This window comes from Panthera tigris, chromosome B2 (assembly GCF_018350195.1).
Source record: "Panthera tigris isolate Pti1 chromosome B2, P.tigris_Pti1_mat1.1, whole genome shotgun sequence".
Classification (NCBI taxonomy): Eukaryota; Metazoa; Chordata; class Mammalia; order Carnivora; family Felidae; genus Panthera; species Panthera tigris.
In genome coordinates, this window is record NC_056664.1 from 82,817,492 (window position 1) to 82,889,580 (window position 72,089).

A 72,089-nucleotide genomic window follows, 5' to 3' on the forward strand; every position below is an offset into this window, starting at 1 on the left:
AAGAAAGAAAGGTGAGTTTGATGCTATGTCCTAGAAAAATCCTAGCCTTGATAACTAAAGAGATGATTTGTGAATATTTAAGAAGAGTGATCTACAAGAACCATGACAAAATTAGTATATTTTCTTTTCAACTCAGATAACAAACCAGCAGATCAGGAAATTCCACCTTGTTGGGTTTCAGCTGAATATTTGGCAAGTCTTTCATATATCATTGTTGTCAGAAAAAAGAAGTATGGACTGCTGGGAAAATTCATACCTGGTTGAACAATATTTTCTATAGAACTTTGTTTAGTTGAGAAAAGTTTCTTCAAGTGTCAATCATCATTTTTTTTTGGTTTGAACATAAAAAGGAATATAGAAAACAATTTTGAGTATCTACTCTATGTATTTATTCACATATAAACTATTTACATATTTATACACTAAAATTTTGTTGATTATAAAACCTACAAGAAGGTAAAATTGACAAGAATAAGACAAAGATTAAGCAAAATAACATCTGATTCATGAACATTCAAAAGTTGTTCTAAACAAAAAATATATTACAAATGACACTCATAAAGTACCTTTTTTAATGTCTTACTATTTGTGATGTTTTCACTTAATTATTAAGCAATATCCCAAGGCACAATGTACATTTATTGCTGTGTTTACCCTTCTTACCAAGTCTGTTTAGATTCTCAAGGTATGTGTAATGAGCCTGATTATGAGATTATATTGGATGGACAGTATCATCTCTATCATTTTCTTTTCCTTTGCTTACATTTGCAAAATGATATTTATTTTTATTTGCACCTTCTTAGCAGAAATCTTTTAAGCTACTTATACATTTAAATCACCAGGAAAGTCACTTATAACACAAACTGCAAGACATAGCAATATACTAAATATGAACAAACTCTTTAGGTTGTAGTCATCAAAACCTCTGTTAAAGACCTCTCTATTCCTTCTGACAGTAAAACCTCATTGGATTATGAATCAATTAATATTTGAAATATTAGTAAAAATTGGTATTATGTGATTGTATAGATAAAATATGTATAAGTAAAAGTCATCTAATATTATCTTCTCCTTCCCAGTGGCTCAGATTGTCTTGTGAAATTCTTGGGATGAGAACATCTCACTTTATAAATGATCATTTTTCATATTAATGACTTAGCTGAAGACATATGAAGCATAATTACTAAATTTATTGATGACACAAAAAGGGAGGAACAATTAACATGCTGGACAAGTTCTTAATTAAATTCAAGCACAATATCTCTCAAGAGTAGGAATGGGATTGAGAATGGGAGGATTCAGGTGGAATCTAACAGTGACTGGTGTTTCAGTCTTCAGGATATTTACTTTATGTAATTTATTTATTTAAGGGGCAGATAAATCTCAGAAAGGCATGTATCTGGAATGTTGAGCAACAGATCAAATAGCCAAGTATCTAGAATAATAGATGATTTTTATGCTCAGATATTGAGCATTTAGGAGGTAGCTACTATTGTAACGTTCATTTAAAGAGACCATGTTTGTTTCACTATATAAGCAGGAACACATTGGTTTTGCACCTTGAAACGTATTTACTTATGATTATTGTGAGCCTTACAATGCAATCAAATTGGCTTGAGATATATCAGGTCTCACCTGTGTACATGAGCTTTCTTTCTCTAGGTACTTTTCTCGATTCTTCCTAAAGACCTACACAGTAATTAAAAGAGCTGAAGATGTTAAAGCTTGAATTTCTTTTTTTGTTGTTGTTGTTTTTTTAGAAAATACAAAATGGTCTTAAAATATATGAAAAACTATATAGCAGGAAAGGGATCATGCATAACTGGGAAATTTCCAGAGGGTAGAACTGAAATCAATGAGTAGAAATTATTCTTTAAGTAAACATTAAAAAAAGTTTTCCAACATTTTTTAAGCTATCCCAAAAGGTAGTGATAAGTAGAGGTAGAGATAAGTGAGGTAGAACTAAGTGTTTAAGCAGAAAGAATGGTCAGTTGATCATAGAATTTATATAACAACTTACTCCATACTATGTGGAATAAACTCATTCATCTTTAAGGGTTCTCCTGCTGGAAGATTCTGTGACTCTTCAAACCAGTTTACACTTCAGAATAACTTTGTTTAGTCTTCTGAAAGTCTCAATTAACTTGTTATATGTTTATTTTTTTTGTTTGTTTTTTATTTTTTTTTATTTTTTTTTTATTTTTTAATATATGAAATTTACTGTCAAATTGGTTTCCATACAACACCCAGTACTCATCCCAAAAGGTGCCCTCCTCAATACCCATCACCCACCTTGCCCTCCCTCCCACCCCCCATCAACCCTCAGTTTGTTCTCAGTTTTTAACAGTCTCTTATGCTTTGGCTCTCTCCCACTCTAACCTCTTTTTTTTTTTTTTTTTTTTCCCTCCCCCATGGGTTTCTGTTATGTTTCTCAGGATCCACATAAGAGTGAAACCATATGGTATCTGTCTTTCTCTGTATGGCTTATTTCACTTAGCATCACACTCTCCAGTTCCATCCATGTTGCTACAAAAGGCCATATTTCATTTTTTCTCATTGCCACGTAGTATTCCATTGTGTATATAAACCACAATTTCTTTATCCATTCATCAGTTGATGGACATTTAGGCTCTTTCCATAATTTGGCTATTGTTGAGAGTGCCGCTATAAACATTGGGGTACAGGTGCCCCTATGCATCAGTACTCCTGTATCCCTTGGATAAATTCCTAGCAGTGCTATTGCTGGGTCATAGGGTAGGTCTATTTTTAATTTTCTGAGGAACCTCCACACTGCTTTCCAGAGCGGCTGCACCAATTTGCATTCCCACCAACAGTGCAAGAGGGTTCCTGTTTCTCCACATCCTCTCCAGCATCTATAGTCTCCTGATTTCTTCATTTTGGCCACTCTGACTGGCGTGAGGTGGTATCTGAGTGTGGTTTTGATTTGTATTTCCCTGATAAGGAGCGACGTTGAACATCTTTTCATGTGCCTGTTGGCCATCCGGATGTCTTCTTTAGAGAAGTGTCTATTCAAGTTTTCTGCCCATTTCTTCACTGGGTTATTTGTTTTTCGGGTGTGGAGTTTGATGAGCTCTTTATAGATTTTGGATACTAGCCCTTTGTCCGATGTGTCATTTGCAAATATCTTTTCCCATTCTGTTGGTTGCCTTTTAGTTTTGTTGGTTGTTTCCTTTGCTGTGCAGAGCTTTTTATCTTCATAAGGTCCCAGTAATTCACTTTTGCTTTTAATTCCCTTGCCTTTGGGGATGTGCCGAGTAAGAGATTGCTACGGCTGAGGTCAGAGAGGTCTTTTCCTGCTTTCTCCTCTAAGGTTTTGATGGTTTCCTGTCTCACATTCAGGTCCTTTATCCATTTTGAGTTTATTTTTGTGAATGGTGTGAGAAAGTGGTCTAGTTTCAACCTTCTGCATGTTGCTGTCCAGTTCTCCCAGCACCATTTGTTAAAGAGACTGTCTTTTTTCCATTGGATGTTCTTTCCTGCTTTGTCAAAGATGAGTTGGCCATACGTTTGTGGGTCTAGTTCTGGGGTTTCTATTCTATTCCATTGTTCTATGTGTCTGTTTTTATGCCAATACCATGCTGTCTTGATGATGACAGCTTTGTAGTAGAGGCTAAAGTCTGGGATTGTGATGCCTCCTGCTTTGGTCTTCTTCTTCAAAATTACTTTGGCTATTCAGGGCCTTTTGTGGTTCCATATGAATTTTAGGATTGCTTGTTCTAGTTTCGAGAAGAATGCTGGTGCAATTTTGATTGGGATTGCATTGAATGTGTAGATAGCTTTGGGTAGTATTGACATTTTGACAATATTTATTCTTCCAATCCATGAGCAGGGAATGTCTTTCCATTTCTTTATATCTTCTTCAATTACCTGCATAAGCTTTCTATAGTTTTCAGCATACAGATCTTTTACATCTTTGGTTAGATTTATTCCTAGGTATTTTATGCTTCTTGGTGCAATTGTGAATGGGATCAGTTTCTTCATTTGTCTTTCTGTTGCTTCATTGTTAGTGTATAAGAATGCAACTGATTTCTGCACATTGATTTTGTATCCTGCAACTTTGCTGAATTCATGTATCAGTTCTAGCAGACTTTTGGTGGAGTCTATCGGATTTTCCATGTATAATATCATGTCATCTGCAAAAAGCGAAAGCTTGACTTCATCTTTGCCAATTTTGATGCCTTTGATTTCCTTTTGTTGTCTGATTGCTGATGCTAGAACTTCCAGCACTATATTAAACAACAGCGGTGACAGTGGGCATCCCTGTCGTGTTCCTGATCTCAGGGAAAAAGCTCTCAGTTTTTCCCCGTTGAGGATGATGTTAGCTGTGGGCTTTTCATAAATGGCCTTTATGATCTTTAAGTATGTTCCTTCTATCCCGACTTTCTCAAGGGTTTTTATTAAGAAAGGGTGCTGGATTTTGTCAAAGGCCTTTTCTGCATCGATTGACAGGATCATATGGTTCTTCTCTTTTTTTTTGTTAATGTGATGTATCACGTTGATCGATTTGCGAATGTTGAACCAGCCCTGCATCCCAGGAATGAATCCCACTTGATCATGGTGAATAATTCTTTTTATATGCTGTTGAATTCGATTTGCTAGTATCTTATTAAGAATTTTTGCATCCATATTCATCAGGGATATTGGCCTGTAGTTCTCTTTTTTTACTGGGTCTCTGTCTGGTTTAGGAATCAAAGTAATACTGGCTTCATAGAATGAGTCTGGAAGTTTTCCTTCCCTTTCTATTTCTTGGAATAGCTTGAGAAGGATAGGTATTATCTCTGCTTTAAATGTCTGGTAGAACTCCCCTGGGAAGCCATCTGGTCCTGGACTCTTATTTGTTGGGAGATTTTTGATAACCGATTCGATTTCTTCGCTGGTTATGGGTCTGTTCAAGCTTTCTATTTCCTCCTGATTGAGTTTTGGAAGAGTGTGGGTGTTTAGAAATTTGTCCATTTCTTCCAGGTTGTCCAATTTGCTGGCATATAATTTTTCATAGTATTCCCTGATAATTGTTTGTATCTCTGAGGGATTGGTTGTAATCATTCCATTTTCATTCATGATTTTATCTATTTGGGTCATCTCCCTTTTCTTTTTGAGAAGCCTGGCTAGAGGTTTGTCAATTTTGTTTCTTTTTTCAAAAAACCAACTCTTGGTTTCGTTGATCTGCTCTACAGTTTTTTTAGATTCTATATTGTTTATTTCTGCTCTGATCTTTATTATTTCTCATCTTCTGCTGGGTTTAGGCTGCCTTTGCTGTTCTGCTTCTATTTCCTTTAGATGTGCTGTTAGATTTTGTATTTGGGATTTTTCTTGTTTCTTGAGATAGGCCTGGATTGCAATGTATTTTCCTCTCAGGACTGCCTTCGCTGCATCCCAAAGCGTTTGGATTGTTGTATTTTCATTTTCGTTTGTTTCCATATATATTTTAATTTCTTCTCTAATTGCCTGGTTGACCCACTCATTCGTTAGTAGGGTGTTCTTTAACCTCCATGCTTTTGGAGGTTTTCCAGACTTTTTCCTGTGGTTGATTTCAAGCTTCATAGCATTGTGGTCTGAAAGTATGCATGGTATAATTTCAATTCTTGTAAACTTATGAAGGGCTGTTTTGTGACCCAGTATATGATCTATCTTGGAGAATGTTCCATGTGCACTCGAGAAGAAAGTATATTCTGTTGATTTGGGATGCAGAGTTCTAAATATATCTGTCAAGTCCATCTGATCCAATGTATCATTCAGGGCCCTTGTTTCTTTATTGACTGTGTGTCTAGATGATCTATCCATTTCTGTAAGTGGGGTGTTAAAGTCCCCTGCAATGACCACATTCTTATCAATAAGGTTGCTTATGTTTATGAGTAATTGTTTTATATATCTGGGGGCTCGGGTATTTGGCGCATAGACATTTATAATAGTTAGCTCTTCCTGGTGGATAGACCCTGTGATTATTATATAATGCCCTTCTTCATCTCTTGTTACAGCCTTTAATTTAAAGTCTAGTTTGTCTGATATAAGTATGGCTACTCCAGCTTTCTTTTGGCTTCCAGGAGCATGATAAATAGTTCTCCATCCCCTCACTCTCAATCTAAAGGTGTCCTCAGATCTAAAATGAGTCTCTTGTAGACAGCAAATAGATGGGTCTTGTTTTTTTATCCATTCTGATACCCTATGTCTTTTGGTTGGCGCATTTAATCCATTTACATTCAGTGTTATTATAGAAAGATATGGGTTTAGAGTCATTGTGATGTCTGTATGTTTTATGCTTGTAGTGATGTCTCTGGTACTTTGTCTCACAGGATCCCCCTTAGGATCTCTTGTAGGGCTGGTTTCGTGGTGACAAATTCCTTCAGTTTTTGTTTGTTTGGGAAGACCTTTATCTCTCCTTCTATTCTAAATGACAGACTTGCTGGATAAAGGATTCTCGGCTGCATATTTTTTCTGTTTAGCACACTGTAGATATCGTGCCAAGCCTTTCTGGCCTGCCAAGTTTCAAAGGAGAGATCAGTCACGAGTCTTATAGGTCTCCCTTTATATGTGAGGGCACGTTTATCCCTTGCTGCTTTCAGAATTCTCTCTTTATCCTTGTATTTTGCCAGTTTCACTATGATATGTCGTGCAGAAGATCGATTCAAGTTACGTCTGAAGAGAGTTCTCTGTGCCTCTTGGATTTCAATGCCTTTTTCCTTCCCCAGTTCAGGGAAGTTCTCAGCTATAATTTGTTCAAGTACCCCTTCAGCACCTTTCCCTCTCTCTTCCTCCTCTGGGATACCAATTATGCGTATATTATTTTTTTTTAGTGTATCACTTAGTTCTCTAATTTTCCCCTCATACTCCTGGATTTTTTTATCTCTCTTTCTTTCAGCTTCCTCTTTCTCCATAACTTTATCTTCTAGTTCACCTATTCTCTCCTCTGCCTCTTCAAGCCGAGCCATCGTGGTTTCCATTTTGTTTTGCATTTCGTTTAAAGCGTTTTTCAACTCCTCGTGACTGTTCCTTAGTCCCTCGATCTTTGTGGCAAGAGATTCTCTGCTGTCCTGTATACTGTTTTCAAGCCCAGCGATTAATTTTATGACTATTATTCTAAATTCACTTTCTGTTATATTATTTAAATCCTTTTTGATCAGTTCATTAGCTGTTGTTATTTCCTGGAGATTCTTCTGAGGGGAATTCTTCCGTTTGGTCATTTTGGAGAGTCCCTTGCGTGGTGAGGACCTGCAGTGCACTTCCCCTGTGCTGTGGTGTATAACTGGAGTTAGTGGGTGGGGCCGCAGTCCGACCCGATGTCTGCCCCCAGCCCACTGCCGGGGCCACAGTCAGACTGGTGTGTGCCTTCTCTTCCCCTCTCCTAGGGGCGGGATTCACTGTGGGGTGGCGTGTCCCGTCTGGGCTACTTGCACACTGCCAGGCTTGTGTTGCTGGGGATCTGGCGTATTAGCTGGGGTGGGTAGGCAAGGTGCACGGGGGGTGGAGGGGCAGGCTTAGCTCGCTTCTCCTTAGGTGATCGACTTCAGGAGGGGCCCTGTGGCAGCGGGAGGGAGTCAGATCCGCTGCCGGAGGTTTGGCTCCGCAGAAGCACAGAGTTGGGTGTTTGCGCGGAGCGAGCAAGTTCCCTGGCAGGAACTGGTTCCCTTTGGGATTTTGGCTGGGGGATGGGCGGGGGAGATGGCGCTGGTGCCTTTGTTCCCCGCCAAGCTGAGCTCTGCCGTCCGGGGGCTCAGCAGCTCTCCCTCCCTTTGTCCTCCAGCCTTCCCGCTTTCCGCGCAGAGCTGTTAACTTATGACCTCCCAGACGCTAAGTCGCGCTTGCTGTCGGAACACAGTCTGTCCGGCCCCTCCGCTTTTGCCAGCCCCACTCGGGGGCTCTGCTTGGCCGGCGAGCCGCCCCTCCGCCCCGGCTCCCTCCCGCCAGTCCGTGGAGCGCGCACCGCCTCGCCGCCCTTCCTACCCTCTTCCGTGGGCCTCTGGTCTGCGCTTGACTCCGGAGACTCCCTTCTGCTAATCCTCTGGCGGTTTTCTGGGTTCTTTAGGCAGGTGTAGGTGGAATCTAAGTGATCGGCAGGACGCGCTGTGAGCCCCGCGTCCTCCTACGCCGCCATCTTCCGGACAACTTGTTATATGTTTAAAAGATACACAAAAAAAGAATTCTGAAGTTATATTACCATATGCATTGATTAAATCTTTTATTTAGTACCACGTAAAAATTTAAAACAAAATTTTTATTTTGCTGGTTCAAATACTACCTTCTCCCTTCAACTGAAAAAACCCACATGAATCTATTGTATCAGTTTTCATTTGTGGGGGTGGGGGTGGGTGGTGGTGTTTTGTGTTCAAGTGATATAAACCTGAGTAAAATCATGTGAAAAATTAAATATTCATCCAGAGTTTATTGTTTGGTATTAAATAAGCGTTAGCAAAAAGAGTCAGAAGTAACTTACTCTTGATCTAAAAGGACAGCTAGAACCAAAATTAAGATTTTTATGTGATTGTGTGTCTATCTCACTATCTCTATGTAACATGGAAAAAAAAAACAATAAATTTCATTAAAAACATCCCTACTCTTGACAACTTATTAAAATACTATTGTATAATATATAGTCCAAAGTTATATAACTATACTCTTAGAAATGCACAAGGAATTTTTAAAGAAAATGTATGTTTTATTGAATAGATATTTTAGATAGATTGTTTTATCTCCTCTAATTCTTTCATAATACACATAATGTCTTATCAAGGCAGAACTTTGACCATTAATAAGTTCCACACAGGGGTTAAATAATAGAATATTAGCAAATATTTGCTGATTACAAAGAACATATGAGATCTGTCTCAAAATAGGGACGCACTTATGGTTCTATTCACGTGTAGAATCAATCTACATTATCAGCATAAACAAGATTTAACAAAAAAGTCTAATGGGCTTTGAGTTCTGCTATATGAAAATTAAGTAAGAACTCCATATCAAACCATTGGATGCCATGATAGATTAAAGTTTTACCAGTATTCAGAAAACAACCCCCCATTAAAAGAGATATCCCGAATACTGAAAAGACCACACTGCTATGTAGAAAGTTTCTATTCAGTGAAAATTTACAAAGTGTACACTAAATTTATAATTGTTGAAGTAGAGACTTAACAATTTGGTTTAAATCAAACTTTTTTCCTTCTAAGAGTTAATCCCCGAGTAATCTGAAGAAGACTCTACCTCAGCCAAATTCTTCAGAATCTGCTTTTCTCAACTCACAAAATGACTTTTAAAACATAATTTATTAAGTGTATATATAGTTCAGTGCCTTCCAGTAAATTCTATTTTCTGCTAAATATAGGAATGTGGCCTAACCCCTTAAGATACCATCATTAGAATCAACTATTATGACATCACTGAAAAGTTAAAGCTTTCGGTAGGTTCACTGCTGTTCACTGTGTAAATACAGATGCAGGAAGTTTTTCAGTGGCAGGGCATTGTTCTTGTTTTATGGTGTTGTTTGCTTGATTATTCTCGGCTGTCTTTGTCCCATTGAAATGGCTATATTGAATGTTTGACCCCAAAACTTTCTTGTTTTGCCACTTTTTTTTCAAATTGGAAAGAAATTGAAACTCAATAATTAAATTTGACAGATTTACATTGGCAATTTTCTGCTTAATCATAGAAACAACTTTTGTCTTCACTTTTTATTTTTTATGTCATTAATGATCAAATTCATTAATATACCATGACAGTCATTAATTTGCCAGTCTATAGCACTTTGCTAAATAACTTGTTATGCTATTAGTAAATGTTATCTTACATAAGAAAAATCTATTTTGACTCATCACATTTATCTTCAGGAAAATGAAGTAAAACTTAAAAAAAATAATTAGACCTACAAAGGCTGACCAAAACAAAACAAACAAAATAAAGCAAAAAACCCCCCACCTTCTCCCACCAAAAAAAAACCTTCACATATTAAAATAAAAAAAACCTTGAACCTAAGTTTAGTGATACTTTAAATTCTAATCAATTTCTTCTGTTTTTAATAAAAAAAGATAAAATACAGTTATGTGTTTGTGGAAAAAATATGAATAAATTTAAGGTTAAAAATTATATCCTGTTCATGCAATGCTTTTGCTGGAGACAGTATTACCTCTTTCCTCCAGAGGAGAGAAAAAAATCAAGATCTAAAGAGTTAGGTTTTTTTTTTTTTTTTTTTTTTACAAATACAGGTGAATTGTTGCCTTTAAGGCTGCAACTGACACTGGAATTTTTAGTAAGCCCTAATCAATCATAACTCTTGAAAGCAGCTATTAGGAAAGTCATACTGTGTGACATGAACTTTCCAAAAACCAGCACTGACAGCAGCTCTCTCTAAGGGCACTCATTTTCTTCCTCTTTTATTGAAAAAAAGAGAGAAAGATGTGAATTTTTCCAAGTTCCAAAAATGGTACTTTTAACTATTAAATAATTTTAATATACAGAATCAATATTTTATACATAACATTTGCAAACTGATTTAACGCACTCAATACAGACACAAGATAAAGACAGGCAAACATTTACGGATGAAAAGTAATTAGTATGACTCTCTTTTAAAGAAATCTACCCAGACTAATTTTAGCTTTAAACGTATGTCAGTAAATGAAGTTTCACAGAGTCATGTATCAGTTCACTGATATGCGATCAATTCAAAGATAACTTTGATTAGGCTAGGTACCGAGATTGCTTACGCACTTTTTATTTCTATTCATTAATCAAGAAAGATAATCATACCTACTTCCGTAAATTGAGTGAATGGAGATGGTTCAGCACACGCGTTTATGTGTGACAATAAATCTCCAGCTGGAAGGGAAAGAAAACAGAATTCAAGCAGGCTATCCTCATAAATAAACGAATGGCTCAATAAAATTGTCCGTAAATAGTAAATCTCAAATACAGGAGATATTTTTCTTTTAGCAATTGTATTAAAGTAACCAATAGTTTATTTTGTGGATTCCTTTCTTTTTCCCTCTATCCCTCTTTGTTCTGCCTGTTCACATACACAACTGGGGCAGAAGACCGACTGTTCACCTTGGAGGGGAATCAGAATATGCCAGCCCAACATATGCCACTGTGACATAAGATTATTCTGAGCAGAAAGCAAACTGAGAAACAATAGACATAGGAGGAACCTCCCAGTCCTTCCCCTTTCTGACTAAAAGCAGGGCATACATTCCCTTTGCAAAGGTGATGTAAATTTCCATTTGTAAAGTTTCCCCCTTCTCAGTACCAGGAAGAACATGATAACTTCACTTCCAGCTTGACAGACCTTAATAAGCAACCCTACCTACCATACATTAGCTATTAACCTTCCCCCAATTTATTACTGCAAGGAGCCCCAACTCCCTTTTCCTTTGTCTAGTCACAATGACTGCCTTTTGTTAAAGTGGTATAAAAGCTCCCAAACCTGACTGCTCCTTTGGGTTGTCACTTGTTTGCTTTGAAGCCCCTGTGAAAGTAAAAATACTTTCAAAATGTGTCTACCTTTTCTTCAGTTAATCTGCCTTTTTCCAGTTTAATTTGCAGGCCCCCAAAAAGAAACTTAAGAGGGTAGAGGGAAGAAGGTTTTTTCCTACCCATACACCATTATTATTTATCTAGGGGGTGATATAATGTTAATGTCATGAGAAGACGAAAACATGTTGAGTTTTCTACATTTAAAAAAATGCAACTAGTGTAACTTACATGCAAAACTGATTTTAGTTTAGATTTAGAAATTTTGATAAATAGGGTATTTTGACTCATGGAACCACCAAATTATTTCCTTTATCATTCACTAACAACAAAAATAAGTCTCAATTAGCATCAAAGTTATAATTAACATAGATAAAAATCACAGCCTAAATTTAGTTGACATTTTTCCAAATCATTTTCATATCTCTGTTGAGTCTGTGTTAGGTTAACTTTTTAAATCAAATGCTGACCAAAGCATAATTATAAAATAGAACCTCAAAGGTAAATTTTTGCCTAAATAACTAAATATTTGAAGAAAAAATAGTATTATTTTCATAGTAATATATCTATATATGAATTATGTTTTATGTATATATTTAAAAACATGACATTACATATATACTAATGTATGCGACTTACACATAGGTTTATGTTTGAATGACAGGTAATTTGATTCAAATATATGTACTAGATATAATATGTAATATATATTACATGGATGGATATATACAAGTGTATAATATATGATATATAATTACAATTTACAGGGGCACCTGGGTGGCTCAGTCGGTTAAGCATCTGACTTTGGCTCAGGTCATGATCTCACGGTTAGTGAGTTCAAGCCCCGTGTTGGGCTCTGTGCTGACAGCTCAGAGCCTGGAGCCTACTTTGGATTCTGTGTCTCCCTGTCTCTCTCTGCCCCTCTCCCACTCACACTCTGTCCATCTCTCAAAAATAAATAAACATTAAAATTTTTTAAAAAATTGTAATTTATAGAATTATAATATATATATAACATGATTCCTGTCAATGTTTTAATTACCATGCAAGATAAGCAGAACTAAATATGTAACGAAATAAATTGTCTGATATTGAGCAAATGTGATTAAGGTGTGTTTTTAATCTGAACAGTTCAAAATGCAACCAGTGTGCAAAAATGTGAAGGGAAAGAGACAACATAAGACGGTTAAATCTGGGAGTAGGAGAGAGGGAGATATTCTACATCACTGCAAACACAATCTTGAAAATCAAGATCAGTGGGGGGGGGGGGGGCGGAAACAAATGCAAAATCTTGCATCAGTGGGGGTGGGGGGAAACAAAGTCCTAATTCTGTAAGAAATTTATTGGGAAGTAACTTCTCTAGTAGTATTTCAGCAATCATGTTTAAACAATGTTAATCATCAGGGTGCCTGGGTGGCTCAGTCGGTTAGGCAGCCGACTTGGGCTCAGGTCATGATCTCATGGTTCATGAGTTCGAGCCCCACATCAGGCTCTGTGCTGACAGCTCAGAGCCTGGAGCCTGCTTCAGAATCTGTGACTCCCCCTCTCTCTGTCCCCTCCCAGCTCATGTTCTGTCTCTGCATCTCAAAAAAAAAAAAAAAAAATTAAAAAAAAAATTTTAAATAAATAAACAATGTTAATTATCCTGCCCTGGTTTATCTTCTAGGATGATTTTTAAAACCATTTCTACATTTTTAAGATTTTAGGAGAGCAATTTTTTTTTTTAGTGTTTATTTATTTCTGACAGTGAGAGAGAGACAGAACATGAGCAGAGGAGGGGCAGAGAGAGAGGGAGACACAGAATCCGAAGCAGGCTCCAGGCTCTGAGCTGTCAGCACAGAGCCTGATGCAGGGCTCAAACTCACTGACAGCGAGATCATGACCTGAGCCAAAGTCGGACGCTCAACCAACTGAGCCACCCAGGTGTCCTAAGACAGAACTTTTGATTTATGGGTATAGATAACACTAAAATGTTTTTTTGTCTCAGCAGGGAGTCATTAGGGTCTAATGTCCTATGGGAAGGATTGCAGAGAAGTGTCCTGATTTCACTGGACTCAGAGTTGTCCTAATACATGATACAAACTATTGTCTAGGAAATGGTGCACAGGTGATGACACATTCCTAAGCCTGAAAAAAAAAAAGCAGAAATTATCTCCAATGATCTATAGGATTAAAAATTTTGGCTAATCTTTGCCTCAATTTCAAAAATTCATTTTTGCTCTCCCAGAGTATCTCTTCTTACATAGGTTCACTTTCTTAATAGGAAAATTATACACAATAAAGATATCATTTCTTTTCTATTTGGTGAATTAATTATAATTCTCCTTCTCTTTTTATTGGGTTGTAGTGCTGAATGAGACTATTAAAAACAAATACCACATCACATTTTTTTATACCATTACCATTTAAATTATAGTGGCTTAAAGACCTAGAATTCTAGTACACATGTAAAAATCAAAATCTATTCTCGATTCTTTATACCAATATGAGAAGGCACAAGGTGGCTAACGGCAAAAAGCAAATCTTACGATTATCTTTGAAATGTATCTTTAAAAAGAATCTGTAATTACTGAATCCACTTCTGCCTGGGGAGATTTTCCCCTGGTTTTCACTCCAGCTCATTCTCCCCTGGAAGTCCAACATTCTTAGAAAAGGCAAACCACCTCTCCCCACAAACAGGGTTTCAATTCACAATTTTTTCTGTAGAGAAGAGGTAGTTAAATACAAGGCTTTTCTTGTGCTGTACCTGCCATCAAGGAGACGCAGGGACCTGGAGACATACCAACAAAGCAACAAAGGAATCAAATAAGTAGAATAATTGTTAATTTGAAAAGAACGTTTGCTTGGTTTGAAATAGCAAACCTATGCAAGAGTTGGGGCTTATTTCTTCGCTTTCCATTTTTACATTTTTTCCACATTTTAGATGAGAAATATCATAAAATCTCAAAAAGCTGTTGTACATATTGATAATTAGGAAGGCAAAGTATTATCACAGACAATAGGAGACAGCGCCCTGGAGACAGGGGACCAGGGTTCTCAGAACTCCGGCTAACTGGTCTCTATGCTTCAAAGTCAGTGACAAGTGCCCTAAGTCTGATTTTACCTGTGAAATCAAGGGATGTATCCACATGATCTCTCAGAGTATCTCCAGCTCTAATAGGTCCATGATCAACCTACTGGAAAGATCCTATCTAAAAATGGTCAGCATTACTCAGATCTGGATTAAAGGTTCATTAACTGAAACTCCACTTTTTATATCGTGGAGCAACCAAATTACTGAGGCAACCTTACTGCTTTTCTTTTTTTCTGAAACATGATTGTAGTCTGTCCTTTGCTACATCACAGTTTTCATGACACTCATCAAAACTGATTGTTAACTCCTTAAATTATGCCCATTACATAAAGTATAAAAGTTGACTATTTTAAGTGAGACTCACAGATGGGCAGAGATTGTCAGAACATCTTAACTGCAGTTAACCAAATTATTTTTCTCCAAATGCTGATGTGATGACATTAAATTTTGTACTAAACATGCATTACAGAGACAAGCATTCTATTTCTACAAATGGGTTCTACTTTTTAAAAAATCTTCAAGGTTCCAACTACTGTTGCTTATTTGAAATAATTAATTATAAGGATTTAAGCTGGACTTTTTTTTCAAATAACACCGTACAAAAACTAGAAGTTTTGCCTATTTTGTGTAACTACATTTATATAACTATATAAATAGCAATGCTTAACAATGGAATGTTTTTGTACAGATGTCTTCTTTGACTCTTCCTTTTGTAATGATATACTAGAACCTAGTTTCTTTTTTTGATTAGTAAAACTTACAAAACTGCATAGGCATAGTTTGCCCTGGATATACTAAAACTTGACAAGTAGGATTCAAATGGATTTTTCCTATCTGAATAGAGGCATCCTCGCAATCAAACAAAGAGCGACATAATAGGGTTTCTTTAGTAAAGATCAACTCAGTTTAAAATAATCATACCAATATGTTACAAACTGAATATTCTTCCTGCTTCAGTGAAAAAAACCCACAAAACATATAAGGCCTCAGTGCTGATGACATTTTGGTTTAAATTAGTTTCTTTTGTAGACCATGTGTGTTCTTTCTCTTGACAGACTACAGATCGCATGAAGGCAATTATGTCTTTAGATTTGCCCTCTTTCGGGTCAGTGGTATAATTATAAGAGTTTGCACAGCTAAGTTGGTAGGTGGTATATTTATTTAATTGTTTACCACTCAGTCGAGAGCCAGCTTTAGCAGAACAAAAGCCTAGACAGTCAGGTCTATTATAATTTATGGTTGGCTGGGTTTGTTACGGCCAAATCATCCAGCAGAACCATGCCACGGTGACCCAGGAATGCCCAGCTCTTGACATATGCCTTGGTCGTGTTATCCAGTCATAACAAACCAAACGTACCATTTCGTGGACCTCTCGGTGTTTGTTTACCACATGTGCAATTGAATTATTCTAGCCACCATATGTGTGTGGAAATCTCAGGAATATAATTTAATTATGCTAAACCAAATATCAAGGATATATGATGTGACTTCTGAGGTAACTTAGGTAATACCTAGAATATATATGGGAATAAGAACTTCTTTTTAAAACAGTATTATTTGACACTATAGCAAACATCACACAATGTTGATTCCTTTGTCTTTTTTCCCTTTGGCAAACTTATTCATAAAATTTGTTAAGTTTTCCCCTCTCTTCTTTAGATTCTTTACATATATAAACATTTATTGAGCTTCTAATTGGGGCCCAGACCTATGGTAGGTATTAAGGGTGCTATAATAATAAAACAACAGATGATTGTGTCATTACTGTGCCAAGAGTGAGGACTGTGTGTAGCCTCAGTCTCTAGCACATGGTAAGTGATCAATAAATATTTCTATCTACCTACCTACCTACCTACAGCAGATCTACAAATGTTTGGTGAATGAACGAATTCTCTCAATGCAGATTGCCAGTTGTCAATGGTCATGGAATGTAAATTCAACTTTAAGGATAAATTAAGCACCGTAAGCAGCTATAATGACACCTGTAAGAGTTCTTAAATCAGATTATTGTGATTGTTTGATAAAATCCAATACTTTAAAATGAGTAAAAGGGGTTTACAACGAAAGAGGCAGGTTGAAATTTAGAGGTTAATATAAAATATCACTAAGCTTGAAAAAGCCTTTTTTTTTTTAAAGTCTGACTATGATTTGAAAACAGGAGGTCTTTGGGGCTGATGTTGCAGACACACACAAATTTCAGTCTGTAAAGAATTGTATCTTGTGCATAATGGAGGATTCGGATTATTGCCTTGTGGTTGGGAGAAATCGTCTTATTAATGAAGGATAGGCATGACTGGTTTCCATTTAGAATTTTTTTTGTTTTTTTTTTTACCTTTATTTATTTTTGAGAGACAGAGCACAAGTGGGGGGGGGCGCAGAGAGAGAGAAGGAGACACAGAATCTGAAACAGGTTCCAGGCTCCGAGCTGTCCCCACAGAGCCTGATGCAGGCAATCGAACTCACATGACCTGAGCTGAAGTCGGACACTTAACCAACTGAGCCACCCAGGCACCCTTAGAATGTTTTTAGTAAACTGTCAACAGTTGTAAAAAATAGCTACCTCAGTCATTTGGTTAGCTAATTTTATGTATTTGTTTTATATGGGAACATTCAAGCAGATTTTCGCAGCTAATGAGAGGAAGCACGTGCCACAGAAAACTAGATCAATAGGGATCCACATCATTTTTGAAGAAAACTTCACAAACACAGCCAGATATCATTCCTTTCCTGACATTGCCTGATTATTTTTTGTACCTTCTCCCCAAAACATGGGAAAAGTATAAACACATGGCACTAACATTCTGGAAATGAAAATCCATTGGAAATGGTAACTTTAGCAGGAAGTCCAAATGCTCATCCTTTCTCTGTTCTTCCCTGTACAAATTTTTCCTCCTTGAAATGTATTATGCCACACAGCATCCCTTCTACAGCATGCAGGACTGAGTTTCTGCATTCCTCATGTGTACTCTGTGGATCTTTCTGGTTGTGATGTCCCGCAGGCAGCTCCCGCTTCTGCTCCTCTCTCACCACCTGTAACCTAGACCCAGATCCTCTTTTGGCAGAATGACTGGTATTCCATGAGCCCTCCTTATTATCGGCATGAATTTCCTATAATCAAATTCCAGCTAGAGCGATGCTTTCTCCTTAATTTCTCAGTTTTGTCTCTTCCCTAAAATGTTTGTTGATGCATAGCATGTACATAAATGTGCACAAATCATCACCATGCAACTCTGTATATTCTGACAATGTGAGCAGACTTTAGTACATACACCATACACAAAAATAGAGCATCAGTAGCTATGCTCCCCTCTTCTTCTACCTCTAACCACTCTGATGGCTGTGCTAGTATCCAATTATGGTGGCTGTAATTTACATTCTCCTGATGACTAATTTGATGAAGGATCTTATGTGTAGTGCCCTTCTTCCTCTAAGTGTCTCTCTCTCTCTTGCCTGTTTCTTATTGAGTGGTCTGATTTAGACTAACTATAAAATTTTAGAGTCTTTTATGTAATCTGGATAGGAGAACTGTAACATTTATTTGTTGCAAATATCTCCTCGGACTCTGTTGCTTGCTTTTTCATTCACTTAATGATGTCTTTTGATGAACAGAAGTTTTTAATTTAGACGTCATCTTTCTTTTTCCCTTTATGGTTCATGCTTTTTTGTGCCCTGTTTAGGAAAATTTTTACTGCTTAAAAATTTAAAGATAAACAATATTTCTTTCCTATTTTGTACACTCCCAATAACGTCAACCAAATATGACTGCTTTATTTTTCCTTTCAAATTTTTGGGACTTTTTCACTCTCTTCCAGTGTGTTAAATAGAAGAAGTAATAATGGATGTGCTTGCCTCATTATTGATGTCAGAATAAAAGTTTTCACCATTACAATTAAATATGAAGTTTGCTAAAAGAGTCTGCAAAAAGTACTCATCATGTAAAGAAACTTCCCTTTTATTACTAGTTTACTGTGAGTTTTTATTATAAATGGTTGCTATAGCAATTGATATTTATTCTGGGGTGTCTGCATGGCTCAATCGGTTAAGCATCCAACTTCAGCTCAAGTCATGATGTCACAGTTCATGAGTTCAAGCCCCGCGTCAGGCTCTGTGCTGACAGCTCAGAGCCTTGAGCCTGCTTTGGATTCTGTGTCTCCCTCTTTCTCTGTCCCTCCCACACTTGCATTCTGTCTCTCTTTCTCAAAAATAAACAAACATTTAAAAAAATTCAAATGATATTTATGCATATTTTGAAATAAACATGATTTTCCTCCCTTTTCAGCAAATTACATTGACTGATTTATAAATCTTAATCCAACTTTGCATATAGGATTAAAGCCCATCGATTATTTTTCCCTAATTTATTCATGAGAAAGATAGGCTTATGAGAATTGGGAAGTCTCTCTTATGTGTTACCTTCCACCAGAGAAGGTTTCCCTTATTCACAAACAGGAAATTAGAAGGACAGCAGATCACTTTCATCCAATAAAAAACAGGGCAGAGTCAAGTATGAGTTTTTATAAGACTTGGTGTCTTTTAGATTGTCTTCTCTCCCACTCCCATGGTACGGCTCTGTAGTGCCCAGAGCAGGGCAAACCTCCCCAACAGCGTCTCCAGGAAAGTGACGAGATCCCAGAGAAAAAAATAGGTATGTGCAGAAAATCATGCAAAAGATTCATGTGTAAAATGTAGCATACAAATGGCAGAGAATTAGGGGTCTTAAGGATGTCTTTTTTTTTAATTAATAATCATTTTAAAGAACATGTGTGTCCTTAGAACCTTTGTAAATTCTCTAGTTTTGCAATTATTATGGTCACCCATATGTTTGTCTGTAGTAAATAGTAGAAGGAAAATCTTTAAAAGTCAGGGAGGAAAAAGCTTCATATACAGGTGGTTCAGGGGCATAAGGAAGGAGAAGATGGGAAGGAAAACTTGCCACTTTATAAGCCAGTCAGTATCCTTGGATGCTGTATTCACAGGGGCCTAATATTTGCTCCCAGAAGGGGAAAGTTCTGACCTGAGACTCAGGCCTCCAAATATGAGACTTGTCATGGGCACAATCTTCACCAAGGAAGCCACACATTCGAAATGTAGGGTGACATTTCCTTTGGAGAGATTATAATGACAACTTTTGTATGTACCGTCAAGATAATTCTGAATGAAATAAATTTTATAAATTAACCTGCACAGGAAGGCAAGTCTGCCTAAGTGTCATATTATATATATGTATATGTATATTTGTATGTATATTTTTCAGAATCAGTCTAGCATAATATATATGTCGGTGTCTAATAAACTGATTGACATTTTAGGAATGTTCTTCTTACCATGATATCTTCTCATTTTTATGGGATAATTTTGCCAGGTTATGGAATTTTCAAAGCGGTTTTTCTCGTTTTTAATACCTATTTCTTTCAGGCTTGCTCTTGCCAGTGGGGCCATCACAGAAAGTCGAAAAGGTAAAACTCTGGATTAACATATCTTGGGAAAGAAGTATGGAATTGCCTCTTTGGATTTTATTAATCACTGTGAGAAATTCTGTTACATGCAAAGGTCTCTTCTATTGGCATTTGTGACTTCACCTTCCACCTGTCTACTTTTCAGTAGTCTCCTGCAAGGAGATGTCAGTCACCTACTAAATGCATCTGTTCCCTTGAAATCCATCATCTTTCTCGGCTGACGCTTTTAATATCTGCACACCTTTGCTCTGAGTGCAGCCTCATATAACTAAATGACAATCAGATGCCTTTTCTCAGAAATTATGCAAATATCTCAAAGTTCATATTTCTGAATCAAAATTTATGTATGCCTTAAACGTGTATATCTATATCTATCTATCTGCGATTTGTCACATCTCTTTTCTTTCCTTCCCCATTTTTAATACCTAAATTTAAAACTCATTACCTGTCAGGTGGGTTATTCTTGTAGTTTTCCCAACTGCTTTTCTTTCTACTTCCTGTGTGGACATAACTGCAATGCATCCCCCACTCTGCTCCTACAGAGGACTTTCTAAACATTCAGATCTGACCGTACTGTTAGATATTTTAAAATCCTACAGTGACTCCTTGTAGCTTTTAGGACAATATTGAAATGCCACTGCTTAACATAGAATATCATTCTTTATTTGGCAATTTCCTATCTGACATTACTTATTTGTTTGGAAGCTCAAAAAAGGCCTCTCTGGCTGACAGCCTCTCCTCTGCCATCCTGCCAACGCTCCTTTGTGGTGTATTCAATAAGCTTCTATCTCCTTTAAAAATAAAAAAAAAAAAAAAAAGAAGAAGTCCTCTCTTCTCCACCCTTAATTCATTAAATAATACCTACTCATTTCCCAAACTAAGTACAAGCTTTCGATGGTCACCTATTTGTAGTTAGAAGTTGGCCTCAGTGCCATTTATAGAAAACTGCAGTAGAGTACTTACCGCACTTTATTATAAACAGAGATTTCTTTCTCTTACTCTCAAATTAAGCCTTAACAACTTTGAGGACAGTGATTTTTCCCTATTGACATTGTAGCCCAGGGAAATAGCCAAAGACCCGGTATATAATTGATACCCAATAAACTTCTGCTGTAATCACGAACGCTTGGATGTTATAGATTTTATGTATGTAATAATAATTTGTAATTCAACAATATAGATACAGAGAAGAAAAATAATTTCAATCCATAGAGTACTCAACCATAAACCATAAAGAGCTGACAAATCAAAAGGAACTGTTTAGCTAATGTGACCACCATGCGATGAGTGATGAAGAAAGGGTATTTCCTTTGAAATGCTATATTTAATTATACAATAAAAATGCATAGGGTTATAAAATTTAATATAAGCTTTCTTACTTTAATAACACAAATGCCAACTTTTTAAACAGGGTTTTGGTAGAGTCGCTTTTATATAGTTCCTTTAAGTTTGCCTCTTATATTAGGTCTGTTAATTGTTTCAATAAGTTTTCCAAATCAAAAAATGGCCAATGAGGAGTTGAGTTGTCAATTGCCTCTTAATTATAGTGATTTGGAGAAGTCTGGAAGATGACCCTGAGGGCACTTGGAAACACAGATTTTCTTTACTGCATTGCTGTGGTTTTGTTAATGTGGCTTGTGGTTATTTAGTTAATTAGGAAGGATAGTTTATATAAACAACAGGCTTTCTGAATAAAATATTTCCCATAACTCTAAAGGCAAGGATTTATTGCCTTTGTCTTTCAACTCATAACTGTACATTTGATAATTAAATTCTTGGTAATAGGATCCTAAAATTACAGTAGTAGGGATGAAAGGACCTCATCTTTGGTCAAGTCTGGACCCAAAGAGGGAACGCTGATGTCTGATTTTCAGATGACTTCTGGGCTATATGCTTGTATTTATGTGTGTGTGTTTACATGTATAGGTTCATATGTAAAGGATCAGGGAGATGTATACTTCATGACAGTGTCTTGTCTTTGTTCTGTTATAAGCTGCCTCTATAAGTCTCGTCAAAATCAAGTGTATCCTCTTGTTCTCCAGCCTCTTTAATGTGTATAATAAATGTATCTACATATAAATGCTATAACGTAATCTTTGTAACTTTCATTCTTCCCTCCTGAACTGCTTTAAAATATCAGACCTTGAAGTATATTATTTTTAAAATATCTCCCCCAATAGGACATATTAAAGTGTACGTTTACCTTTCTCACAGCAGCACTTGTTGTGCAAGCTCCTTCAAATTTAAATATGTCAAAGTTATAATTATAGTAAAATGAAAGCAAATGCAAGACTGGCTCTGAGAGGTTTATCCTTTTAAACTGCAAATTTAGCTCTTTTACATGGGCAGGTTTAATTTCAAAGATTTTCACAGTGTAGGAACTAATTAATTAGTTAATAATGCATGAAGCCAGTAGAGCATTATCGGTGCTATATCCCAGATGGAAAACTAGAACAAATGGGGAAACTTGCATTTAATTTGACCCTTTTAAACATGAAAACTTTAGGCTTTTCTGGTTGTCTTCTTACATGTTCGTCACTTGATCCTTCATGCCTTTGGTCATCCCCTACTCCAGCCCCACGCGATTGTAGAATTTTTAGCCTCTTGGGGTGACAAAGGGAGATGACCACAATTTGACAAGGACAAACCATTGAATGGGCTTGACAAAGCTGATTTTAAAAACCAAAGTCATTCTTCAGTTTGATAGCACATTATCTTCCATGAGCTGCTAGTGTCCATTCACTAAATTGCCTCCTTTATTAAAACAAATGGAAACCGAGGGGTGTGAGGGTGTTAACACTCTCAATCCTACCTACTTCTCCTCCTCCCCCTACACACACACACACACACACACACACACACACACGTTAAAGAAACCAAGCAATCTGAGTGCTTTTTCCTTCCAGGTTACACTTCTTATTCCCAAAGTGCTCTAGAAAAGCTAAATAACAATGTGATTTTAATCATCAAATACATTCCTTTCTTTCACATCTATTCTTATCAAGCCACAATGCTAATTTGACAGGTGAAATGTACTTAATGCTATGAAGTATTATCACTGTTCCACCACTTCTGTGTTTTTATGATCTTCATAGATAGAAGGAGCCAAAAAAAATCTACAAACTGAAATCTGTGTTACTTATTATGTACTGCTCCTTTACTTTCAGGGGCAAAACTGAAGCCTCTTTAGATCTTTCTCCTTTGCCAGTAACTAGACAATGTGTTACAATGTAGGTATCAACTGTAGTTAAGGAGTATTTTTTTTTTCCTGGAAAGATCTAAAACTGGAGAAAGGACACACTTTAATTTTAGGGATGGATGCTGAAATTCTAAATTCCTAAGAGTTTCACTGCAAATAATAGAAACAGAAACATAATCACAGGGGTTCTTTCCAAAAGGCTTCTGTGTCTTGTCCCATCGGGTGAGTGCTGAGATGTGTGGAATCACAGTTTGAACTACAAACATATGAAATCATTTAAGGGCTTACCTGCTGCAATACACCACGTGGCTAAACTCTTTCCCCAAATGAAGGACACTGGTTCAGAGGAGGTATCAGTCCACTGGTCCTGCCAGGCCCATGCGCACCTAGTGCTGCCAAGAGAGAAATAGAAAAGCATATGAAAGAAAAGGCATCCTGAAGAATTCTCGACTTTTTACATTTCTCTTTAGCAGAAAGCCAGGATGGATAGGAAGTTCATGATGCTCCTTCCAGATCTGCAGTACAGAGAACAATCCAAAATTTCAGGTTGTTTTCTTCTAACAGTTCAGAAAAGACTCAGTTTTGTCTCTAATTTAATGGCATGCGTGAATAATCCACTCTGCATCTGGAAATTTTTTTTTTTAATTACACGCTGTTACCATTTCATTTAACACTGTAGTTGCTACATTAGCTGCTGGAGGTACAAGTGTGGCCCTAATGGGCACATTTCTGGCTCTCACAGAGCTTCCAATTTGGTTTGAGAATCGGGTAATTAAAAAGCAATTATAATACAGTCCAGTAGTGCAATTCATTGTGGCAGAAGAACGGCAGCACCATAGGAGTACAAATCAGCCACGACAGACTGAGTTTGGGCGGGTGGGGTGGAGGGGCAGTGAGGCATTTTCTTCAATATTGTTGGAAAGCGGAGGAGGGCCAGTAAAGTGTCCTCCAGACTGAGAGGGCACTTTGGGACCGAGAAAGGAAGCAAGCCACTCCATACCACTTGCATTGAGCTTTATCCAAGGTAACTTTCTGCCAGGGGCAAACGGGTGGGAGAAAACGATGGAAGCCGCTACACAACTCTGCTCCACCCCAGACCCGGGCCTTCACCCACAGGTTTTACAGACGAGGGGCATTGTGGGGAGGTCAAAGGGTAGTTATCTAGAGTGGTGCCACCTGTGCACCAGTCCCCTCTAACTAGCTCTGCTCGTTAGCTAAAGTGACGCTTTCTGTGCACCCCTTGCGGGACGCTCAGAACACGCCTCTGCACATGCAGGTCAGGGCGTATATTTGAACCTCCAGGGGCCCAGAACACATAGCCCCGAGGGAAATAATTAAAAGGGCGTGAACAAGATGGACGGCCAAAGATGGAGTCAGTGCTGTGGGTACTTGTACAGATAGAAAAGCTAACCTGTAATCTGAGCAGCAAGTAAACTATTGATCAGGTGGCAAAGACAGAAAAGATTGGGTCAGAAAGAGCTTTGAATGGGCTGTTAATGGTCACAGAGGAAGCAAGTCATATTGAAGGAAGAAAGTCCTGATGAGCAGGATTGAGACATGGAATCACAAGACTGGTAACAAACAGAACAGGTATGGTATGCACATAAAAATGTTAATTATTAAACTATCTTTCCATGTGTTGGGTGTTATCTTGTGGTAGTAGCAGAATTTTATGTCCGTATTAATTGTAATTCAGTCTGAATAGAATCTATTCTAGGGCTCTGACAAGAACTGAAGCCTGCAAGACTGAGGATTAGATGTTGTAACATGGGGAAATTGCTAACGTCATCTCAACCAGACCTTCAAGAGATCCTTTTATTTGAAATGTAAAGCATATTTCACTATAAGCCTTCCCTCCACCTCTTCTCTCCTCTTGTCCTCCTGTTCGTTTAATATTTCTTAAATGGGGTAGAATTTTCAAAGTGGCATCAGCTGCAAACATGGATTGATTTTCTCCCCAACCACTGAATTTATTGTAATTCTTGATTTCCTGTGCAAATTTCAACCAACTCTATGCTACTGTTGCATTTTGGAAGCGGAAACTTTGTTTTCAGATGCCTTTCCCATGCCTAAGTGCAAACATTCGATTTCTAATGTTATTTCCCAGTACTGTACTGATAGCCCCTCCCACTAGCAACAAAACCACAATCCTTTGGGATATAAATTGTAAACTAATACACTGAAAACAACAACCAAAGTATTTTCTGTACATTCAGCACTTGGCATTTGTTGCATTTTCAAGCAGTGTATGAAAGAAATAAGACACAGTTCAGCAGTAGGTCTTGAAGTAGAACTTGTGTTTAGCTATTTGTGTACGTTTGTTTTTGTTGTTTTCCTTCAGAAGTAGGTGAATAGTAATTTAGCAAAGAAGGCAGTTTATAATTGCAAAAACTAACTAAAGCTGGATTTTTTTTCTTCTCCCGACATTATAATCAAATTTGAATATGTGTGTTTCCTGAATCAGGTCTTCCCATGGACATGTGTGCTGGCTAAAATCATAGAAACATAGCATTAAATTTGTGATATTCAAAAAAGTAAAAACCATCAGGACGTTCTGATAACCACACAAATTATATTATAGTTGTCAGAATGAAAGGAAGCAAAGGATAGAGAATGATTTATTTTATTTGTTGGGTCAGGACCTAAGTTGTCCATGTGCTACCCATGTAGGAATATATATTTGAACATATCACCACTTTGTTTTCTGATGGCATCCTTATTATAATGAGGCAAAAATGATAATTTCCTCAGTAGTCTGTAACCATTTCCCTGGAGGTGAATAAATACAGTACAAACACAAGCTGCCAACAGTATGCATTGGGTCACTTGGTTTCTCTTTTCTAAAAAAAAAATATATATTCAGCTGTAAAATTTGGGTATAAATTGCAATCATTCAATTCACATAGAAATATTTTCTTAAATATTTTTTTTTACTGTCTTGATCTTGACACAGAAACTATATAAGAAATAAGACAAAATATTATCGCTATTTGAAATCTTTATTTAGAAAACATTTAAATTATTCCTTTCATATGCATACACAATAGTCTTATAAGAATGTTTACTACATCTAGGTTTAATTTATCAGGCCATCTGATATACCAGCTGACATGGATATCAGTAGGATTTGCCAATTTGGCATTTATTCAACCCTTTTATTTCCTTTCTTTCTGTTTTTTTTTTTTTCTTTTGAGTTGGGGTGTTGGGAATTAGCACCTTGGTTTTCCTTGGAAATTTACCACTTCTTCACCCTACATCTATGTAATTGAAGTGAGCTTGAAGCTATGGAACAGCTTTATGGGCAGGCATGTGCCCAAAGTCAAGTCAACGAAACTGAATTCCAGGGCCTATACTACAACAATCAGGAGATAAAAGTTCTCTTTCCTCTTGTGCTGCTTTACTGTGAGAATGTACACAAAAATCTGGTTAGGGCTTCTAGAATGGGAGAGCCCATTTAAGAATTAAGCCAACAAAGGGACAATAAGTAGCCAACAGGGAGAGATGATTCCCTTATTCGAAGACCTTGCACTAACCATGCCTAGACTTTCCCATTTTGTTGGGTAAAATTTTCGGTTTTTGCATAAAGCAAGTTGAGCATATTTTTGTTTTGCCACTTGTCTTTTGCAACTTAGTTTGGGGGTTTCTTGTGAAAAGGAAAAGCCCTTTAATACACCAGGGTGAGCTCCCAAGAAACGACTGCTTTCTGCCAATCCACTGAATAAATCCCTCAGAAGTACAGGTTTACAACAATGCATATTTTCATGAAGACTTTATGAGAAGCACTCCTTTAGAAAATAAATTCAACTGGGTTTGGGTCATATTATGTTTATCTTTGTATCTCCAGGGCCTTATAGTTGGTCTAGCATATAATTAAATCTCAATCATTATTGAATAAAGTGTCCATAAATTCCATACATTAATTGGGCAACAGAAGTACAGAAAGGTATAAACACAGGTTACTTTCCTTTGAGGAAAGCAGAAATCATATAATCAAATTATTGGAATAATCCACATTTTACACTTGTCCAAGACTTATCCGATGATGTTCTCAAGCATTAAAAAGGGTTACTTACAGGCTGAAGTAAACTTGGAAAATAAACCTATTACTTGAGTTAAATAAAAAACTTCCAAGTACATTAACACATTACGGATGGCAAGACTTCTTGCAGCTTCAGGAGTCAAGTCCAGTGTGCCAGACTCGCAAGTGAAAACATTTAAGAAACAAAACACCTATTAATCATCTCACATGAGCATTTTACACATCACCATTAGAAAAGCTGCAGCTAAGCATGATACGGACAATACTTTGGGAGTGGATGAAATGACTGAGGTGAAGTCATAAGGAAAGGATATTTGCCAAGGCTCTAAGGCATTTTTGAGAGTGTGTCAGGAAGAGAAGGTATTTAGATGTATTCGAGGTGGGGGCCAAGTGTGTGTGAAGTCCTATACGTCCACCAGCACTGTGAGAACAGAGAAAGGCAAAGATTCTTGACACTAATTCCTAATATGGAATATCCTTGTCAGTGGTGATTAGCAGTTTCTCCTTTTGTTATATATTATCTTATGTAACTCTTACAAGTCTGTGAAAACACTGATCTTCCCTCCCTTTCTTAGTTATTAAGTGCTACCATCACCCACACCACCCATGATAACAGCAAAAATAAAGATGCCAGCATGTCAGGGAGGTTTCTAAGGACTTTGAATGTTTAAATCCTTGAGCTTTTACAACCACTTTGCAAGGTAAAAACTATATCATTATCCCATTTGGTACCAGACTATTAATGAGACGCTCAGTATCTCATTGTTCGGAGACAGATATTAGACACTCAAGGTCACAAGATGGCAGAATCACAGCCAGCTCAGGAGGTCTGGCTTCAGCATCTGCTTCCTTTAAGGTCATGTTCTACCATGTGCAGCACTGGCCTGGGTATGTGTATGTGTTGGTAAAGAAACAGACAAGTTCCCTACCCTGGTCAGTCTACAATCTGTGAGGAATATCGACCAAAACAAACAAACAAACAAACAAACAAACAAACAAACAAACATCTCTCAAAGTAGGAACCCCACTCCTGAAATCTTTTAAGTCAATGCATCAAGTTGAGCAAATATAGGAGAGGTAATAGCTAGTGATAATTAATCAATACAAGGTCAATTGTAATTTCCTTTGTATGGAGAACAACTTTAATCCCTAATGTCAGGATTTATTTTTATGAGTTTGGAAATGCTTTACCTTGGTAATTATTGAAAACTGATTCTCCTTAGTTAATGTGATGAAATTTCCCTAAAAATCTTAAATGAATGCAAAAATAAGAAATAGGTTAGAATTCCGTCTGTTAGAGGACCCAAGAAGGAATGATTGGTGCTGGAGAAGTACCCGAGCTGAGCCTCGAGATACAAAAATAGTACCAAAGAATAGGAGAAAGAAATGACTTCACTAAGTGCTTACATTTTGCTTGCTAAGTCCCTCCCATTGCTTCGTCTCTTTCCTCGAGGACATGTAAAGGGAGTTGGGGAGTGAAGCCCAAATGACTAAGGTTCAATAACCACTAAAGTAGTTCAAACACCTACCACCCTTGCAACCCACGTTAGTTTTACCTCCCTCCTTCTCCATCTGTCTTCCTTTCAGTTCTGAAATAAACTTTTCCCTCCCATCCTCAACAAAACTCTCATTCCCTTAGAATGATTAAAGTAGATTACCCCGAAAAGTAAATCTTTTCCTAGTTGCCAGTTTCAGTGCTTCTGGAGATAGTAAAGTGTCTTGGTCATCTTTGCTGTTTCCCTTATGGGAGCACATCACTGAGTGTCACCTAGCCTCCTAATTAGTCCAAAAGTCTACTTCATCTATTTTCTCTGTTTCCCAGGGAAACAAAATCACGATAATGACTACTTAATCTCTTTTTCTCCCAAGCATTGCTGAAGGTAGCACAAACTATCATCAGCTAGATTGGTTTAGCTATTGCAGCGCTGTGACAAGGAGTGATGGGGATACATACACCCTTGAGAATTACCTCCTGAAAGCTCCAAATGTGAGTCATATCCATGTTCATGTGAGTTTAATACTGAAGAATCATCACTTAATGCTGTCCATGTAGGTCCCATCTTTACAGGCAGATACAAAGTATGGTCAGTAAAATAAAAACTAAGACAATAACAACAATAATGCTACTTATGTAAATGTACAGACCATGTGGCTTAACCAAGAAAATCAAATTCCTTGAGCACGACCATCCATTCAATAGTCTAACACCTTTGAATAGCTATGAAGTGCCAACCATGTGCTAAGCCTGAGAATGCTTTTTAAAAAATCATTCTCCCCCATTTAATTGAGGCTATCCATCCAATCAATCCTAGATTCACTATCACATTCTTTGCCCCAGAGAACACACCCTCAATACATATAAAAGAAACTTAAGCTTTAAATAAGTCTAAAGGAAAAACTGAATATGATACTTATTTAAAAAGAGTCTTAAAGCTTACTTCAAGAGAATAATTAAATTAGAAATACCTTTTGTTTTTCCCAGTAAACTCTTTTCTTCCTAAGAACACTAGAAACCACCTCCTGACTAACATTAGGTAGGTTCACAATGAATTAGAAGGAATCAAGGGTAGGGTACTCAAGTAAGAAAAACTTATATTGGCTTTTTTGTTTCAATAATGCAGTGAATAATTTAAAATTAAAACTGAATTGGTAGTATTTAAATCTGATGATTGCTTTAATCTGAACAGTTTACTTCCTTCAAATCTCAGTTTACTTCCTTCAAAATCTCCAGATTTTATGATACAAAAATAAACTTAGTCAAGATAAATCATTAAAGGTCTTAAGAAATACCTTAAAAACTTAATAAGAGCCAGTCCAACATTTAATCTCCTGGGAAATACATAAAATCCAATGATAAAAATTGGTTAATCTCCAAAATGATGTCAACAGAGTGTGTAAACCAATTGAGGTTGGCACAGTATACAGGAAGTGTTTTTTTCATATTATATAATTCAGGTGACCTTATAGAATTAATACCCATTACTCAAAGAACAAAACACCATGGCTGAAAGTGTAGGTGTTTAGCTAGCTACTCTTCAGCTTATGACATTTTATTAAAAAAAAAAAAAGAAGATAAAAAGAAAAGAAAAGAAAAGAAAAGAAAAGAAAAGAAAAGAGAGAGAGAGAGAGAGCAAGGGCAAATATCTATGCAAACACACTAGGCCCATTTAGTAATTTAGGTCAAGATAAATGAAGTATGTAAATAATTTATATTTTTCAGTGAAGTGCTTTGCAATGCTATCTAATTTACAGGGCAAAGAGCATCACACATAAATTTTTAGAATCTCATTAAAACATAAGTCTACTGATAGACCAGCCAGATTCTGAATTCTAGAAAATCTCTTCAATTTTGAACAATAAAATAGACATTGTAAGGAAAACTTTCACAATACATCAGCTCATTGGTTTCTCCTGGACTATGAATTTATACTATTTACAGGGCCTTTGTTCTAAAGGTGGAAAATGAAATAGAATCTCTCAAGGGATTTGAAATCTTTCCTCTAAAGCTCCTTCTACGGTTTAAATTTCCTGTATGGCTCCTATGCACAAACATGGGGGAAAAAGCATTTGGAACAAGAAAAGAACTTAGTCCAGTTCAAGGCTCTCATTTTACAGATGAATGAATTCATCCTAAGACGACTCTCCAACCGAAGTCATTAGAAGCATTGTGATTTTATTTCTCGTGTGCCGTTAATAAGGGGGCTTGCAACTCATGGGCTCTTGTTACTTGGTATCGTAAAATCTGACCCATTGCATCGTCTTAGATGTACTCCCAAAATTCTAGTTCCTCATAGAGTAATTTTCTGGCTCTATTTACCATCTTGTCTTATGACATAGCAAAGAAGTATGCTGTATTCCATTGTCCTGCTTTTAATCTGAGCAAAACTGAAATAAAAAAACAAAAACAAAAACAAAAACAAAATAATGTATCAGGCAACAGACGTATTGGATACTGCAGATAGCCCCAGAGAACAGTGATGTGTCTGGGCGATATTTGGTTTCTTACCAAAAATACAGCCCAGGACTCTAATCGTAGTTATTTTCTTTTAAGAAATGGATGGTAAATGACAAGATGATACTAAACCCTCATAACACAAAGTCATGAAATTTATTGATCCACCTCAAAACTGCTGGAGTTTCCATATATCAGGGCTTTCAAGTAGTAGTGTACTCTCTGTATATCATGCACATTAAGGTTTTATTAAAAATTCAATGAAATATTTATATCTCAGTTATAAATCCCTGATGGGTAGATGAATGCAATCAAGACATAGTGATTTTCCAATGTGAGTTTTATACATAGAACACTTTGCCATGGCAATGGATGTCTTTCAGTTCTTAAAAAGATAACAGTTGTTAGGTGTCCTACTTCTTACCTGGGAATGACTTATTTGACCACTGTTTCAACTCTTCTTCCCCATGCCTGCCCCTGTCCCATCCCCATCTTGAAGAGTAAAACTGATTTTCAAGAGAATTCCCATAGGGCCTATTTCAAATTTCCCTCGGCAATTCAGAAATAATTCCAAATTTCCCTAGGTAATTCAGAAATAATTTCATAATAATGCATAATAAATTTCATGCAGATTTTAAAGTTATAATCCTTTCTATTAAAATTCCCAAGATAACATTTCTTACAATAATTCCATTATGTAAGTACAAAGGCAATTGTCAGTAATTCCAAATGATGTCGATATTTGCAGATAGGGGTATCTATCTCTCCAGAGCCCCACCGTCAGGGTTGCCCTATTGCTTATCTCTAGGGGCAGCATTCACAGAGAACAGAAAGCCCATCACATCCTGGCAATAGTGACACCGAGATGATGGCCAAGGGACTCTCCTCGCGAAAAAGCCACAATCAAATGATTCGGTTACAAGTTTAAAATTGTCTAAATGACCATATCTTTCTAGAAAGTCCCTTCAGCATTTAAAAGATTTTTGCGCCTATCTTGAGTACCAGTAAAATCTGGAATAAAACTCATTTCGAAACCATTTTTTTTAATTTACAATAAACGTCAGTATTTAACTTGAGGACCTTGTTGCTAGATTTCCTTTCATTCAGTACTTTTAACAATATTTAGTGGCACAGATACAGGGACAAAACATTACAAAATCTAAAAGAAAAAAAGTAAACTCAATATCTATTTCCAGAATATTTGATCTTGAGTGTCTTTATAAATCACAAGCTTACGACATTATAACCAAAGACTGGTTTAGGAGGGCAAGAGGTTCAGAGCAACTAAACTTGATCTCTAACTTATTTCTCTTCCTCCCTTTGAATATCTCTGCTGATAATCTTCTTCCCTTTTAGTTTTAAAATGTTAATAGTGATCTCACAGGAATGATACCTTGAATTATATCTTTTGTCAAATAATTTACAGTGATATTTAGAAATCTTAAGCCAACAAATCATGTGCACGTAAACAGAAGATATAAAATATAATCACTAGGATTGTCTATCTTGCATTTGTAGAAAAGGTAGTGTCTTCAAAAATAATAATGTTAAAACTGAATATCCCCAATGCTTCCTTCTGTAATATAATTCAATTCTTCAAGTGCACTTTGCTAAGCATTTTTTTATGTTTTTCTAAAACATTCACTATAATCTCTATAGTTTTAACCTATCTTCACACTTTCTTCAAGAAGGACTAAATAGGCAAATAAGACCACTGATATAGCAATAATTTAATGTACAGACCTGCCTCAGAGAACACATAGGATTTTAACTGACGCCATCCCAAGACTCTCACAGAGAATATCTCTTATCTATTGTTTTCTTTATTTATTCTATCCTTGAATTTTCTTCATTTGTGTTAACTTTGGGAAGTAGAGAATGAGACGTGAGATAATCTCATATAACCATCATCAGTATAGATAGACATGGTAAGTACATTTGAAGTAGGTGGTGTTTCACACCCTGGAAGGAAAATGCAAATCAGATGATTTTTATATTGCAGTTAAAAAAAAATCAACTTCTAGAAGAAATAAGTGAGGGCAAGGGGAAACTATAGAAGAAAGATTTTATTGAGACAGTAAAACTCACTCTTTCTCAATAGTTTTACCATCTTGTGTTCTTTAAGCTTCCGAGGAATTGAAGTCTATTAAAGCAAGGCCAAGTATTGTGCATCAGCCTGTCCCTAGGTTTTTCTACCATCACAATCATGTCATGGCAGAACAGCAAAGGTCTGACATTGGCTGTTTTTCCTCCAGGGCCACGCTTAGCCTCCGTAAATGTTGTTGATGTAACTGGCCTTCCCTGTACTCCTCCCATCTCCCCTCCAACCTGCATTATAAATTAAACTGATTTCATCTCAAGGCTCAACTTTCCAAGCAGACTCCTCACAGATTAATTCTAGACACAACAGACGAGTAGCTGAGACCTTGACGTTTTTATACTTGAAAGTAATAAGTGAAATGCAGAGGAATTCCAGATTTTGCATTGCTCTTTGTTTCTCTCTCTCTCTCTCTCTCTCTCTCTTTCTATCTAAAAAAGGAGTGAATTCTCAAACTTCCTTCATCGAATGCTGGCATTGAACAAGGATTGGAATTTCTTTGAAAATGTAAAATCATAACTCCCAGTATAACTCAGATCGGCATTTTGTAAGTCTGATGATCTTGGACACATTTATTATTTTATGGTTGCCTTGCTAGATATCTTCATTACTCTGCAAATTATCTGAAGTCTAATGGGACTTTTTAATCTAAAGAAAAGTGTGGTTGCTGCCTCGTGAATGATTTTCTTGAGGTCAGTCCGAGGAAAGCATACTTCCTGGAAGTGTGCTTGATTGTCATTTGTTTAGCTTAAAGGATGATGAAGCTTTAGAATATAAAAGCAATTCCTGCATTCATTTCTCAGCATTCACTGCTGCCAGAAAATCGGTGGAAAACTTGGCTGTTAGGACAGCCGGTATTTTCCTGGACAATTTCCAAAATTTAGATGAGTTGTTATTAAAAGTAAAGTCTGTCTGGTTTACATAGACATAAAAAGTTCTGATTATACATTTAGGACAAGAATTCCCAAGAATTCTGTGACCTTTCTGAATATTTTGGCTACCTTTCCAAATTACCTGCTTTAGATAAAAGCTAAATAAAATAACCCTTTTTATCTGAAAGTTTCCTTTACCTAATATACATCATTAAAATATATACATGTTTAAATGTGAATGAAGAACAAAGGTACATTTATGACAGTCAGTAATACTATCTAGATAAATGAAAATAATGTTCCATAAATTAGAACTGTTTTCTGCATCCTTTGTATTTTTTGTACCTTCGGTAATTATTTTCATACTTATTTTTTTTTTTTTTGAGAGAGAGAGAGAGAGAGAGAGAGAGCGCGCACAAGCAGGGGGGGGCAGAGAGAGGGAAAGAGAGAATCTCAAGCAGTTTCGATGCAGGGCTCGAACTTGCAAACCTTAAGATCGTGACCTGAACTGAAATCAGGAGTTGGACATTTAACTGACTGAGTCACTCAGGTGCCCCTTCAGTAATTATTTTCAGTTTTAGCATAGGAACTCTAAAGCACAGTGCCAGACAGGGCATAGACCAGAAAGATATGTACAATACTGTGCATGACCTCAAGTCTATCACATTCTCTTAAAGGGTAACATGGATAATCAAAAACTGGTATAAGATGCAATAAACGCCACCTGTACCATAAAAACAAATACTATTATTCAGAGAAGGAACAATGATTTTCAGCTATAAGAGTCAGAATAATGAAGGCATATCTTGTGACTGAGCCTTAAAGAATATAAAGACTTTTAATGTACAGTAATCCTGGTGGATAGCGTTCCAGGCAAAGAAAGGAGTATGAACAAAGGTAAAAAGCAAGGTGTGCACATAACATAGAGAGTAGTGAGGTTCAAACTCCAAACCCTGACATATGACATTGTTCAGGTTAACGACTGCTGTGTATTGTGTAACAAATCACCTCCAAACTCCGTAGCTTAAAACAGCAATCATTTTATTGCCTGTGATGGTTTCTGTGGGTCAGGAATTGGGGAAGGGTTTGGCTCCACAGTATAGGCTCAGGATCTCTCATGAAGTTGCAGGCAGACAGAGGTTAAAACTAGCAGAGTGAGGGGCTGGTGCAGCTGAGAGCTAAGCTGCTACCCCTCCGGATGCGGTCTCAGGGCCTCTCTGTGTGGGGTCTGTTTGGGTTTTCGCACAGTATGGTGGCCACTGCACAGTCGCATGGCTGACAATGTGGCTGAAGTCTCCAAGAGCAATGTTTCTGGGGGATTGTGTGAAAGTTGATTCACTTTTTATGCCTTTGAGAAGTCTTACAGAAATCCTGAACATTACTGATGTGACGTTCCATTGTTTACAAGCAGCTCACAGATCTTCCTCGATTCAGAGGGAAAGGAATTAGAGTCCCTTTCTTGGGAGAGGAATGACAAGCTTGCGTAAGAATACACGAGACAGGAAATAGCATCATTGTCTTTGGAAAAGACAATCGGCCACAGACATTCTTTCTGACCTGATCCTAGCTAACGTTTTCCATATTTAATTCCTTCCATTTCTTCATAGACAAGCGTGCCTCTCCTGTCACAAAGAACTATTTGGGATTCTAAAATGTTGTTATGCTTTTGCATATCTCCCTGCCATTGAGACTCTTGCTGCTCTTCAGGAACTGCCCATTCTCTTTGTGTCTACCCAGCAAAATCCTGTTCGGCTTCACAACTAGCCACTCTACACGCAGCTTGCCCCGACTCTTGCAGAAAGTCTGTGTGCTCCTCTACGGCTCACAGGATTTGTTTTTTCTTTAACTTTTTAAAATTCACTGTGGTATCATAGATTTAACATGAAGTTTATTTACCATGGTAACCAAGTGTCCAATTCAGTGGAATTAAGTACATTCACATCCCTTTGCAGCCATCACCACCATCCGTCTCCAGAATTTTTTCATCATCCCAAATACAAAGTCGATACCCATTAAGCGATAACAATAACTCTCTATTCTCCCCTCCCCACAGCTCCTGGTAACCACTATTCTACTTTCCATCCCTATGAATTGGATTATTCTAGGTACCTCACGTAAGTGGAATTATAAAATATTTGTCTTTCTCTGTCTGGCTTATGTCACAAGGATAATGTTTTTAAGTTTCAAACGTATGCTAGCAGGCATCAGAACTTAGTTCTTTTAAGACAATAATATTCCACTGAATGGATACGCCATATTTTATATATCCATTCATCCATTGGCGCACATTTCGGTTGTTTCCACCATTTGGCTATTGTGACTAATACTACCATGAACATTGGCGTATTCTAGAGGCATGCCACATTAATCTTCTGAGGAAATTTATAAACACTTTCCTACATGCCTGTTTATGTAAGCATCCTCTCAAACACCCGAACTCCACAAGTTTTAAGTTTAAAAACATTGACCTATTAGTTTCCACATCTTTGCAACCTAAAACATAATATATATTCGCTAAAGATACATTTGATATGGAACAATAAACAATCGAGGCAATGTCTGTAGCGTAAGACCTGTTTCTGGCCTTCTATGCATATTTGCCAAAGGCTTCCTCAGTTATTTGATCTGAATTTGAGATCATTTTATAGATAGATCAGAATGTACTAGATCCTATAATAAACACAACCTTTTAGCTGTGTCTGATTTTCAGGAGCTCACATTTTTAAATTGAGGTGGAATTCCTCTATGTGGTTTGAAAGGAAAACCATCCTTCCCTGCTCACATGCTGTCTCTCTCTCAAAAATAAATAAATAGGGGCGCCCAGGTGGCTCAGTGGGTTGAACGTCTGACTTCGGCTCAGGTCATGATGTCACAGTTTGTGAGTTCAACCCCCAGCTCGGGCTCTGTGCTGACAGCTCAGAGCCTGGAGCCTGCTTCAGATTCTGTGTCTCCCTCTCTCTCTGCCCCATCCCCACTCATGCTCTGTCTCTCTCTGTCTTAAAAATAAATAAAGCAATAACACTTTTTTAAATAAATAAATTTTAAAAAAATATTCTGTTTGTGGGATTCTCATTTAGAGTAACCATGAATCTAAAGAATCGTAACTCCCATTTTTTGTGTCACAGTGAAGAAATGAACAAAGCAACATAGCACAAGTTATGGAATGGTGCAATATTATAACATAAGTAGATATGAAATACCCCAATATTTTACATGATAAAATTGATGTGGGCCAAAGAAATGCTATAGCAAGCTATATCCGTAGGTAAAAATAAAGAAAATATGAACAAATGGCAATATGCTTTTATTAGACTGTAGGCCACAAATTTGATTATGTAAAAAGAACACAGCACATCTGGTTGTGATTGTTTGATTGTTACCACTGGAATCAACTACACATCCTAAAATCCTAGGTAAAATTTGTGTCATAGTACTTATGAAAATAAATATAAAATTGAAAAGTCTTAGGCCATAGCATTTGTAATTAAAGATGCAAATAATGAAAAATAAAATGTTACTTACTCTAATCATTGTAAGTACTTTTGAAAAGTTAGCATGAAAATAACACTAGTAAAATTAAGGGTCAATTGAGACATCTATGCTCATTGTTTAAAAGTAATGCAATTATAGAACAATAATTATTGTCTATTATTCATTCCCAAAATGCTACAATCATTTCTTTTATTATTTTGTCACAAAGATGTTATCACTTTTAAAATAAGAGCTGCTTTTTCAGGTAAGATGAAAACTTAGATGATAATTATATTCTTTGAAAATTTCTTTTTTTTAATGTTTATTCATTTTTGAGAGAGAGAGAGAGAGAGGGAGGGGCAGAGAGAGGGAGACACAGAATCCGAAGCAGGCTCCAGGCTCCGAGCCGTCAGCACAGAGCCTGATGCGGGGCTCAAGCCCATGAACCATGAAATCGTGACCTGAGCTGAAGTCAGAAGCTTAACCGAATGAGCCACTCAGGTGCCCTGGTAATTATATTCTCTGTATGAATCTCTATGTCTCACTATGCAGACAGGCATAAATTTTTTTGATTTATGAAAAGATCAGAAAACAGAACTCCACATTTTGATATACAAGATTATAAAGCTATTTAGTGTTTATCTTCATAATTTTTCATAACCTTATTAAACATCTACCAAATAATTATTGTGGTATAATTTCACTTATATCTCCTGGATCATTGAATTCTATCCCCAAATTTAAGTTGTTCTATAGGAAAAGTTACATATTGATCTTTGAAGGATAATGCACACCAAAGACTCAGTCCACTGCACTGATAATGGCAAAAAAAATCAATACCAGCCAAAGTACAAGGTTCACGAAGAATTTCAAAAAAAACAACACTACTAAGCTAGTCATCACCTGTTAAGTTTTACAATTTTTATATGAAAGGAAAAAGAAGGGGAAGCCAGGGATGTTTAGAAACCAGCCTCCTAGCTTTTTCACAACATCACCACCAACAATACTGAAATATGTCAAAGTCTGTGTGAAAAATGAAAACCAGTGACAATGAAAGCATTCAGCCTGAAAGATAGATTACCTCTTTCCCATGTTGCACTTCAGAAACAATACAAAACACGATTACTAGTCCCAGGGGAAGGAAGGACTCTTTACAAGTGATATTACCATTTCAAAATATCTTTGTATAAAGGCAGAACTAAATAAAGACTCTGAAACGTCAGGACTTCTGGGACAGAAGCTGAAATTTTTGTAAAGAGATATATTCCTGGTAGAAGAAAAGATGGCAGATGGGAGTGGAAAGGAGTCAGTTCATACATCATGGTTCACGCTTAGTTGGAATATAGTCAAGGGAATAAAAATTTTGTGAATATAAATACCATAGATATATTTATTACCATGAGTGTTGTGAGCTGTTTAGAGCATTAAATTTAAATCAAATATTTGTATGTCACTGTCAGAGGAGACAGTCACTCCAAAGGAAGTGCTCATTCAGAGAGCAAAGAGCAAAATATGTGCAAATCAGTCGAAAATTAACACACAATATACTTGATGAGAAGGTTCCATTTCTGATCTGGGTTGGCCATTTTCTAAGACCTCTGGTAGACTAAATGGGAAAGGGTAATATTACATTTCAAGTGCCACTTTCCTTGACCTTTTTTCTTTGGACACTATGCAGTATGAACTGATTTCAACAAAAGTGAGGACTTTGCTCTGAACTAAGGAAAAAAATTCAACTTTTTAATGAACTGTCTTAGTGTGTTTGGGCTGCCCTAAAAAATTCCATACTGGATGGAGTATTTATTTTAAGTTTATTTATTTATTATGAGAGACAGAGAGAGTGAGTGAGTAGGGGAGGGGTAGAGAGAGGGAGAGAGAGAGAATCCTAAGGAGGCTCCACACTGCCAGCATGGAGCCTGACATAGGGCTCAAACCTACGAACCAGGAGATCATGAGCTGAGCTGAAATCAAGAATCACTCAACCAAAACTGAGCCACCTAGGGATCCCTGGATGGCATTGTTTAAATTTATTTTCTTCAAGTTCTGGAGGCTAGAAGTCCCAGATCAAAGTACTCCAACTTCAGTCTCTGGTGAGAGCTCACCTCGTGGCCTGTGGATGGCTACCTTCTTATAGCACATCTTCACACAGCCAACGGGGAAGGAGAGGTAGAAAAAAAATGCTCTCTGCTGTCTCTTCTTACAGGGACACTAATCTTATCAGCTCAGGGAACTACCCCTATGACCTCATTGAACCTTAATCACCTTCTAAAAATCCTATGTCCCAAAATAGCCACATAGAGGTTTAGTGCTTCAACACATAAATTTTTGGGGGGGGCATACTATTCAGTCCATAGCATAAACAAAACAAAATGTTTATAAAACCCAAGCTAATAAAGCTAAAATGAGATGAAGGAGATCATTACTTCAAAATCATTGAAACTATTTTGAGTGTTTTAAGAACGATTCTACTGTACTGATATTAGTTGAAGGATGCCTCCCAAACAACTCCCAACATTATGAAACATGAAAATGTTCATGGCCGCTCTTTTCCATATTTGAGTAATCCCTGGGCGAAGATCATTCGTGTGTTCATGGGTGCAAATTGTGTGTTTTAAGTCACTTTCATTGCCATTCTTTTGGAACAACTATTGGTGCTTAGGAAATACAATTTATTTTGGGGTGTCTGGATGACTCAGTCAGTTAAGCTTCTGACTCTTGGTTTCAACTCAGGTCATGATCTCACAGTTTGTGAGTTTGAGCCCCACATTTGGCTGTGTGCTGGCTGTGTGGAGCCTGCGTGGGATTCTCTCTCTTATTCTCTCTCTGCCCCTCCTCCTCTCACTCTCTCTCTTTCAAAATAAGTAAATAAACTTAAAAAAAAGAAATATATTTTTATGTGTTGTCACATCCTGAAAAATTTTATTTAGTGTATTTGCTGAAGAACAAAAGTTGTGATACATTCCAGAGCTAAGACACTGGACTCAGCTTTGGTGAAACTCATCTAGTACCCACCTTTAGCCAAGATGTCCAGATGATGACTACACTTACAAAACATTTGATTTCATCTTCTATTCATGCTAAGATAGCTACAAAAAAGTATGTCTGTAAGAACGGAGTAAAAAAACATTAAATGACCTTCTAGTGTAACACAACAAAGTGTGTAACTAGGATTATAAAAAAATATATTTTCCCCTGAATTCAAAGCTTATAACATAGTAAGAAAACCACTGGTTAAAAATGATGATTGGGGCACCTGTGTGGCTCAGTTGGTTAAGCCTCCGACTCTTGATTTTCGCCTCAGGTCATGATCTCACAGTTGTGAGATCGAGCCTCCCATCTGGGCTGAGCAACAAGCCTGCTTAAGATTCTCTCTCCCTCCGCCCCTCCCCCCCTCACGGGCACTCTGTCTCTCTCTCTTAAATAAAAAATAAATAAATAAAAATGATTATTAAAAAATTGGTAATATCATAATGAGATATAACTATTTTGAAAATTCCAGAGAGGCATCATTAAAAAAAAAATTCCTGTGTACCTAATCTTTCTCACAATTTCCCCGTTTCAGCTGTAAAGATAACATGCATGCAGCTCACTTTATTGTTTGGTGAGAAAATATTTCTACTCACTTACTCACTTGGCATAGGTTAGGAAGTCCTATGATATGTCCATATGATATGATATATTTCTTTTTCCCTTTCACTCCAACCTCAAGCAGGTTTTGACACAAAGGCACTTCTAAATATTGAGACTGTTTCAATGAACCTCTTTTTGAGGCACTGGTGTCAGAAGGATATCAGAAGAGTAATGGCTATTGTCTACACATTCTTCCGTAGGAGATGTGCTTTTTGACAGAAAACATAAAAGGCCTACAATGGAAGGACTCATTCACAGTCCAATGTTTCATTAATCCCACCCCCCCCCAATTTTGCCTACAGTTTACAAATTCAGCCATTCAATTTTTACCAAAGAATGCTGACTTCTTTGTATTTTAAACCCAAACTTTGCAACTACTTTTTAAAATTCTTTGGCAGTATCTACTAAATCTGAACATGGGCTTATTCAATAACCCAGAAAAAGACAAGTAATGGGGTGCCTGGGTGGCTCCGTCAGTTGAGCATCTGACTTTTGATTTCAGCTCAGGTCATGATCCCAGGATTGTGGGACTGAGCCCCATGGCTTAAGATTCTCTCTCTTTCTCTCTCTTCCTCTGCCCCTCTCCTCTGCTCACACACATTCTCTCTCTCTCTCAAAAAAAAAAAAAAAATGAAATATAAAATAAAATAAAATAAAATAAAATAAAATAAAATAAAATAAATAAAATAAATAAAATAAAAAACAAAATAAAGTAGAAAAAAGACGAGTACTAGGGTGTATATAGCAGCATGGTGCTCAATAGGCCCAAACTGGTAGCTTCCAAAATGCTCTTCATTTTTGCCCATCAGCAGTAAAATGAATAATTGCACTGTGTCATATTCACAGAATAGAACAGTATACAGCAATGAGAATGAACAAACTACAATTATATTCTATAAATATGAATGAGAGCACTGGGTGTTAATGTAAGTGATGAATCACCAAATTCTACACCCGAAGCTAATATTACACTGTATGTTAACTAACTGGAATTTAAGTAAAAACTTGAAACTGTAAAATACATAAATAGATATGGTAAAATGACTATTTTTAATATTAAATATAAATGAATCTCACAGGCAGAAAACAGAAGTCTGAAGTAAGAGTTCAGTCTGTATGATTCCACTTATGTAAACTTCAAAAATTGTCAACAGTATAAGAAGCAAGGAAAGCAGTCACCCTTTGGTTGGGGTCAGTGACTCGAAGGAACATAAGAGAGGCCACCAGGGCGCTGGTGATAGTTTTTAATCTTGGTGCTAGTTAAACAGTTACCTTCAGCCTGTGAAAATTCACTGAGCTTATGACTTGCACCTTGGTACGTGTATGATGTGATTCCATCAAAAGTAAACACAAGACCATTTAAATTACAATCTCCTCAGGAGTGAGTATGTCTAGGGGGGGTTAAGGTGGCTTGAAATTACATAAGCTCAGTTTAAAGTGTATAAATGGTAAAGCTTTTCAGCATCTGACTTATATTTCTCACAGATGCAAAGTTTATTAAATCTAAGAATTTCAAAACTAGTCATTGGGCATCTTATATAGATTTAGCATTATGTAATTAAATCATGCCTCCTCAGTGTATAGTTTTCTCAATCCTTTATCTTTCCAAGAGTACCGCAGTAATGTTCTCTGTGAAATGATTGATTTTCTCTTCTTGATTTCTGCCTTATGTTTATTCACCCTCTCACTTCTGTCTCTTTTGTTATAGCCTCAGATTTCAGAAATTGATTTCCTTGATTTTGGCTTCTTTAAAATTACTCTAAAATATATTCTTAGGTAGAAAGTAAAATATATAGCATATGGCTCAAATTAAAAAATTCTAAGCAAACATCAAAATCAACGATCACCGTTGCTTATCCACTCACAAAGCCTAGACAACAGATGCCCTTCCTGCATCCACCCGTCCACATGTCATCAAGTTTAGATTTCTAAACTTCAGCACAATGCATTAACATTCTAAAAATGAAAGTGATATAAACAGTTCTCAAATTAATTCAGGGCATTATAAACAGAAGGGGTCAATGTGGTCTGTCAAAGAATTCAGGGGTGATCTTGTTTGGCTAACATAAGCACTGCATGAAACAGTCTCAGAGGAGCCCATCTGGTTTCTCTGAGCCCCAGTGATTAAGGACAAAGGTAGTGGAAATGAACGCAAGTTCTAGAATATGCTATTTGGAAAACTTTAGTTAATTCTTCTATCTTGCTGCAGTGAAAAGCGTATGGCCATGCTAAACAGAGCAAAGGAGACATTTGATAGGCAAAGAAGAAATTTCCTGGATACATTTTAGACCTTTTTTCTGTTTCGTATACAATAGAAGTTGGACCAGAGTATGAGTTTAGGTTAGTCGTAAGTCCTATTATTTTGTTTTTTCTTTACCTCCGTATTCCCACAGCCTATCATAGTTCATATAGCGTACAGTAGGCAACACAAACATCTTTTGACTATATGCATGCATAACGTGAAGAATGATTGGAGCCAAAAGGATTCGAGAGTGGGTAATTCACTCTGGGCCTAACGAGCAGAACTGTGAATGGCCTATAAGAGTTAGAGACATGTGGGTGTGCATTAACAGATACTTAATGAGCAGTTTAATTACCATGCTGAGTCTGGCCTATATTACAATGCATTATTGTGAGGCTATAAATTATTTATATGGCTTAAACATATGTATCTGCTTTCATCCTCGCTTATTTTTTTCTAAGTACTTTGTATTAACTAGCATCTTGACAAAAAATACAATTATGTGTATTTCCTCAAGATAAGGGAGAAAATATATCTCAAACGGAAAATCAATTTGTTAAATCTATATTTTTCATGTTATAAAGTATTTTCACTTTGAGAATTACCAGGATTAATTGCCCTCATTTGTCTCCATGTGGCAGTATTCAGACCTTCCAATAGATGTATTCCCCCTGCCCCAAATGAGTGTACAATAATTTCCTAAAGCTCCTTTTGGAAACATTCCCAGATGTAAGTAAATATGTTGAAAATAATAGAACTGAGAAAATCGTGTTTTTCAAAGGGAAATTTCATAAAGGTAACTTTTAGATGGAAACTAATTTTTGTTGAATTAAAGAGGAATGTGTTACCAGGGGCTTGTGAAATACCAGCACAATGGTAAGCAGTGAGTGAGTACCCGGCTCATCAAGACTACAGCAGGAACTTCAAACATTACTTTGAAGATGGAAGTGGGTATAAGTCCACAAAGTTCTTAAAATAAGCACACTTGGGTCCATTGAATGGGCCTGAGCAGCACTGCCCTTAGTAAAAACATAGGTGAACTGGGATCCATCAACTTATAGCCACAAGTGAAAGAAAACCAATTTTGTTAATGGATATAGGTTCCCAGAAAGATTGCATGAGATTATAATTAACTACTTAAGAAAGACAGGCAGGATGTTAGTAAATGTGGTAGGTTCAATTCTAAAATTGTGACAGAAGCAATAAGCAGTCAGAATAGCAAATGACTCCATGACTTTCCTTTTTTGTGATTTGGGGGTAATGGTTTTCCTGCACTGCTGAAATTCAAAGAAAGACATTAAGAGAAAGGCCACGTTTGTTACAGCAAACTCTTTGTGTGTGAAGCATAGAAAAAAGGGTCAAAAACGTGTGCAGGAAATTTCTTGTACTCATACTTAATGGCTACTTCACTCCCCAGCTTTTGAATACACCATGCTGAGACCAAACAAGCAATTTCAGTTTGAGCCACATAGCTTTGGATTGTCCCACAGTTATGGATTAAACTACATAATACTGGGGACAAGAGATGAGAGATATACCGTGGTAGGAAAACAACTAAGAATACATGGCTACTGAGAGTGTGCAACCATAACAGGTATATGTGCACACAAATATACGAACCCACTCAGCCCCTTATCCAACATCCATCTGCAGAGTGCCCACTATGTAAGGCACTATGGAAAGTTTCTGAAGTTATAATAAAAAAGATGATTGACTCTGCCCTCAATGAGCCCAATGGGCATAATATTATAGTAGGGCCATAGACCAGTAACTCACTATGCAGCAAATCATATAGACTTCTGAAAATTAAACAAAACCTATGAGACCTTCTTTTAGAAGAAAAAAACCCCACATTTGCCCAGGTATTTAAATAATTCTACATGAGGGGCGCCTGGGTGGCTCAGTCGGTTAAGCGTCCGACTTCAGCTCAGGTCACGATCTCGCGGTCCATGAGTTCGAGCCCCGCGTCGGGCTCTGGGCTGATGGCTCAGAGCCTGGAGCCTGCTTCCGATTCTGTGTCTCCCTCTCTCTCTGCCCCTCCCCCGTTCATGCTCTGTCTCTCTCTGTCTCAAAAATAAATAAACGTTAAAAAAAATTAAAAAAATAAATAAATAATTTTACATGTATTTGGGGGTTTCACAATCTCTAAAGTCTATCCATGCAGCCAGGGATTCATCGATCACAGATTACAAACCTGCCAAGAGGCTCTTCCTCTTCCTACTTTACTACCATGCTTCCTCATTTCATAGATGCCTGACATACTAAGGCCATTTTTTACTATCACATATTACTAGTTACATGTTGCTGCATAAATCCTAACTATTTCAAATCTTAGCAGCTAAAACCAAAAATTTAAATATCTCACATAGATTCTGAGAGTCAGAAATCTTGGAATGGCCAACCTCAGTGGTTCTGGTGCAAGATCTTTCATGAGATTGCAGGCAAGATGTTGGCTGGCACTGAAATCATCTTGAGGTTCGGCTAAGTCAAGAAAATCTGCTTCTAAACTCAGTCACATTGCTGATGACGGGATGTCTCAGTTCCCTGCTGGCTGTTGGGTGTAGTCCTCAGCTCTTTATCACACGGGCCTCTCCTTAAGATTGTCTTAGACTTGGCACCTGGCTTCTTCCAAGAGAAGCAAAATCAGTGTGAAGAGGAAAGCATAGAATCTCCTATGACCTAGCTTGAGAAGGGAAATAATGTGTTGTAATCTACTGGTCACACACCCTAATGTGTGGAAGGGAATCTCACAAGGGTTTGATTACCAGGTGGTAGAAATAACTGGAGATTGTCTTGGAAACTGGCTACCATAACATTCAAATTAGAATAATAAAAATAACATTGAAGTGGTCAAGGGACTCAGAGCATAGTCCAGTTTCTGAAATTGGTTAATAGTATGATATTAGCCAAGTCAGTTACTTTTTATATATAAAATGAGTGGCTTTGGATAATAAACTCTCAGAAAGCTTCCAACTTAAGTATTGTGTGTCTAGATGACCTCCCCATTATCATTTCAATGTCTAGCAGTTATATCGCCAATAGGGATTCACTCAAACCCAGTGTAGAGTCAATCAATAAATGAGCAATTTGTGCATTCAGGAAGACACAATTCACTGTAGTTTGTTTTCCAGAGTAGTAATTATTGGTGGTATTGCTAGCCACAAATATGTTGTTTTTACTCTGAATTTTCTTATTTGGTGACAATTTGTAAAATGACAAAGGAACAAATTATCAACAATTTCTTTCAAAATATTTAGTGTTGCTAAACTGTTTTAGAACTTTGTAGGTGAAATCTGGCACATATTAAGGCATCTCTAGCTTATAGACAACTTCTAACACAAGACTACAAAGTTTTCTGAAATCCATTTTAGGTCAAGTTGGGTATGTTGTCATCAGGAAGCACTGGTTCATGAACGACTGCCTCAAGGACTTTTGAGGAGGATTGCAAGTTATTGAAGTGGAAAAGCCTTTCAGAAGATCAAAATATATCCTAATATCAACCCTGAGGTCTCTTGTTGCATAGTCAAGCATGGCTGCATAAAATAGATTGAATAAAACTGGAACCATTAGATAGTCTTGCTTCCCAGGATTAGTGATGGATGGCTCCAGCCAGATGCCATCAACACTAACTTGACCAGTCATTTCATCATGAAAGTTTCAAGCTGTTGGTAAACTTCTCTGGCAAACCTACTTATATTGCTGTTATCAGAACAGAGATTCTCTGTTGTCAGCAAAGTTGTGGTAGATTAATAATCACAATGTTGACAGCTGAAGGGAAGCAATGTTCTAGTTCACTGTAAGATGGTATCACTGGGACCCTGTGACATAACCTTAAAAATGTTAACCATGAGCTATTCTTGACTTTTCAATGCAGTTAAAATCAGTAAGGTACTCTTATCCTCCAATGTGATTCAAAAAAATATTTAGGAGGATACTTGAGTAAGTAAGATTGGCAGGATCCTTGCCCTCAAGTCGCTTACAATCTAACCTATGGGAGGAAATAGAACATAAATATTTACAGGGTTGATGAATAGTAATTACCATAATCAGTTTTCATAATTCTTATAATTAAAGACATTCCTAGGGCTCATAATTAAAACTTTGACAACTAACTACAACCTCATGCATTCCTCCCTCTCACATCTCTCTCTCCTTCCCTCCCTCTCATTCCCTCTTCCCCTCCTGCTCCTCCTCTCTTTCTTTCCCTTCCTCCTTCTCCTCTCACTCTCACTCACCTCCTTTTGCTCTTTTCTTTTTGGACCATATATCTTCTCTGTGCCTTTCTGCCCTTCTCTACCCTGTTCTTGGCTCAGGAAACTGACCCTGAATGGCCTATGTCAATAGACTTCTTCCCCTTCTAGCTTTCATTTGGGTTTGGCCAATGGAAAGCCACACCAGGAGTAGAGAGAAAAGAGTGGATTGAGTTCAGGGTGTTTATTCCCTCAGCTCCTTGCTTTTCTGGGTCATCTCCAATTGACCAAGTCCCTTAACCAATGAGTCACAAAGTCTCTCCCTTCATCCTTTGATCCTAGTATAGTAACAGCTCCAGAGTATTGCACTCTCCCCTGTGGTTTCTCTGAACATACAACTTATACCTTTGAACATGATTATTTTATCACCCCTCTCTTGCATTATCCTAATTTGAATGTCCCATTTTCTGCTGAGAAACAGAAAAATTCAGCTCCATCTATGAGAACTCTTCGCCTTTTCATTCTCTCTTTCCCTTCTATTAGCTTTACCACTGATAGTCATTTGTCTTTTCTCCAGGGAAGATCATAGCTAATTTCAGAGATGAATAAAACAAAACAAATTAACAAAACAAAATGCTAGGCTCTGTAAGAAAGCATTGCCTAAGACTTATCATTTGGCTCACTGGCTAGTGCTTCCTTAGAATTGTTGCTTTTGCCTCTTTGTTTCTGCTTTAGTCAGGACTGGAGGAGGGGACTGGCTTTGGACTACCAGTGAGAGGGAAGAGGCAAAGTACAGAGTAAGCAAGATAAGTACTAGAGAGGTAATTCTGCCAGGACACAATGAACTCATATTACATTGGTAGGGATTTCTATAACTGAGAGATCCAAAACTCGGGGCAGGGGGATGAGGAAAAGTAGAGAGTCTCTGAGGGAACAAGTACATTCCAAGAATGCAGCAGAAAATCACAGGCTTTGTCCACATTGAATCTGAAAAATTGGGGTTTACTTACCTTCAATAAGAAAATTAATCATTGAATTCATTTTGGTATAAAATGAAAGAAAAATTACAGAAGCCATGTAAAATACCTTCACTATTTAAATTTCTTTTCAGTAGCACATTGCTACACGAAGTAGAGAACATTTTGCCACTAAAGTGCTGAATGACAAATGTTTGTAAGGAAGAAAGATTTTTAATTCTATTAAAGCTACCCACAGACACATGGAAGATAATGTGATTTCATATAAGGTTATTTACTCGTTGTGCAAAAGTCATTAGTGCCCACTTGTAAATAAAAGTCTATGTGAACTTCACATGCATGTTGGAATTTCACATCTGGAATGAATCTTTTTGCAGAGACTGAAACGTATTCAAGTGTTTTTTTTACATATATGAGTTATAGGATCATTTCTAACTAACCAGTAATCACATTTCATTATGAAAATAGAAACAGCCTCTTGTGTAACTCAAAGATACAGATGGCAATTGGAGAAACCAATACTCCATGACAGAAAAACGCTTAGCACCTCTTTTTATTTTTCTTACTGCTGTTATTAAAACAATAAGGGTATTATGATACTTATTATAACACATTCAAATAGTAGAGTATATTTGAGTAAATATGGCCACAAAGTTGTTACTGCCCTTCTCACCAAGAAATGGAGTCTACTTTCTCATTCTTTGCTACTCACTTTGACCAACAGAATATAGTGGAAGTGATGTTGGGTGACTACTAAGACTTGTCCTCAAGGGAGCCTACGTACAGTGTTCCTTTTTGCCCTTTTAGAAAAACTCTGACTGTAAACATATTAGAGAGAACTCACAGGAGAGAGAGGCCTGGCCATCCCAGCCATTCCAACAAGGGGCCCAGACATGGGAGGGAGGCCATTCAGGACTAGCCAGCCCCTAACCCACCTACTGATTGTAGAAGGAGTGAACCTAGATGTGACATGGCATAAAGACAGGCTGTGCCAGTTATTCCTTGCCTAAACTGGTAGCCACAGAATTGTAGGCAAATAAGTAGCTATTGTTTGAAGTCACCAATCTTTGAGTACGTTGTTATATAGCAACAGGCAACTCATACATACAGAAAATTGTGAAATGATATATAACAGTTCTCCCTCCACAGATTCTCCATACCTCATTTCCCAGAAATTATCATTGCTACCATTTCTGTTGTTGTCCTTGTTCATTCTTCTTGACATTTTATGTGCCTTGATGAATGGATAGATAGATAGAAAGATAGATGAAGATAGATGAATAAGTTAGTAGATAGCTAGATTAACAGATAAGAGGTAGAGATAGAAAGATAGAAAGTTATTTCATAACTGTCATACCAGACACTATTCTGTAACTTTTGCTTTATCTAAGAATTTATTCTAGACAATTTTTCATACCAGTACATAAATGCATTCCTCATTCTTTTCAACAACTGTGTAATACTAGAATCATCATACAATACTTAACATTCCTTATTGGTAGACAGTGAGGTGCTTTACATATTTTTTCAATTACAAAATATTACTGCAATTAATATTATCATAGTCTCTTTTTTACACTTTTGCATGAACAAAAGGCAATGAGTGAACAAAAGACCCCAACTACCTTTTAAACGTAATAGCAAGTCCAAATTGTGATTCTCTAAATGTGTATTTATTTAGTTATTTTTTTTCCCTGAATTTGGGGGCTGTTTTGCTTGTTGTTGACCAACTCATGGAGACACATGTGCTTGCTTCCACCATATTTCTATTCCAAAGCTCACCGATTGTTGTGGAGATGTTGCCTTTCTATGGTGCTTGAGCACAACCTCTGCTTCTACAAGATGGTATGTTCACGTGTGTCTGGAACAATGAGTTTAACCCGTGTACACATTCTGTTTAAAACTGCACTCAGAGTAAACACAACTCACCTGAGCCTGCTGAAATCTGCTGATGGCCAGGAAGGTGTGCAGTGCTCTGTCAAAGCCATCCAGCTTGAAGTCAGTCATCCTTACGGTCATTCTCATTGGGTTCTAATGAGATGGTGCGTTTTGGAAAATGACAAAAAGCATGCCAGAAATTTGTAGGAATGTCTGAGTAAAGTAAATAAATAAGCAAAGGCTGGGTTTACCAGAGAATCGTGAAACCTGACACAAACAAAACTTTAAGACATTTTGAGGGGAGAAAAGAACCCTATTTCTATCTATGCTGAAATACAGCACGTAACAAAGAAAGCACAGGAAACTTTCTGAGATTTAAACTGCAGGTGTGTGGTTCCTGCTGCTTCCCTTCCAGATGTGTTATCCATCAGTGAGCTACCCTATTAACCCTGCTGGATAAGTAGGCTCTGTTAGACAGGGAGCAGTCATTTCCTTAGTTCTCCAGGGATACCTGGTAGTCAGGCTAATGCAGAACTTTGGGACCTATCAGTGCCCAGATCTGAAATGCGCCTCACCAGGCCTTAGGTGAGCCTCACCAGGCTCACCGGGTCATGAGTCTGCGAAGGCAGCCGCAGAGGAGAGATGTTTCTTTCGGTCTGGCTGAGGCTGTTCGGTCCCTACTGCCCTCCCTCTCAACAACACTGGCTTTTGCAGCTCCAGAAGGGGCTCACATAATTCTCATCCACATGGTTTTGTGGACTACCTGCAGCATGGGAGAAATACCACCATTTAGTTCAGTCTGTATTACCTGACCAAAAATCTAATCCAACTATAATAATTTTATTTGCCTTTCAGCTATTCTGCTGTCTTGTGCTGCCCTGATACATGGTCCAGGCTTGTGAGAAGCCATGACTACCTCATCCAGTGGCAAACTATCCACATCATTGAGACACAAGTAAAGTAAGTAAGCAGCCAACAAAATTACCCTTTGGTAAAGGTCTTGTTCAATGCCAGTAACCGCAAGTTGGGTTTTGTTTAATTTGGAGTACACTGAAATTATATCGATAAATGAACATTTAAGTTCATCTGAAAACCAAAGGTCAAAAAGTTCAAATAACTTCCTCTTCTCTTAGCTATTGTTTTAGCAAAAAGAGTCAAGGAAGTAGCTAAAACATTAATCTTTTTTTTGTTTTTTCTTCGAAACAAACATATTCTAAAGTGTGTCAAGGAGTAAGCACAGGTTTAAATGAAACTACTAACTTATAAGAAGAGATTAATCTTCATATTCTTGGGTATGAGGAAATACAGAGCACTAGGTATTTAAGTGTAGCTAAGTAGTGTTTTAATGATAAGGGTTTCTGAAATAGTTTAATAACAATGACAGTAAGTGTTTAAAATCTGTAAGCAATATACTAAACAGTAGTCTAAGCACAATTGTTACACCATTTCTTTTTTAAAACATTTCTACGAGTTCCCTAACATTACTACCATTTGAATCTGAGGAAATTCTCGTTCAAAATCTTACACAAAGAGCAATTTATCCAAGTTCAAAGAGCTAGTGAGTATCAGAGCCAGAATTTAAATATGTGCATTTGATTAATTTATAAATAGAGACTTGTTACAGACAATTAAAAAAAAACTCAACAATACATGTAATACTTTATAGCAGTTACAGTAGCTCATTATCTAGTTTGCTCTTCAAATAATCTTGTCAGTTAAGTTCAGAGCTGTTATCTCTACCATTATGCAAATGAAATTAATGAGGTTCAAAGATTGACTTTTTCAAGGTCATCCAGTTACACTACTGAGGTGCATTTGGCACCCAAGTCTAGTTCTTTTGAGGTGATTTTTCTCAACTATCCCAAAACTAATCAAAGAAGCATTTGGTAGAAAGTAAATTACAAGTGAAATGTCATCAAGAAGAAAAATTACAGCATTGTGATCAATAGATATGTGGTAAATTTTAATTCCAAATGGTGAATTCAGAATATATTTGATTAAGAGGAAATTCATTTTGAATGATTTCATTCTCAACACCAAAAATATGGCCTACCACATAATAGATTCTTAAATACTTGTTGATGGAATAAGTGAATGAATGAATCTATTACAAGACACCACTGTACTAGGATATTTTTCTTGTCCTTATTTAAACCATAAAGAAATTATCTACCTATGAATTTAAATGTCGAATACTTAATTTATTGTGCCTCTGTTCAAAGTTAAGCAAAATGTTTTTGAAATAATCTAAAATTGATATATGTCTAAGTAGTGTGACTTCTTGTGAAAAATGGAATAATTCAAAGTACCAGACATATGAGCAGGTATTGATAATTATGCTATTATAAATTATCAGTACTCAATTTAAACATTTATGTGTTTTTCAAAATTAACCAATAGCTCCATTTTGGCCAAATCTCATACACACACACACACACACACACACACACACACACAGGACAGCTGGAGTCTGTCCAATATAAAATATAATAATTCTGCCCACATATTACATTTAGTATCAAATATTAACATGCATCACACTCACCTGGAGGGCTTGTTAAAAAGTAGATTAAATGGGCCCTATCATAGGTATGGAGCAGAGCCTGAAAATTTGCATTTCTAACCAGTTTCCAGGTGATGTTGAACTGCCCACCAAAGGACTACATTTTTTGACCCACTACTATCATGAAAAGTGCTACATTTGCCTGGAACTCCTGCTTTTAAAATTAAGAACAGAAACAGTTCCTCTCAACCACCATCCTCCTGTCCCACATTACATCCTCAAATTTGGTTCACGTGATTTGCTCATATGCCAAAGATAATTTGTGTTTGTAAGAATTAATAGATTTCCTAAGTTTATAGGTTCCAACACAGCCTCAGGGCTTTAGATTGAACACTGAATAGATTCAGCTTATAATGGAGGATCCAACGATTATAACAACAATTTAAGAAGTCAAAACGCTAAATCATCACAATTGTTTTCTGTCTAGTTGAAAGTTACCCATAACTAAAAATGCAATATATTGCCATTATTCAACAAAGGTTTATTAGGTGTTGCTAGTGTTAGTAAATCAGTCTAATGAAAGATGTTAGCTATTTCAAGCTGACTATATACACAGAGGTATCAGATCTAAACATCACTGCCACGAGTAGCAAGGGTTAGAAATAATTACTATGACCTTGGATATTTGACTTCATTTTTCACCAGCTTGCTTTTAGTTGCAGTCAAAATGAGTCTGGCCATATACTGTAAAATCTGTGAAACATATGTTATATAACTCCATGTAACTACAGGCAGAGGACTGTGTTCAATTCAATGTTTAAATTGATATTTAGTTAAAAAAAAGAAACTTAACCAAGGACAAAAGAAATTAGGTAGAACATTGTTAAAATGTCAGGATTAGTGAAAAATGATGAGGACTTCAAAATCTAAGAAAAAATAAAAAGATTTAAGACAGGGATTGTTACTTGATTGGGAAACATTAACCAAATGCCAGAATTAGACCTGATAATGTCCATCATTTATGTGTCATTTATTCTATTAATACTAGTCCTTCCAACAACCCAGTTTTCAGATGAAGAAACTGAAGATCAAATATTTGACTTGTCCAAGTCCAGTTAGCCAGCATATCAAATAATATTTAAATAATGTCTAAACAAGCTGTAACATGTACAATCACGGGGTTTACTAAACAAGCCTATGGAATAGGAAAAAATGTTATGTTTTATTCAGTTTCAAATACACCCTTTCAATCTCACATTTAAATAGTTCTCAATGGCTTATGCTTTGCTCTTTCTTCTATTCTTTTTTGTTTAATTTTTTTAATGTTATTTATTTTTGAGAGCGAGAGAGACCAGGGGGCAGGGGAGGGGCAGAGAGCGAGGGAGACACAGAATCCGAAGCAGGCTCCAGGCTCTGAGCTGTCGCACAGAGCCTAATGCGGGGCTCCAACTCACAGAATGCGAGATCACGACCTGAGCCAAAGTCGGATGCTTAACTGACTGAGCCACCCAGAAGCCCCATCTTCTATTCTTTTCTTGATTATGAATTTGTATCACCATAGCCATGGTATACAATTTGTATACTAGTTGATTAATGCACTATGTATCCAGCCTCCTTTATTTCTTTAATTTTTTTTTTAAATTTTTAAACATGTATTTATTTATTTTGAGAGACAGAGGGATGGAGAGTGAGCAGGGAAGGGGAAGAGAGGGAAGGAAAGAGGGAATCCTGAGCAGGCTCTGCACTGTCAGTGGAGAGCCCAACTGGGGCTTGAATTCATGAACCATGAGATCATGACCTGAGCCTAAATCAAGAGTCAGTCCTTTGACTGAACCACCTAGGTGCCCCTCCAGCTTCCTTTATTTACTAAAGCAGTGACAACAGAGACTACTCGGGAATGATCTAAATTGTAACACATCTATTTAGTTACTAATGACTAACTCAAACTTGTCTTTTCCTTTAAAAAAATTTCAACAGCTGTAATTCCATATTATGTCTCCATTGGCAATTAAAGGATAATATTTCTATTTAATCAAAGGCATATTTTGAGCATTATGGGGTTAACGCATGTGAAGTCTATGTTGCTCTCCTGAAACTGATGCAAAATAGATTATTTCAACGTGCTTTATTTAACTCAGCCAAGTTTCTCAAGTGTGCATTTCCAGCTTTTGTAACTTACTACTTCTGCAAGATTCCATTGTATTCTAATTATCCATATTACTTTTCTTCATTTCTCTTATTTAAGTAGTTTAGTATCTCAGTCATTTGAGGTTATCACTGATTTCTTTAATTTCATACCTCTCCTAATTTATTAGTGAGCCTATTTTTTATCTCTCTCTCTCTCTCTTTTACTGATATGATTATAAAACCTCATCTTTTCTCCTCAATGCCTTTTTGCTTTCCTTATCTCGGCTCCTTTTTTTTTTTTTTTCTTATTAACTTTCTGCATCCTATTAACTTTCCTACAATCCTTATTCAGTGAAATATATTCTTTCTTGGTTCACATCCCACTTCTCTGATGGTAAGTCTTTAAACTGTGTGTGTGTGTGGGTGTGGGTGTGTGTGAGTGTGTGGGTGTGTACACATTTGTCCTTATAGAAAGGAGACATTTTAAATTAATTCAATTCACATGATATAACTGCATTATCTCCATTATAGTATAGTCTTCTATCTCAGGCTATTATTCTCTAACTATCCCTCCCTATATGTATTATACTACTGTTCTTCATATTATGATTTTCATTTTGGTTTTGCTCACACACTCCTTTAATATTACATTCAATCTCCTTAGGTACTAAATGGTCAAACAGAGTAATGAATTGTTCTTAATTATTTACTCATATACTTTAGGAAAACAAGAGCCCGCATGGTAAAAATAATAAAGACTATAGTTTGTTCTAATTAATGGCAACTTTAAAATCGCAAACTTCTTCACACCAAGTAATTGAAACTCTTGCTTATCATTTTGAAAATATAAATAACTCTGTAATTAGAAACTCAGATATAAGATTAAAAAATAGGTGGGTTGACATATTTGTATCCTCAAGTAACATTTCACAGGAAGTGTTGTATTTGACATACCATTAAGACATAAGGCCATACTTGAAGTCACTTCTATGGGAGTTTTCCACCCACAGTGTCAGCTAAGGGACCATCACAGGTAGGTCATATGAGTGTCCCTCCCTACTCCTAGACATAAACCTTGTGACTAAGGGACAGCCAAATCACAGGCTGGCTATTTATCTATTGAGTGGTCTGGTTTAAAAGTTCTGCCCTAATTTAGCTGAACCAATCAGTCCTTATTCTTGAACCTTGAAATACAGAAAGAATCAAGTCATTAGCTGTAAAGTCTACAATGAAAAGACCAGATTCAGGGAGGCAAGATGAGTCAAATATCAAGAAAAAAATTATGTAGAAACTAGAAAAATGAAATATTGAAAGAGTATACATTGTAACAGTGGTTTTTAATGTGCAGGAGTGTGGAATGTACCTTCTGCAAAAGAAGATTCTCAGAGCAGGGGGTGCAAAAAGCTTGAAAATATCTTGTAAGGGATTCAGAGTAGAAAGTGAGAAAGTCCCATACAGACACTGTGGACAGTTATGAAGAAGCAGTAATAGTGAGGTGCAGGAGTAAAGATTCATGAATTCTTTTTTTTTTTTTTTAATATAATTTATTGTCAAGTTAGCTAACATACAGCGTATATGGTGTGCTCTTGGCTTTGGAAGTAGATTCCCATGATTCATCACTTCTTGCTGCTGGAATTGCCAGAACTGTCTCAGACCCAAAACTTTTCATCCACTTCCGGTATTTCTAAGGCCACACACTAATACATATTCTAATCTTGGATTTTTTTTAATTTTTTAAAAATTTACATCCAAATTAGTTAGCATATAGTGAAACAATGATTTCAAGAGTAAATTCCTTGGGGCACCTGGGTGGCGCAGTCGGTTAAGCGTCCGACTTCAGCCAGGTCACGATCTCACGGTCCGTGAGTTCGAGCCCCGCGTCGGGCTCTGGGCTGATGGCTCGGAGCCTGGAGCCTGTTTCCGATTCTGTGTCTCCCTCTCTCTCTGTCCCTCCCCCGTTCATGCTCTGTCTCTCTCTGTCCCAAAAATAAAATAAACGTTGAAAAAAAAAATTTTTAAAAAAAAAAAAAAGAGTAAATTCCTTAATGCCCCTTACCCATTTAACCCATCCCCCCTCCCACAACCCCTCCAGTAACCCTCAGTTTGTTCTCCATCTTTATGAGTCTCTTCTGTTTTGTCCCCCTCCCTGTTTTTATATTATTTTTGTTTCCCTTCCCTTATGTTCATCTGTTTTGTCTCTTAAAGTCCTCATATGAGTGAAGTTGTATGATTTTTGTCTTTCTCTGACTGACTAATTTCACTTAGCATAATATCCTCCAGTTCCATCCACGTAGTTGCAAATGGCAAGATTTCATTCTTTTTGATTGCTGAGTAATACTCCATTGTATATATATACCACATTTTCTTTATCCATTCATCCATCAATGGACATTTGGGCTCTTTCCATACTTTGGCTATTGTTGATAGTCCAATCTTGGATTTTAAATAGAATCTCTCTTACTGTCACACATATCTTTATAATAAACTGTCACCAAATTGAGCTGTCTTGAGTGAGTTTCCTTTCCTTATAATCAATAGAAGCCCAGCAAAAGTATTCATTCTGGTTTAATTCCATAAGTACTTTTTGATTACTTGGAATGTATAACAAACTGTGACTGATGATATGATATATATGATATGATATGATATGATATTGATATATATTCAAAATATGTTTGCATAGATATATTCAAAAATGAATTGTGCCTAATTCTCAAGGAGTTTGCCATCTGATAGAGAAAAAATTCTTATAGAAATAATAGAAAATCATAAAGTACCTAAAAAAGGAAAGGTCAATGCATGCAATGTTTTGGGTTTTTTTTTTTTTCTATATTTTATTCTGCTGATTAAGAGTGTTCTATGCTTTACCTCACATAATATAGCTAAAAGTAGTGTTTGATCACAAACACCAAACTTAAATAAAGAATAAAGAAAAAAGCTTTGAGGAAGAAAAATTTGGTTGTAGTAGTTGAGAATAATAGGAAACTGACTATGTAGACTTACAACATAATTTTATGTTTCAGAAAGTAAATGCGATCAGTGTCCTAATGCAATTAATGGCAAATGTATCTAAGTTTCATATATCAAAATTCTTGCCTTTTATTGTTGTATAATATTGTTTTATATTTATATTATATATGTAGGTATAAGAAATTATAACTGTGTTATTTTATATTATTTATATATCTTTTATTATTATATCATAATGTATTTTTCAAATTGTATCTCTTAAAAAAACCAGCCTTCACAAAAGTCCCCAGCAAAATGAGAAAAAGACTTTAGTTAAATATGACAGTTGTTCAGAGCTTGATGTTGTCTATCTGAGGACACTGCAGGAATTATCTGCAGTCATCATAGTCGTGAGTAATTATGAGTGAAGACTATTCTGATTACACTGACAAGACAAGGAGAAGCAGGTTAAGAGAGCAGCAGATGGGATTCAGATTAAAAAATTAGAATATGACATTTCAACTCTAACTGAAATACGTTTTCTTGGCAAGAAGAAAGAATCCCTTTTCCCAGAAATTTCCGAGGAAATAAAGAATATGCTATAGTGCTTCTCAGAAGCAGAAAGAGAGATTTAGGCTTCCGTTTGAATTAACTTCTGATTCTGCTTCTAAATGTATATTTGTTACAAAAGTCACTCATACGCTTGAGCCATTAATACTACACTTTATAGCAATAGATTAAAGACACATGCATGGATGCCTATATACACACCAAAAACAACTGATCTAGTTTTTCAAAGCAGCTTTACAATTATTCCTGGGAAGGACAGTATTTGTCTTACGTGGTTACTAATCTATTCATAAAATATTCATTGAATGCCAGTTACATGGAGATGGTTGATGTGAGAGTACACAGGTAATCTGCACTATATTCTAGGAAAAGATTATCAACTGAATTTACTGCTCTGAGATACTCTGTCTTTAGTATCACATCTGGCAGTGACCAAGGGACGAGTTTTATTAAAATAGCTTGTCTTTTTTCCTTGTTGTTGTTTTTAAATTATGGCATTCCAACAAACAGTCCTATATATGGAAATTAAAAAAAAACAAACAAACACCTCATATACTCTTTATTGCACAAAATCTCAAGATGTTTCACAATGAGGACCCCCTACAAGCAAAACAAATTGACTCCAGCTAAGTTATAATATCGATTATACTCCTCTATTTTTATACAATCAACACTTTTTTAACTCTACAGTCAAGCTATTGGAATAACTAATTAAATATTATTAAATTGGGTCAATAAGGGAATAGTATATAGATCTAAATTGGCTTTTAATAATCTTAGGATTTTGTTTTATTTTCTTCAGCAATAAAAAGTGAAAATGTGAATTAAATTAAGTGTATCCACATACTGTAGAGTGCAGATAGTTGGGATTAGATAGTTTATGAAAGCAATCTAACTTCATATAAATAAAAACAATAGCAATGATGAGTTCTTTAAAAAGAATGAATCAGACAGATAATCACAATTTAGTATTCAGAAATGTAAGCCATAAAAAGAATCAAGTGGATAAAATAGTCTCCCCACTGAGCATCATATTTTGTATTATCTTGTACAGGAGATGAAATTTACAGAAGAAACATTTTACCTTTAATGAACTCTAATTTTGATAATCGAGTTGCCAATTAACAGAATAATTGCAAGGGTAGATTAATGTCACAATTCTCATTCAGTTATCTTTCAGCCACTCTCCGTGTGTGTGGTAAATATTCAAAGCACATTTTTTTCTTGAGCATTTCCTCAACCCAGATTTTACCTTTAACATAATTGACAAATTTGGAGGGCATATTTTACTACAAGAGCCTGAGGACCTGATCCTATCATTAAAAGCACCCCAGGAAGAAAAATTCAAATGCAAATTTCAACTGACCTTTGTGGAAACAACTCATATTATTTTGCATCAGTAGCCACTAGAGATTTGTCTGGCTATATATGGATTTCCACATCTGTCAGCTATAAGTGCACTTCATCTGTCTGCTAAATCAGAGAGCCAGAAATAGATGACAGTGATCAAGTCTTTGAGCTTCTCTTAAATTAGCCACATCATGAGGTAAAGTTAGTTTCTCCACTGGGCTTTCATCCTAAAGGTTTTACTCCTAAGAAACTTACAGAAAAGAATACACCAGAAAAGCAAATGGAGTCTTACCTCTTCCTTTCGCTGATTTTTTTTCTTCTTTTTTCTCCTTGGAATGGAGTGCTGACCAGACAGCCTGTCTGGGGGTAGGTCCTGCTGGGAGAACTGAGCATAAATTACTCTTGTTTGCAGCTACCTAAGCTGTGCTACCAAAATACAACTGCAGCAAGAAAGCTATAATGAACTTCACCTGTGCCCAGGTTGCCTTCCAGATCTCTGTTCCTAACCCCCTACTGTTTCTTTCCTTTGTGAACTGATTTAAAAAATAATAAAATAAAACCTTACTTACCCTTAGACTTGAGTCCCGGGTGATATGCACACCAGCTGCTAGTATGGAAAATGCATTGATTTTTTTTTTTTCCTTTTTCCTTTCCATCTCCATCTTCATTAAATAAAGGGTCAGTGTGGTGAGATAGGGAAGCACAACCACCTGTGTAAGACAGCACACATCTGCCTAACATTTGGCTTCCCAGTTTGACCACCAGACTGTAGAAAATATTTTCTAAACTAAGGTTAAGAAAAGGCAAGACATCTCTGAGTCGCTCTGTGTATCATCTGTGTATCATTTTCCCCAGTGTGGACATGTGGGAAAAAAATAGGTGATAGGAAGAAAAATGTGTACAGAAAAATCCTGTAGAAAGCTCAAGAAAAAGTGTTTTGCACTTACCCTAATACCTAACGTCCTCCTCCCCTTTTAGAATGGTGTTTTTTAAGTAGAGGCTCTATTTTAAGCACAAAAGAGAGCAAAATAAGTTTAAAACCTGCAACAGGATGCAAAACGTCATCCCTAGCAAAGTGTTCACTGCAGCCTAAGTTCAGGAAACTTACCCCAGTGCTGGAAGTCTGTCTCCTTTGCCATCTGACACCTAGAGGTACTCAGTGTTGAATATTACTTAGCCGATTATGAACAGGAAATCTTAGCTAGAAGTAGCACATTTTGTTGTAGAGGTATGGAAGTGAACATTTGCAGTACACAAAGACTTAGGTCTTCATTTTTCAAAGATGTACAACTTACTCCTAACAGCCTTTATTTCATGGTAGGTCTGGGAGTTCCAAGGAGAAATATAGTATGTAGCATACAACCAACATTATGATTCATTATGTGGGTGTTAACATTGCACTTCTTGGCAAGCCAGGAGTCCTTGATGCATGCCAACTGTCATTTTCTAGCCAAAAGTCTTAAGGTAATATCATCAACTCCTTCTACATTAAAGTTAATAATTAAGCAAGTCTTCTAACTCATACTAATGTATTAGATATGATTAATAAGAGTAATTGTATATGAGCTACAACTCAGGACCTATTGCCCTTACCAAGTTAATATCTACATGAATAATTGCTCTACCCTTTTTCTATGTGTGAATAGTCTATTGCCATTTCCTGTGTTATTAATAAGAATCTTCAGGGATGCCTGGGTGGCTCAGTTGGTTAAGCATCTGACTCTTGATTTCGGCTCAGGTCATGATCTCATGGTTCATGGGATCCAGCCCTGTGTTGGGCTTTGTGCTGATAGTGCAGACCCTGCTTGGGATTGTCTTTCTCCCTCTCTCTTTCTCTGCCCTGCACACATGTGCTCTCTCTCTATCTCTCTCCGCCCCCCCCTTCCCCCTGCCCACTCTCTCAAAATAAATAAAAATAAACTTAAAAAAAATAAGAATCTTCAATGTCTACTTCTTAGGCCAGGTGGAATTTAACTTGGATAAAACTGAAGAAGGTAGAGAAGCATCTGATAATAAAAATACTTTTTGCATCCATTTTGACTTCTCAAGGGATGTTTCCTATAACATTATAATTTATCTGATATTTTCTCTTAGAAACAGATTTGAAGTTTTAGGAGAGTCCAAAGAGTAAAGTATGTCTTCACCTAGGAGAGCTGCTGTTAGGGGATTATTAGTTCTGGAATAATTAGGAAAGATCTGGCAATTATATTCAGTACTGCATGATTGAAGAAAGTATGGCTATACATCATAATCCTGCCAAACACACATATTACATTTATATTTAAATAATGCATATGTTTGGGGTGCCCGGGTTAAGCGTTTGACTTTGGCTCAGGTCATGATCTCATGGTTTGTGAGTTCAAGCCCTGAGTTGGGCTCTGTGCTGATAGCTCAGTGCCTGGAGCCTGCTTTGGGTTCTGTGTTTCCCTCTCTCTCTCTCTCTGCCCCTCCCCCGCTTGCGCTCTCTCTTTCTCTCTCTCTCTCTCTCTCTCAAGAATAAACATTAAAAAATAATAAATAAATAAATGATGCATATGTTTTGTAACTCCATTTTGTATTTATTAAACAATATTTCCAAATTAATGTTACCAGGTAGAGAGGCCAAGTATTGAAGAGAACATACCTGTTGTTCTAGATCATAGGCAAGAAATGAAGGTAACTCTGTCACCTTAGATAAATTATTTTAACTGTATGTTCCTCACCTATATTATGGAGAAATTATATCCATTTCATATTTATTGTGGAAATTGAATGAAATAATGCCTATGAATTACTTAACACATTATAGTCAATTAATGTGAACAGGTATGTAAAAAACAACCACCAAGCCTATGAATCAATACTTTTCAGGTCAATATTTACCACTCTTATTGCTTCATTTTATAATTATTTTATTCTTACCATCTAAAGATTTTCTTGGATAAAATTCTCAAAATATGACCCCTTCATTTCTACTGTGTGTTATTATTGATACAGGTGTTACTTACTTTTCATTGCAACTCACTCTGACTGCTAAAGGCCAAAAAGCAGCTTGTAACATCCTTTCCCCCAAATGGATCTCTCTCTCCCCACCCCCCCCTCCTCAGGATTCTTACTCTAATCCATCTCTTTATTTTTCTGAGATTAAATCTGAATTCCCTTCAAAGTAGACTTGGACTCTTATTTTTAAGTGATACTTGTATAGAAAAGTACAACTCAGCACCTCCTCATCTTCCATGAAAAACAAAATAAGCCAACCAACTAAACAACAAATGCAATACAAAAAATATAAATGAATAAAAACTACAAGAAGTCAGAAAAGAAGATAAAATCCACATCCTTTATGCAATGCTGACTCTTGGCTATGAAGAGATGGGGAGAAATGTTACTGCCAGAATTGAGAGCAAGTGTAGATCCAAAGTATAACTAAGCCCAGCTCAGCTCAGCACCTCAGAGTCTCTGGACGTGTGAGGCAGTCAAGGGTCAGATTTAGAGCAAGTACTGACTGGGAGTCTCACCACATCCTTTGAGCCCCCTCATAGAGCAGTGATGGAAGTGGAGCAGGTCTTACAGTTGAATTAAAGCCACCTGGTAAATGCAGGGCACTCTGGGAGCAGACCAACAGCGGTGCTCATTAGACTCCCTTCCAGCCCTGTACCCCCAAACATTTGCTAGCCATCTAAGTCAACAATCCAGGCAAGGACAAGCTGTATACTCTATCTGATCCAAACACCAAGCCTGCATAGAAATTATTCACCTAAGAATTGATAGAGAGAAAAGGAAAATGACACAAATATCAACAAACATAGAAGGGAAAATAACTTTTATAATTAAGGCCACAGAGAACAGATTAATCACATGCATTTTTAAAACGATTTCTTCAAAATAGAATCTAACCTAAAGAGATGGAGAGTCAAATTAGCAGTTGAAGACTGAAGAAAGTATGTTTACTGATGGTGAGCACTGAAACTGTTTTAAATTTTAATACTGAATAGGAATGAAAAAAAAAAAAAAGAAAAGAAAAGAAAAAGGATGAAAAATATCCCATTTTAAACTTGATCCTAACAATTAGAAAAATGAAAATTACAGAATGTATTTGAAAAATGTAAAGTAACCACTTGGAGAATTTAAAATAGAACCTGAATTTCCAAAACCTCCAAAAATGAAGGAAAGCGGGAGAGAAAGAAAACAAAACAAAACAAAACAAACAAACAAAAAGGCAGAACTCAACGTTAGATCCCAAGAAATCAAAGCTGAAATGAAAGGAAAGTGTGCTACAAGAACACAAACTAAAAGAAATCAGGAATTACTAATGAACAAAATAGTAAGCAAGCAAAAAAGGGATAATTCATACCACAAATGGGAACCTTGTGAATGATTGGAATATATCCAACAATACTGCATTGGAATACATAAAACAAAACAAAACAAAACAAAACAAACAAACAAAAACTCTCACAACAGAGATAAAGTGGAATAAACACCAGAAGTAGAATAAGAATAGAAAGTTTTAATAAATTCTCTCATTCTTTAAGAGGTTAGGGTAACAAAAGCAATCAAGGATATGCGGGATTTAGAAAATACCATTACTAGCTTTGATTTCAATAGTTGCAAAGTAAAATCTTTACCTCGAAACTGGAAAAGAAAACTTATTTAAATTACACAGATCACTTATTTAAAATACACAGATCACTTTTTATTGAAGTATAAACTTAGAAATTCATAAAAAGAATGTAAAGCTCAATACCTTATCCCACAGTAGACATCTATGTAGCTATTACCAGGCAAGAAAGTAGAATATTCTCAGGACACTGGAAGGCCACTTCATGGTGCCCTGTAGTCATTATATCCTCCTTCTTCCCCAAGGAGAACTGTTATTATGATTTCTAAGACTGTACGTTTATTACTTGTTTTTCAACTTTATATTAATGGAATTATATATTATATATTATTATATAATATATATTATATACACATATTATTATATATTATTAATATATAAAATATATTTTATTATATAAAAATTTATTATATTATATATATATTTTTTTGTCTAGCTTCTCTTGGGAAACATTATATAATGAGAATTATACATGTTTCATAAAACAGCCATTCATTCACTTTCAAAGCCATTGCTTATTATCTTTTATTGCCATATTGGTTAACCCATATGAATAAATCAGACTTTATACTTTCTACTGTTGATGGATATATGGGCTATTTCATTAGTTTTGCTTCTTATTATCAGTGTTGCTAAGGATATCATTTTACTTGTCTCTAAGTACACACATGCACCCATTTCTGTAAGATATATACCTTTAAATGAAACTGCTGGTTTGTACCACATGTATACATACAACCCTAGTAGATACTGTCAAACTTTTTCATAAGTGGATCTATCAAATGAAATTCCCATAAGCTTTAGTGAGAATTTCCCATGAGCATAATCTCCATTGCTCCCATCCTTGTCAACACTTATAAATTGTTATTCTTTTGATCTGAGCCATTCAGAGAGATGCATAATACCATAATACTATCTCACTTAATTTTAATATCTGTAGTTCCTTCATAACTAATGAAATTAAATACTTTTCATTTGCTTATTTCAACAAGTGCCTATATATGCCTTGTATCCATTTCCCTGTAAGGTGTCTATTGTTTTCTCACTGATTTTTGGAATTCTTTATATTTGTACACAAGCCCTCTGTCACTTGTATGTGTTACAAATGTCTTCTCTTGATCCACAGGGTATCTTTTTACTATCAACTTTCATAAAGAAATATTCTAAATCTTAATGGAGCACAAATTAACAATCATTTCCTTTGAGGTTAGTGCTTTTTGCATTCTGTGTAAGCAATCTACATCTATCCCAAGTTCATGAAAATATTGTCTTGTATTCTAAGAACTTTACTGTTTTGCTTTTAGATTTTTATTGGCAATACACCACGAATTGCCTTTTGTATATGATGTTATGTAGGGGCCAAGTTTTATGTTTTCCCATTATGGATACTCAACAGATTTTGTAACATTTATTGGAAAGAATGCTTTTTCCTCATTGCCGTGCAATACAACCTTTGTCATGAATCAAGTGTCCATATAAGCGCGGGTCTACTACTAAGCTATCTATTCTGTTTTCATTGATAAATGTTTCTCATTTTGTACTAATGCCATCTCTAATCATCATAACTTTATAATGTCTTGATATTTGCTTCTATAAATCCTCTCCCTCTCCTTGTCCTTCTTTTACAAGGTCTTTCCTTCTGACTCATTTGCCTTTTACAAATTCATGGAAAATGATATAACTTTTCACTTATTTGTGTCTTTTAAAATTACTCTTAATAATATTTTATCATTCACTTTAGAGAATGGACATACCACTTATTAGATTTACTTCTAAATTTAAAATTTTTAGCATCACTAAAAATGGTAATTTTTTTTTTAAGAGAGAGAGTGCAAGTAGGGGAGAGGAGCAGAGGGAGAAAAAGAGGGAATCTTAAGCAGACTCCATGCTCAGTGCAAAGTCTGAAGCAGGTCTCAATTCCCTGACTGTGGGATCATGACCCGAGCTGAAATCAAGAGTCAGATGCTCAGCAGACTGGGCCACCCAGGTGCGCCAAAAATTGCAATATTTTAAATTCTATTTCATTTTCTTTCTTTTTTTTTTTTTTCAACGTTTTTTATTTATTTTTGGGACAGAGAGAGACAGAGCATGAACGGGGGAGGGGCAGAGAGAGAGGGAGACACAGAATCGGAAACAGGCTCCAGGCTCCGAGCCATCAGCCCAGAGCCCGACGCGGGGCTCGAACTCACGGACCGCGAGATCGTGACCTGGCTGAAGTCGGACGCTTAACCGACTGCGCCACCCAGGCGCCCCCTCATTTTCTTTCTTACAATGGATTTCAATAATTTTTTTTGCATATGGATATATATACCTCTTACCCAGCAATCTTGCTAACTGCATTTATTAATTCCTATAATTTAGCTATAGATTCTTTTTGATTTGCTACATATATATACCATTAACAAATATTATTTTCTTTCTAATTCATATATATATATATATATATATATTTTCTTATTTAATCACAGTAGGTAGAACACTGGATCTCAATTGGGAGAGATTTTCCCCTATCCACCCAGGGAACATGGGCATTGTCTAGGAATACTTATGGTTTTTATAGATGGGTTGGGGCAGGGTGATACTGGCATCTGGTGGGTAGAGGTGAGGGATGCCGCTGAACATCTTACAATGCATAGGACAGCACTCCACAAGAAAAATTTATCTGCCCCCAAATAGTGCTGAAATTGCAAAACTATGGGTATGAACCTGTATGAAATGCTGTAATGAAGTTGCAAAGAGCAGAAATCCTTGTTATTTCCAATCTCAAAGGAAAAGATTTCAATATTTCACCATTAAATAGGATGTTTGTGTTAACTTTAAATAGGTAACATTTATAACACTGAAATTTTTTTTCTATTTCTTATTTGCAAAGAGTTTTTATCCTTAATAAACACTAAAATTTATCAAATGCTTTTTAAGCATCTATCCAAATGATCATATGACTTTTTCTTTATTCTAGTAAGGTAGTGAATTAAATTTGTTTTTCAAATGTTATACTAATCTTGCATTCTTAGAAAAATAATCTCTGAGCTATGTGGACCTATTCTTCTTCCTTTGAGGAGGTTTTAATAAATAATAATTATATATATATATATGTATATATATATATATGCCTATATAAATCATTATACATATATAGCAATATCATAACATGTATGTATGCATATATATATATATATACATATATTTGTATATGTGCATATATATATACATACACATAGAACCACTCATACTTTCTATTTTTCTTATGTCAATTCTGGTCATTTGTACTGTTTTAGCTACTAGACCATACAATCTGTATTTTCAATTCATTGGTATTGAGATGTTTCTAATAACTTTTTATGACCTCTTTAATATGAATAAGATTTATTGTCATAATTCCTTTTTCACTGTAGATAAGGTTTACCTGTACTTTTGATTGTTTTAATCACCAAACACAATGAATTGGTAAAGAAACAATAAAACAGAAAACATAACAAATTACTAAAGAAGAGAAGTCTAGAAAAATAATTTTGAGTTAGGAAATCTTCTATAGTAAAAAGAAGTTGGATCATTGAATTCTTAACACACATAATTATTTTAATTTAAATCATGAAAATTCACCACAGCAAAAAGCAAAGAAAATGGATACAACCTTATGAAATAATTCAAAATATGTTAATGAAAGTAGGAAAGCAAAATACTAGGAGTCAAAGTTTAGTGGAGTGCAACTGGCATTTGTGTATAAGAGATGCATGATGAATGATGAGGCAGAAGAAAATTCCAGCAAATTTCCATTTTTCCTCCCCTCCTTTCCTGGCCCTACAAGGCTAAAGAAAATGGATTTAAAGCTATACATGTCCTTTCCCAAAGACTACTTTAATATCTTTTTAGGTGATGGATGTCAAAGAAAATTCACAAATATTGTTATAAAAAATAAAGCAATTAGTATATCTACCTATTAAGCAAGCCAGAAATTGGAAAAATATGATATTGCAACTTTGTAAACATATGATATATAAAAGGGAAAAATCCTTAGAAGAAATAAGATTAGTAACAGAAAAATAAGCCTTATAATCTCCACACTAAGAGTCTAAAAAATACGAATTCAATAAAACAGGGAGATTAGAAAGCAACTAATTTAGATGAAAAATTGAGGAAGAGAACATATGGGAAGGGAAGAAAAATAGGATAAAAACAGAGAGGCTAACCTTAAGAGACTCTTAACTAGAGTTGCTGGCAGGGTGTTGGGTGGGGGGATGTGCGAAATGGGTGATGGGCATTAAGAAGGGCACTTGTTGGGATGAGTACTGGGTGTTGTATGTGTGATGAATCACTGGGTTCTACTCCTGAAACCAGTATTACACTGTATGTTAACTAGAACCCAAATAAATAAATTTAAGAGAGATTCTAATAAAAAAAACGGGAAAGAAACAATGTGAATTACAAAACTAATTAATAATCAGAGACAGCAGGCCTAGAACAAATATAGTTAAAATTCAAATTATACACTTACAGGGTGCCTGGGTGGCTCAGTTGGCTAAGAGTTTGACCTCGGCTCAGATCATGATCTCCCGGTTCGTGGGTTTGAGCCCCGCGTCGGGCTCTGGGCTGACAACTCAGAGGCTAGAGCCTGCTTCAGATTTATCTCCCTCTCTCTCTACCTCTCCCCTGCTCACACTCTGTCTCTCTCTGTCTCTCAAAACAAATAAATGTTAAAATTCAAATTATACATGTAGGTAAAAGGCTTGAGGTCATCAGGATGAGCATAGAAGAAAAATACAAATATGTAAATTTTACAGAGGATTGTTGACACACACACATATCCATATGTGTATTGTTCATGTACATACATATGAACATTTGCATACAAATAAGCATGTACTGTATGTGAGTGAGGAGAGTGAAAGACAGAGATATGATGATGAAAACAACAGGAAACTCACATTTTGAACAGAAAATATATTTAGAGGCATAATAGAGTGGCATCTCTTTAAATAGAGAAAGAATGAAATGTGCCAAATTCGAGTATATAAAGAATAATTTGCATTCAAACAGAAAAGAAAAAAAATACAAAACAATTAATAAGGAGATATATCCTGGATTTTTCAAATTCAAAAATAAAGAAAATTATTTAGATATCTAGACAAAGAGAGAAAAGACTACCTACAAGAAGGGAAAAATAGAGTTAGCTTTATACTTTGGCATAGCAACTTTCCATGCCAAAGACCACTGAACAATGTCTCCCAGTTTTGAGAAGACAATTTGATCCATGAGTATTAGGCTTAGTCAAATTGTCATTCAGGGTATAAATCAACAGACAGACATTCTAAAGATGAAATAACTCAGGAAAATACCACCCAGGGGTCCCTATTGAAAAACCACTTGGCAAGAATAAGTCAGTTAAATAGATGAATCAAAATATATAACTCAGAAAGGAAAAAAAAACACAGTATAAAAGCTGAGTGTGAAACTAAGATCTGTTTTATATATAGAACTTAAATAAAACAACAGATGTTGTGTTTGTAGAACAAATCTAGACGTGATACATTTTAAAAAATCATTTTATATCTGGGCTGGGGAAGGAGAGAGGGATGAAGAATCCAAGAAGTAGAGATCAGTCTTTGTGAGCAAGTGATCAATTAACACTAAAAGGATACATGTAGTTAAAGAAAAGCGGAATGATTTTGAATTTTATGTTCTTAATATTTTTTTACTTAACCCGAGATAAATATTTTAGTCAGTAGTATATATTTTTTGTAAACTACTATGAAAACAACTATGTAAGTTTTTTTTTTTTTTAGGTTCACATCTGTGTCTTTTTCTTCTAATAAATATAAATTAAATCAAATGTGATATTTTCATTAATATTCATACATAGCATGCTCCCATTTTTGTTACTAATTTGTTTTTCACATCTGCTTGTCAACACTTGTGTAGGTTTGTAGAGATAAATGGCTGCAATATCGCTTACTAATATTTGGAGTGGTTATTATTTGTGGTTAAGTTAGTAGTGTCTATTTACTTTTTAATAGTTTCTTGTGTTGTTTACTTTTGAATAGTAAGCACTTGCACTTTATAAAAACAATGCCCTTGGGGCGCCTGGGTGGCTCAGTCGGCTAAGCGTCCGACTTCGGCTCAGGTCACGATCTCACTGTCCATGGGTTCGAGCCCCGCGTCGGGCTCTCTGCTGACAGCTCAGAGCCTGGAGCCTGTTTCAGATTCTGTGTCTCCCTCTCTCTGACCCTCCCTCGTTCATGCTCTGTCTCTCTCTGTCTCAAAAATAAATAAACGTTAAAAAAAAATTAAAAAAAATAAATAAAAACAATGCCCTTAGGATAATACAACTAAAGTCTCTGGTCACAAAGAAAAAATAATAAAAGAAATCACTAGAAATATGAAAGAATATTTTAAAAACCCCAGAATTTTACAGTAGGTCAAAACAGAAAAAAAGCTTACCATTTTTAGGTGGGAAGGTTTAATAATATTAAAGGTTAATTTTTCACAATTAACTCATATAATTAACTAAGTAATCTCAATGTAATCCATTTGGAATTGGGGAAATTATTCTTCCTTTTTCTTAGAAGAATAAACAGGTGAGGGAAGGCAATAAAAGATCTGAAAAAGGAGGCTGTGAAGGAGAAAACCTTGTAATTATTTTTACCAAAAAACAACCGAGCAAAAATCATAAAGAAACAATAGGTAGCAGTGTAGTATTGATGTATTCCAGATCCGTGGATTAGTACTTATATTTACTTAGAATTTTTTTTAAATGCAATTTTGCAAATCAATGAGAAACTTATTTAGTCTTCAGATATGAGAGGTTTTTGGAAAAATATAACAAAATGTTGTACACCATACAGGCAAGATACATTCAACATAAAGAATTTAAAATTCTAAGTAGTATCATTAAAGAATTGTAAGAAATTGATTTAGATATGATTTTGGTGTGTGAAAGGCCATTCCCAAACAATAGTACCAATCATACAGTATAATTATTCTTGGGGCGCCTAGGTGGCTCTGTTGGTTAAGCATCCAACTTAGGCTCACTCAAGTCATGATCTCTCCATGAGTTTCAGCCCTGCATTGGGCTCTGTGCTGACAGCTCAGAGCCTGGAGCCTGCTTCCAGTTCTGTGTCTCCCTCTCTGTGTCTCTCTTCCACTCATGCTCCCTTTCTCTCAAAAATAAATAAACGTTAAAAATAAAAAATAAAGTGTGAGTACTCTGTTCTTTTAAAAATACCAGAAGACTTTATGTCAAGATAGATTTGAATTTCTTCCTCAACTTTAAACACACCAATAATGGGTAATACTTTTTAATTAATGTTTATTTATTCTTGACAGAGAGAAAGAGAGAGGTGGAGAGGCAGACACAGAATCTGAAGCAGGCTCCAGGCTCTGAGCTGTCAGCACAGAGCCTGACGCGGGGCTCAAACCCACCAACTGTGAAATCGTG

General features: G+C 36.3%; 1 long non-coding RNA gene across 1 annotated transcript; it reads right to left on the reverse strand.

The window, feature by feature from the left end:
• Positions 1 to 8,087: 8,087 nt before the first annotated feature.
• Positions 8,088 to 23,526, reverse strand: LOC107179908. The gene is made up of 3 exons (XR_001510636.1): positions 23,495 to 23,526; positions 10,759 to 10,827; positions 8,088 to 8,121 (listed from the first exon to the last, which is right to left on the reverse strand). It is a non-coding gene; the product is annotated as an uncharacterized LOC107179908 (long non-coding RNA).
• Between the last annotated feature and the right edge of the window lie 48,563 nt (positions 23,527 to 72,089).